Raw genomic sequence first — 70755 nt, 5'->3', positions numbered from 1 at the left:
CTCCTGCCACAGGCCACTTCCATTCTGGACACTAGAGATAGAGCAATAAGCAAAATAAAACCCCTAGTCTTGTATCATTTATAACACATTCATGGGAGGCAAGGTAAAAAGGAATGGATGCTCACCATGGCAGGTGGCTGTAAAGCTTAGAAGGAAAGCAGACATCATGGAGGGGAGGGACGTGGATGCTGGAAGAACCTCTAATCTCAGCCTTCCGGGACTATTTGCAGGTCGACCCCCATCCACTCACTAGATGAAGTGACAGAGGGAGCTGTGTGGGTGTCTGAGGGAAGGAGTTTCTATGTTATTATCTAAAAACAACAAGGATCCCAATATTACCCAACTGTTCCAGACCACAGGCAAAAGTGGAAGTCTGCTCAGTTCATTTTATGAGGCCCACGTGACACCAAAATCAGATAAAGGGGATTCTAAAGAAAAAACAAAACACAGGAGAGCCTCGCTATAAATGCGGCAGCTCAGGCAGCGGCAGGGCCAAACCCCGTGGGAGGCCACGTGGATGGCCGGGGACTGGTCCCTGGGTGCGTCTCAATGAACTTGACCCTGAGGGAATACAGCCTAACACCTCTGGACTGGAAAAGTCGCCACTCAGAGAGACACACGGGCAACTGGGTGACTTAAATTTCAGTGAAAAGGGAAAGATTATTGATTACTGAATCCCGATTGAAGGATTATAGAGGTCATCGATAGCCAGGACATGGAAGCAACCTAAATGCCCATCCACAGAGGAATGGATGACAAAGACACGGTCCACATAGGATGAAATCTCAGCCATAAAAAGAATGAAATAACGCCATTCGCGGCAACATGGATGGCCCTAGAGGTGGTCATACCGAGCAAAGCAAGTCAGGCAGAGACAAATATTCTGTGATACCACTTCCGTGTGGACTCTTAAACACTGACACAAATGCACTTCCTTATGGAACAGAAACAGGCTCACAAATGTTGCAAACAAACCTTTAGTTACCAAGGAGGAAAAAAGGGGGAGAGGTAAATTAGGAGTTTGGAATTAAAATATATACACTCCTATTTATGAAACAGATAGCCAACAAGGACCTATACTACATAGCACAGGGGACCTACCCCATATCTTGTAACAGCTTCTAATGGAAGAGAACCTGAAAAGGAATATATACATATATATATTATATATAGTGTGCATTATACATGGGCTTCCCTGGTAGCTCAGGAGTAAAGAACCCGCCTGCAATGCAGGAACCGCAGGAGACGTGGGTTCAATCCAGGGTCAGGGTCAGGAGGATCCCCTGGAGGAGGGGATGGCAACCCACTCCATTGTTTCTGCCTGGAGAATCCCATGGACTGAGGAGCCTGGCGGGCTACAGTTCATGGGGGTCACACAGAGTTGGACACAACTGAGCGTGCACACACATATGTACATTATATATATATGTATGTTATGTACACATATATGCAGCTGAATAACTTTGCTGCATGCCTAAATGCTGTAAATCAACTGTACTTCAATTGAAATAGAAAAAAAAGGAACACTACATTCAGTACTACCCACAGCAGTTGGCAATGGGCCCAAAACAAAACAAGCTCCACTCTTGCATCTAACTAGGTTTCCTCACTCTTCCTGTTTTCAACAGGTGACTGAGGATTATACAGTCAAAGTCTCTCCACTTTATCTAACGCAGCCACAAGCCTGGAAGATTTCTAGAAAATAGAGTCATTAGCTTTAACTGTACAGTCTTCAGAATTCATCTTCAATCCCTCGTGTCATTTTTCGAAAGGCAAGATTTAGCTTGGGCAGGAGGCACAGTCGGAGCGGTGGGGTTGCCCTCTGACACTGTGAGATACTCGTCCGTATCCATGTGCATTCCAGCAGTGCAGTTTATCTTCCACTTTCGCCCCATCTCACCCGTCGCTTCAGACTCCATCCCATTCATCCCCAGGTCAGGAGGAATAGGAAGGAGTCATAGCAATGGCATGGTTACTCCTTGCTCAATACAAACTCCATTCACCCACTTTTTAGGTAATAAAACTGTGGCCAAGCGCATCTTTAAAGACAAGCAGCTCTGTCAAATCTAAGGGTGATGATCATTCTTCATTCTGCAATCTGCATCAAAATCAAACAGGTTTCTTGTGTGTTCATTTCCTATACAATCTTCCTAAATGTCCAGACCAGCTTTCCGAGTTCAAATGGAACAAATCCAAGGTAATACTATTTGTTAAAAGTTAGAGATGAATACAAGAATGTTCCTAGCAGCTTTAAAATAGCTGCAAACTGGAAACAACCCAAATGTACATCAAGACAAAGGCTAGTCTGACAATGTGTGCGTGCTCAGTCATGTCCAACTCTTCGCAATCCTGTAGAGGAGCCCTGTAGGCCACCGGGCTCCTCTGTCCATGGGATTCTCCAGGCAAGAATACTGGAGTGGGTTTCCATGCCCTCCTCCAGGGGGTCTTCCCCACACAGAGATCTAACTCGCGTCTCTTGAATCTCCTGTATTGGCAGGGGGATTCTTTACCACTTCTGCCACCCGGGGAGAGAGTCAGACAATGGAGTGTGGCATAATGTGTTAGTCAGTTCAGGCTAATAACAGAACACTGTAGACCGGGGCTCTTACCCAGCAAACATTCGTTTCTCACAGTTCAGGGGGCTGGAAGTCCAAGATCTAGATGCCAGCAGGTCCGATGCCTGGTGAGAGCCCACCTCCTGGTTGGCAGATGGCTGACTCTCCCTGTGTCCTCACAGGGTGGAGAGAGGGATAGTTCTGGTCCCCTCATCTCCCTACAGGGGTACTAACCCCTTTCGTGAGGGCTCCACCCTTACCATAATCACCCCCAGAGGCCCTACCTCCTCATGCCACCCCGTGGGGAATTCAGGCTCTGACATATGAATTCTGGAAGGACACAAATGTGGCCTGCCATTCCAGTAGACAAAGGATCTCAGCCATCAACAATTGCAGCGCCCCCACGGTGAGCCCTGAGGGGGCTCGGGATGGAAACAAGGAATGCCAGCCCACTAACAGCCATCAGACTGCAGCCACCCCTGCCCGCTTGAGAAGACTTGGGGAGGCTCTGGATGAGAACGCACAGGATACTGGCCTCAGGGAACATATCAAAGGAGAGACTTCAGTGAGCCCAGACTCTTGCATCTTTCCATACACAGAACAGTGCTAAATTCCTTGAGATGTCTGATTCTCTTTAATTAACAATATTCTTTTGCCATTCCAAGTACCTGGTCTTTGTTGCAAAAACTCTTATATATCCTGGCTCCCCCTTTACCTGCTCGGAGCAGTAGTCTTGGGGTTAGTTGAGATGCTGCCTCCTGGGCTTGAAGTTCTAAGAATGTCTACTGAATAAAACATAACTCTCAACTTGTAGGCTGTGCAATAGACACACTCAGTCTGTAGCACATCATGATGATGCAGACTGATGACTGACAGCTGCAACAAGGTGGATGAACCTCAAAGACACAGTAAGCGAAAGAAGTCATACAGTTAAAATCTGCTGTATGGTACCATCAAGGTCAAGTTCAAGAGCAGGCAAAGCTCATCTAAGGTGATAGAGGTCAGAACAGACAGAGGGGGTAGTGAATGAAGGGAAGTATGAGGAGGAATTCCAGGGGCTGGCAGAGTTCGAGTTTTGTTCTGGCCACTGGATAGGGACAGGGACACAGTGGGTGTGAGAAAATTCATGGACTGAATGCCGGACAAGAAGGGAAACAAGAAACAGTGCACAAAGGAGCTCCCCAGGAGTTTAGACACTCCCCCGCAGGCAGGGGAGGTTGGAGGCAGAGACGGCACAGCCAAGATTACGGTGCCACTCAGGGAAGCTTTGGGGCCTCGAGCACTCCTAGAATTCCCGCAGCGCTTGAACATCAGGGTCATAAAACACTGGGGCTAGCAGAGCCCGGGGGCTTCCCTGGTGGCTCAGATGGTAAAGAATCCGCCTGCAATGCGGGAGACCTGGGTTCGATCCCTGGGTTGGGAAGAGCCCCTGGAGGAGGGCATGCAACCCACTCCAGCATTCTTGCCTGGAGAACGCCATGGACAGAGGAGCCTGGTGGGCTACAGTCCTTGGGGTCAGAGTCGGACAAAACTGAGCAACTATCAGTCATTCACAGCAGATCCAGGAGACCATAGGAGCCAAGATTCTTGGTTTGCAGATTGAAGTCCCCGTCCGAGGCGTGGATCAGTGAAGGTTATCTGGGAAAGAAAGGCCTTGGATCCGTGGGCTCCACTGCAGAAATGGCAAGAGAGCTTTGACATGCTGACCCCCAGGCTCAGCCCCACCCAAGTCCTGGTCTCCGGCAAGGGCGTCTGCAGCCGTCGCTTCACTGGGTGCCCCGGCGAGTGTGATGTCTCAGGGTTGGTCACAGAGGTGTCACATTCTTACCGTCTTAACTTAGGTTCGGTTCAGATCCACCTGCTGGCCCCTTGCAGAGCCCAGAAGCAATGGGCCCACGGGGTGAGTGTAGTTGGAAACGGAAGAGCCCCACCCATATGGAGGCCCTGCATTCAGAGACTCCCCAGGTGGGGGTTAGGGCAGGGTGCCATCACCCCAGCCCCACCGGGCCTGGAGCAGGAGGAAAACCCCTCTGCTCTGCGCCCATGGTTTCCTGCCGCCTCTTCCCATCTCATATCCAGAGCACACCACTTACATAACCCCAGGAGCTGTTTTCTTAAAAGTTCAAAGTCGGAGTAGATCTGGCCCAGCAGGAAATTCCGGATAAATTTCGTGGAGATTGCAGAGGCGAGGCGCCAAGGCAGCTGTGCTGTGGAAGCCGACACCTGGCATTCCCAGACTGGAGATTCGCACCCGGATATCCGACGTCAGCCAAAAACAAGCTGTCAGGCAGCCTCTGGGCCGTTTCCACTGCTCCCAGGATGGAAGGATGGGTGTTGCCCCCGCAGGGCACGTCTCCGAGATTTCCCATCACACCCAGCCTGGAGAGATTCCGGGGCCAGGGAAGCTGCACTAGGCCATCCCTGGACCGGCTCAGGGTCCTCTCCCTGGAGGGTGTTAGGGGCTCTCCCGTGAGACTGCTGTAGAATCTGGCCTCTGGGTTGGGCTGCAGACCCCTTGGGGGTCCCCGCAGAGCCTGCTTGCTCCTGGGGTCCTGCCAGCACGCCCACTCCTCCAGCAACACCGCCCCTGGCAGGGGGCCCAGCATCCTCACCAGCCCTTCTGTGGAGCCAGGGGCGACAGGGCCTGGAGGAGCTACCCAGCGCCTTCCGGCTCATCCTCACTCCCTGGAAAAGGAGGGGTGCATGAGACAGAGTGTCTTTGCCTCTCGGCCATCTCTTTGCAGACCCCATCCAGATGACCTCAGAGAGTAAGGGCTTCCGTGATCCTCCCAGTCCAGCCCCAGCAAACCCCACGCTGGGGGTGATCATTAGAAAAACCGAAGCCTGTTGACTGCATGATGAAAGGAAAAATGGGCTCTTGTTGGTGAAATTACAGGTGTTCACCTGCTTGAGGATCTTCTCTAAAGCCTCCCCACCTCCCACCCCCCATCTCCCACTCTAATTGTTTCCTTTTCACAGGTAGAGACAGTGACCCCTCACATAGCCCTCCTCCCACAGTCACCCCGAAACCACTCTACCTGGCCCGGTGGCCCTAAGGGTTAAAAATTAACAACCATTATCCCTTTAAAGGCTTCCTTGATGGCTCAGTGGTAAAGAAACCACCTGCAGTGCAGGAGCCGCAGGAGACAGGGGTTCAATTCCTGGGTCGGGAAGATCCCCTGGAGAAGGGCATGGCAACCCACTCCAGTATTCTTCCCTGGAGAATCCCATGCACAGAGGAGCCTGGTGGGCTATAGTCCACGGGGTCACAAAGAGTCAGACACAAGTGAACGGACTTAGTATGTACGCACCCATCCCTTTAGCACTTGAGCTAAAAAAAAAAGAAAGAAACAGTTAAAAGTCTCACAACTACCTCATTGCTATTGTTTAGTCACTAAATTGTGTCCAACTCTTTTGCGACCCCGTGGACTATAGCCCACCAGACCCTTCTGTCTATGGGATTTTCCAGGTAAGAATACTGGAGTGGGTTGCCATTTCCTCCTCCAGGGGATCTTCCTGACCCAGGACTGAACCCAGGTCTTCTGCATTGGGAGGCAGATTCTTTACCATTGAGCCACCTGGGAAGCCCCCCACCACCACTGCCTCATTAGCTGATCCTAAATTATAAGGCATCAAAAATACTTGCCTTCAGTTCCAGTTTATTTAAATGGAGGGAAAATTTTCATTAAATTCTAAACTAAGTTATTTCCAATCCCTTTTTAAAATTAAACATTTGCTACCTAAACTTCTTAAGATACGCATTTGTTTGTCAAACTTCATGCTAAAATGCAGATTCACACAAAGCTGGGCTGCACCTACTGACTCTGTAAAATGATTTATATTATAGTTTCTCTCCCTAGGGTGTGTGATTTCTTATGCAATTAAAAATACAGATTTTTGTCTATATTCACATTGACGTAATAGAACCTCTATGTAAATCACTGGAGAATACCCTGTTGAAATTTTTGCATATATGAAGCAGCATCTTGATCCAAAAACAGGTCTATAAATCACTGAGAAGACTACACTCAGATGGATATTAAGATAATGGAAAAGGAACCTTCCAGTAATGAATGCCACCATATCAGGGGCTTGAATCATCGAAATGAACTTAGTCTAATGAACAGAATCTTCTATGGGTGGGTTTTTATCCACTGGACACACAACTGCTCAGCACGCACTTTTATTCCACAAACACCTGTGGCCTTCCGGCACCTGCTGGCTCCTCCTACCATTTCCCCATCTGTTCACCTGGCCCCTCACCCCCGTCCCGCAGGCATCTCTGGGTGGCACCCGTGAACACACCACTCGCTCACCACCTGCTGATTTCCACTCCTGTGGCCCCCGCACCTCAGCTCCGCGCCCTTCTCCGCAGCATTTGTCACTGCTGGGGACTCTCTCTTCCTGGGGCCAGGGCTCCCGGCTCCTTCCTCTCTGACCCTCCTCCAGACAATAGCAGCTCACTACCTGGAGACCCCAGCCCATCCCTTTCACCCTGAAAGTCCATCCTCATTCACGCCCCCAGCCTCCTCCATTACCAAGACCCTCCATCTCTCCTGGACCACGCTCCTCACTCCGCCTGGGAATACCCACCCCCCCCCCCCCAGCTCTCTCCCGGGCGCCTCCCTCACACCCATGGCATGGCCAGACTCAGCTCAGATGTGCCAAGAAATCCCGGAACGAGATTGGAGCTAAAGCTCCAATCCTTTGGCCACCTGACTCTTTGGAAAAGACCTTGGTGCTAGGAAAAATTGAGGGCAAAAGGAGAAGGGGGAGACAGAGGATAAGACGGTTAGATGGCTTCACCAACTCAATGGACATGAGTGTAAGCAAATGCAAGGAGAGAGTGGAGGACAGGGAAGCCTGGTGTGCTGCAGACCATGGGGTCGCAGAGCCAGGACAGGACTGGACTGAGCGACAGCATTTTAATCCCATCTGCAAAGTGCCCTTCCCCTTGCGTGGTAACATGAGTAGGTTCTGAGGATCGGGACATGCTCAGCTGTTATGGTCTGAATCATATCCCCTCCCCCAAATCAAGGGTTGAACCCTGACCTCCAGATCCTCATAACGTGAATTTATTTGGAAATAGAGTCGCTGCAGATGAAACTGGTTGGATGAGGTCAGGCTGGAGCTGGACAGGCCTGAATCTGATGCGTGTCCTTATCAAAAAAAAGAAGTTGTCAGACACAGGGAAGGAGGCACCACATGGACACGAAGGCAGACACCCAGGCGATGCTCGGAGCCGAAGGGCTCCAGCAGACGGCCAGCAGCTGGACAGGGGCCTGGACCAGACAGGAACTCACCCTGGCCAACCCGGGATCCCAGCCTTCCAGCCTCCAAAACTGGGAGAAGATGAAGCTCTGGGTCCAGGCCACCCGGTCTGCGGTGCTTCGTCACACCTGCCCCAGGAAACGGACAGAGCACCTTCGGGCCATTCCCCAGCCCAGCGCCCCGTGGGCAGCCCAAGTCGCCAGCCCAGGGTGAACCAGCAAGACCACCTTGCCCCCCACCCTCCAGATTTTATCCCCCACAAGCTGAGAAGCAGGGGCTCTGCTTCTCCAGCATCACAACCCACAGACTGGGCTCTGACTGCCGCCCCGACCCCGCCCAGTTTAACACCCTGTGGTCTGTGCATGTGAAGTGATGGCTGGGCTTGTAACACGATAGAACCTCAGCAGGCTCCTTCTTTGGGTGGAGAAGAAGCTCTCACCCACCCAGGTCCCACGATTAGAACCTTGAACATCTATGACACGGGTAGGGAAAGGACACCTGCTTCATGATTTCCACAGCTTCTCTAGCTTTTTTTTTCCCCACATCAGTTGTAGATTTTTATAATCAAAGCAGAATAAATATAAACGTAACATAAGAACATCTCTGATACTGTGAATACAAAACTTACTCTCCGCTAAGGCAGGGATTCTTAATAATAGTGATAACTAGAGTAGGTTTTGAGTTCACAGAGACTAAGACTACTGTATTTTTGTAGTTCATTAGGGTAAACTGGAAGGAATCCGCGGCATCTACATGAAGTGTGGCAAAAAAAATATTATTCCCTTTTGTATATCATCGTGCGTTTAGAATGAAATACAACATATGGAGATAATACTGAGTTTGTGTAGTTTCCAAACAGAACCCTTTACAATGTTTGTAATAGGAAGGGTGAGCAGATTTCTTTAAGCCTAACTTTTTATATCTACCTGTGTGCCTGAAATGGGTGTGTGAAAGTGAATGAAAGTCGCTCAGTCGTGTCTGATTCTTTGCGGCCCCATGGACTGTATAGTCCCCTGGAATTCTCCAGGCCAGAATACTGGAGTGGTAGCCTTTCCCTTCTCCAGGGGACCTTCCCAACCCAGGGATCAAACCAAGGTCTCCTGCATTGCAGATGGATTCTTTTGATGGACCATTTGAGTCACAAGGGAAGCCCCGAAATGGGTGTGTGATCCCTAATTAAGACATTTTAGCCATGATGTCTTCAAATTCTTGCTGACCCCGTGGGTGGGAGACTCTGTCAACACAGTTGGGAAGCAGAGCATGGGAACCTGCCCACTCACCCTTCAAATGAAGACCACACCTGAAAGAAAGGTTGGTGAAAGTGTTAGTTGGCTCAGTCGTGTCTGACTCTCTGTGACCCCATGGACATAGCCCACCAGGCTCCTCCATCTCTGGGATTCTCCAGGCAAGAACACTGGAGTGGGTTGCCATTCCCTTCTCCAGGGCATCTTCCTGACCCAGGGATCAAACCCAGGTCTCCCGCATTGCAGGCAGATTCTTTATCATCTGAGCCACCACGGATAAACAAAACTAGGAACCTGACAAGTCTTTCTCCCCCTTCACTGACAAGTGTCACGGATTGCCCCCGTGATGACGATGGTGATCAGGGAGTCCAGAAGTGAGGAAGTGAGGATTTCATGGGGACAAGGCTGCTCTGTCCACCCAGGTTCCTGCTTGGTTAGGACTGTTCCTGAAGCTGGTTTCCGGCCACCATGAAGACACATCCCCCTGCAACCAGGGACAGAAGTAGGATGGGAGCCCCGGGGGTGTGGGACTCTCAGGAGCCTCGGAGGGTTGGGACCCCCAGGAGCCCCTCCTACCCCCTCCCAACCAGAGCCCAGGGGCTGGGCACCAGCCTGGTGGACGTCTGCATCTCACCCCGTGTTTGGGATGAGCTCACAGCCCATGGGCACACTGGACCCAAGGACCCCACTCTGCCCTCGGTCATCCAAGGAGCCCCCCGGCCAAGGGGATCGGGGCCCCCAGCGTGCCAGGCACTTTGGTCACAGGGGAGGAGGCTTAAAAGAAGCTCGGCTCAAAGGGTCAGGCTACACTCACTCCCCCACTGACAGTTAAGCCCTCTCCCGCAGCTCTCCTCTCTCTCCTAGGTCACCTTCCCAAACCCCCGGTGTCCCCCAGGAAACTGGGGGTTGCGCCCACCTTTGTCCTGAACTGGGTGAGGGAGAATGAGCTCCCCCGCCCAGGGCTGTGGGGGAGGCTAGGAGTCCCACCCACCCCGATTTGTGACTTTGATACCATCACCAACAGGGAGACGCTGGACACACGCGAAGGAAAGCAGCTTTCAGTTGTCTGCTTCGAACTCAGATAAACTGGACTCTGGGATGAGCTGGGTTTCTGAGAATGAAAAGCAGGACTTTCTGGAATCCCTCTGGTGGACGTGGACGGGGGCTGAGTCCTCTGGGAAGGGGAGACCTGGCCCCACCTCTGAGGGGAGGGGGGCCCAGGTATTCGGGAAGAGGGCCGCCAACCTGCCGCAGGACCTAACTAGGCAGAGGAGGGTCACAGTCCTGGAAGGAAATGCAGGGAGAGTAGGAAGCCCTTCTTCCATAAATGGTACTGATGAACCTATTTGCAGAGCAGAAAGAGAGACACAGACGGGAAAAAAAATATGGACACCAAGCGGGGAAGAAGGGGTGGGATGAGTGGGGAGACTGGGATTGACAGAAATACACTATTGATCCTTGTATAACGTAGATAACTAATGAGAACCTGCTATATAGCACGGGGACTCTACTCAATGCTCTGTGGAGACCTAAATGGGAAGGAAATCCAAAAAAGAGGGGCTATATGTATACATGGGCTTCCCCGGTGGCTCAGCGGTAAAGATTCTCCCTGCCGAGGAAGGAGACGTGGGTTTGATCCCTGGGTTGGGAAGATCCCCTGGAGAAGGGAATGGCAACCCACTCCAGTACTCTTGCCTGGAGAATCCCATGGACAGAAGAGCCTGGCGGGCCACAGTCCATGGGGTCGCAGAGTTGGACACGACTTCCTGCCTAAACAAGAACAATACGTATACACAGAGCTGATTCACTTTGCTGTACGCAGAGATTAACACAACACGGAAAAGCAACTGGAAAAGTTTCTTCCACCAGCCTGGGCTCTGCGTGTCCATTAGAAGAGCGTTTTCCACCCTTGCTGTTCTCAGAGCAGAACTTGGCCTCGGCCTAAGGACTGGTGGAGTCACCCGCCCACCCCCTCCCATCCTCCCCTGGCAGGCGGGGGCCACGAGCAGCCCCTCCCCTGGGGCTGCGGGCCGTTCCCGTCCCCGAGGTGGGGGCGGCAGCTCCAGGGACCTCGCCTACCCGCACTGTCCACGGCCCCCAGGGCCAGGCCCCTGCCTCGCGGGCCAGCGTCCCCTCCCCGGAGAGGCCTCTTCCTCCCGCAGGAGGTGCTCCCCCTAACCCTCTGCCCCCAGCCGAGTGCTGCTGTCTGTGGCTTCCCCCCGCCCCAGACCTCCCGGCATGTCCTTGCGGACCGACCCCAGCAGGACCACCGGCCCCAGGCCCCACGCGGCGGCAGGTCTGCAGGGACAGAGGAAGTCTGACTGCAGCGAGTCGGGGCGCCCCCTGCCGGCTGCGGCGGGGGCGGCAGGTCTGCAGGGACAGAGGAAGTCTGAGTGCAGCGAGTCGGGGCGCCCCCTGCCGGCTGCGGCGGGGGCGGCAGGAACGGCCCGGGCCCTCCACGGTCACTCCCGGGCGGGGACCTCACCGTCTCTCTGGTTCTCAACAGCACTTCTCTAAAACCTGGCACGGGGTTTCTTTTCAGATACTGACTGAGCTCGCAGGCCTCCTAAGGGGCCACCCTCCCTCGTGCACTGCCCTCCTGCCGCGGTGGCTGCAGGGGGCCTGCCCCTCGGGCGGAGGGACGGCGGGGGTCCCCGGGCGGGGAGGGGGCGCGGCAGGGGTCCCCGGCGGGGAGCGGGTCCCCTCGCTGCCCTGCGGGGCGCGGGCCGCAGACAGGGCTCCTCAGGGGCCTGAGAAGAAGCCCCCAGAGAAGGGGGCAGAGGGCGATGCCCACCCCAGAGCCCGGTCACCGCACAGCGGTCTCCCCACGGGCAGGGGCCGCAGACGGCAGGAGGCCTGGACCAGAGACTCTCCAGGAGACATGGCGCCCGGGACGGGAGATGGGAGGGGTGGGGATGCGGGGACGTGGGGTGGGGGTGGGGTGGGGTGTGGGGGGTGGATGGGATGTGGGGTGTGGGGTATGGGTGGGGTGTGGGGTGTGGATGGGGTGTGGATGGGGTGTGGATGGGGTGTGGATGGGGTGTGGATGGGGTGGGGTGTGGATAGGGTGTGGATGGGGTGTGGATGGCACGGGGTGTGGATGGGGTGTGGTTGGGGTGTAGTTGGGTGGGGTGTGGATGGGGTGTGGGGTGTGGATGGCATAGGGTATGGATGGGGTGTGGTTGGGGTATGGATAGGGTGTGGATGGGGTGTGGATGGGGGGTGGGGTATGGATGGGGTGTGGGGTGTGGGGTGTGGATGGCACGGGGTGTGGATGGCACAGGGTGTGGATGGGGTATGGATGGGGTGTAGCTGGGTGGGGTGTGGATGGAGTGTAGGGTGTGGATGGCACAGGGTGTGGATGGGGGGTGGGGTGTGGATGGGGTGTGGGGTGTGGATGGCACGGAGTGTGGATGGCACAGGGTGTGGATGGGGTATGGATGGGGTGTAGCTGGGTGGGGTGTGGATGGGGTGTGGATGGAGTGTGGGGTGTGGATGGCACAGGGTGTGGATGGGGTGTGGTTTGGGTGTAGCTGTGTGGGGTGTGGATGGGATGTGGGTGGGGTGTGAGGTGTGGGGAGGCGGCAGTGAGGGGTGCCGTGGGGTGGGGGTCCGGGTTGTTCCCAGTTATGTAGCTTCACTTGTGGCCCACCCCTTCGCCCAGCACTGACTGCAGCCTGGCTGTCAAAGAACCAAACGAAGCCCTCAGGACAGGTGGCACTGCAGAGAGAAGCTGCAGCTCCAAGGAGGACCTGACATTCTTTTGAATCCTAGAGTGTATCTAGATTGCAGTTTTCCTACAAAATGTACCTGGGATCTTACTATTTCCTGCTGCATTTTTTCACATAAAAACTTTTTTTTTTTTAATTCACCTAAGCTTTGCTCTTTGTTCCTGACTTCTTTGCCCCCTATGGCTTCCCATGTAGCTCAGTTGGTAAACAATCTGCCTGCAATGCAGGAGACCAGGGTTCGATCCGTGGGTCGAGAAGATCCCCTGAAGAAGGGAATGGCAACCCACTCCAGTATTCTTTGCCTGGAGAGTCCTCATGGACAAAGGAGCCTGGCGGGCAAGAGTCGGACATGACTTAGCACTCTTTTTCTTTGCCCATGGAACAACAGAAGAATGTGCATCTACCCATAAACCAGTGAGATCTCAGCAAAGGATTTCAGGGTGTCTGGAGTGGCACTGAGCCAGTGAAGGACACACAAAAGCCCTTTAACTCTCCTTCTCTCTCTCTCTCACACACACACACCTCAGAAAGCTCACAATCTCCTGAGTAAAGAAGATAAATTTGAAAAAGTCAAACAACAACACAGAAGAAATACTACCTTCTTGTGTGCGTGTGCACGTGTTAGTCGCTCAGTCGTCACTGACTCTTGCAGCCCCATGGACTGTAGCCCGCCAGGCTCCTCTCTCCGTGGGGATTTTCCAGGCAAGAACACTGGAGTGGGTTGCCATGCCCTTCTCCAGGGGATCTTCCCGACCCAGGCATCGAACCCAGGTCTCCTGCATTGCAGGCGGATTCTTTCCTCTCTGAGCCACCAGAGAAGCCCCTACCTTCGGATCACAGTATAGTACATATCAGAAAGAAAGGTGACAGGCTGAGCAGTGACGATTCTGGGAGCAGCACGGAGGGGACAGGCAGCCCTTGACTCTCTAGGAAGTTCTGACGGGAGGGGGCCCTTCTGGACATGGACTTAAGAGCAGCTCCCAACCATGGCTGACACTGTCCTGCCCCTGTGCCCGAGAGGGGCCCGGGACACCAGGGGGAGGCCAGGGGAGTCAGGGCCCCCTGGTGCGGAAGGACCCCTGCCCAGCACCAGATCTACCGTCTTCTATACCTTCACCGCCAGGTGGAAATTCCGGACCTGAGGAAGCAGGGAAGCCAAGAAAACCTCCCAACCGATCTTTGTTTTACAAAGATGTTGAAACAGCATTCAGCACTTAGCCTGTGACCATGCAGTTGTCAGCTCCAGCCGGCAAGACAATGCTCAAAGGCCAAGCCCCTTGGAGCCCACCCTGCCGGCTTGTTTTTAAAGCTGCAGAGGACGCTGGTCTGGCCCCAGGAGCCCCAGGAAGCAGCTGCACTCGGGCCCACGTCCCACCCTCCTCGTCTGAGGCCGTTCTCTTCCTCTCCAGGCTCCAGAGCTGGGCTTCAGATGACGCTCCAGACCATCACGGATGTGAGAGGGATGCGGCTTGTGAGCCACCGGCGTTCTGCTTTTTAAAGAAATAGAGCAGGAGAGAGTAGAACAGAACAGATCCCACGTGTAAGAGCGGGCAGTGGTTCATCTAACATGCAGAGTCATACAGACATGGCGGCAAAGGAACCTTGCTCCTTTCGGCGAGGTGGTCATAGGAGTGGGACACAGGATGCTTTGGGCCATCGTTCTCATCCCTGGCCTCATGGGAGAATCCCGTGGCTTAAAGCCGGTGGGCGGAGGCTCTGTCTACACGGTTAATGCTAGTCTCTGCAGGTGGGGCCCCGGCATCGTCTCCTTCGAGATGCCCAGCAAAGGTGTTTGAATCACTTTGTCGAGAGCAGTGACGCTAAAGTGGGCACCCTTGGCCACCCACAAGAAGATATCATCGCAAAAGATGCGTCAAGTGTCACAGGACTTCCCGAAGGATAAATGCTCCGAGAAGGCCGTGGAGAGATTCAGAGAATGGGTGGGAGCTGCCATTCAGAGCGGTGAGGGGCCAGATGGGGTCCCTGCCAGGGCCACGTGGGAGCTGAGACCACTGCTGGGAGTACTTGGATGCCTGAACGCCTGACAGCACTGCTCGTGTCTGTCGGGTCCAGTAACTAACCACGTGAGCGTGTGTGTTTATCATATCCAGGGAGACAGAAGTGGGGGTCTGACAGAGGACAAGCGGAACCCAGCAAAGGCCGGGCCGCACCTCCTGTGTCTGTTTACCGCCTGGGGAAGGAGCAGGCCAGGCCCTGTCTGCGAGGGGAGGTGGGGTGTGAACGTGAGCTGTGTTGGGGGGTTGAGACCCCTATCTCTGGGGAGGGGGCAAGGAGCCCTGAGGCCACGGGAAGTTGCCTCCCACTCAAGTCCACTCCTGTTAAATGACTCTGGCCGAGTTCCTTGACCTCTGTGCCTCCCCCAACTCACCAGGGGGATGCAAGACACCTGTGCCCGGCGTGGACACGGGCTCAGCCACAGCGCTGGTGGGTCATGGGTATCGCACGGGCCCAGTAAGTGCCTGGAGCCTCAGCCTCGTCTCTGCGGGCCCCTGCCCGGCCTCGGCTGCCCCCCCCAACCCCACTCCCGTGATCCTTACCCTCGGAGCAGTGAGGAACCGCCCGTCTTACCAGGAGGGCCCGTGCCCGTGGGAAAGCAGGTGCAGGGGAAGACCAGGGAGTCAGGGAGGAGCCAGATGGACCAGAGGCTGGGAGGAGCACGCTTTTCTAGCATCGCCTTTATGAAGGTCAGCATCTTGCAGTACAAACACTGGCAGAGAAAACCATGCCCAGGTGGCTTGCTCATAACCGGGTGAACATCCACCCAGGTGGCTCCCGGCCAGCCCCCCACACCAGGGGTACGGCGAAGGGGTTCAGCCTGAGCTCAGCAGTGCCTCCGGGGATCACAGGAAACCTCGAGGAGCTGCAGGCTGGCCCGCAGAGGCCGGGATGCCCGCCAAGCAGCTGCCCTGCAGGCGGAACTCGCCTCTCCTCCTGAGAGCCCATTACCACCAGGTTCATCCGCCTTGCTCCAGGGTTCATCCTGCCGCGCTGCTACTGCTGCTTAGTCGTGTCCGGCTCTTTGCAACCCCCTGGACTGTAGCCCACCGGGCTCCTCTGTCCTTGGGGATTCTCCAGGCAAGAATGCTGGAGTGGGTTGCCATGCTCTCTCCTGACCCAGGAATCTTCCTGACTCACGGAGGGATCAAACCCAGGTCTCCCGCGTTGCAAGTGGTCTTTACCCTCTGAGCCGCCAGGGAAGCCCCAGAATTCACCCTGGGGCCTTTGAATCACGGATTGGTCCTTCTCCAGGACCCAGGGATCCTGGGAGATGGACAGTGAAGGACACCACCAGGGGTGGCCTAGGGCTTCCTCATCATTACTGGGGGACTGCCCCATCCCCACGGAGCTATGGAAACACAGTAAAGAAACCTTTTCTTGAGCAGCTCGTAGACGGTGGGAGTTAGCCCCGGGTGTGAGGTCTTTGGGACTGTGTGTGTTTCATGGTAGCCAGCATCCCTTTTAAGTCAGCTTCCTTTGGTCATCTAAATCACTTGAGGATTGGCAGGAGCTTTGCAAATTCTAAAGTGTAAGGATATAAGCATCTCACCCTCCTCAGAGCTTCATCAGGTCATCACACGGTGAATATAGGCAGTATTTCATAATGACTTTCAGTGGAGCGGGCTTCCCTGGTGGCTCAGATGGTGAAGAATCTACTTGCAATGCAGGAGACCTGGGTTCTGTACCTGGGTTGGGAAGATTCCTGGACTGGGAGGAGAGTGTGGAAACCCAGTCCATGTAAGCTATACAAATACTGAAGTATAATGTTGTGTGTGTGTGTGTGTGGCAGTCACTCAGTCGTGCCTGACTCTTTGTCAACCCCACGGGCTGTAGCCTGCCAGGCTCCTGTGTCCTTGGGATTCTCCGGGCAAGAATACTGGAGTGGGTTGCCATGCGCTCCCTCCAAGAGATCTTCCCAACCCAGGGATGGAACCCAGGTCTCCTGCATTGCAGGCAGATGCTTTAGCATCTGAGCCACAGGGAAGCCAAGGTGATGTTATACCTGAAATTAATACGCCAACTCTACTTTGTTATCTATGGTGAAACAGACCACCAGCCCACGTGGGATGCATGAGTCAAGTGCTCGGGCCTGGTGCACTGGGAGGACCCTGAGGAGTCGGGTGGAGAGGGAGGTGGGAGGGGGGATCGGGATGGGGAATACGTGTAACTCTATGGCTGATTCATGTCAATGTATGACAAAACCCACTGAAATGTTGTGAAGTGATTGGTCTCCAACTAATAAAATAATATTAAAAAAAATAAACAAATAAATAAATAAATAAAATTTTTAAAAAACCCATCACAGTGTGACAGACAAACACATACACTCGCTTCTGGATTACCAACGTCACTGACCCCGTGCACACAGGCAGCTTGGGGCCCAGGTACAGGTCCCTGGAATGGGGCGAAGACAGGGCACTTGAGATCCCAAAGCAGCCCAGAGACGAAATCCTGGAGCCCCGGCACGGGGGGTGGGTGTGGGGCACGGGGGTGTCTGGAAGCCTGTGCGTCTGTGCTGACTGGCCCAAGACAATGTGGTGAGCAGACAGAGGGTCAAACTGAGGCCGCGGGGGCAGCAGGCCGAGGGGCCCCCCAGACAGCTGATGCTGCATGCCACGTCCCAGTAGGACGCAGGGCCCCGCTGCACACCACTGGCACCCTCTCGCTGTCCCTGAGCCCCCCCGAGGCCCAGCTCACACTTGAGGAGACCGCGGTCTCTACAGCCCACCCCCCAGGCTCGCAGCATGGCTCGCCTACTGAGCCCCTGTCCCCCCCGGAGGCCTCGGGCATCTGGAATCACGCTGTCCAAGCTGGTGCAGTGTGCGCTGCGGACAAAGACCCACTTCGGCCCCTAAGTCTTCCAGGTGGCTCTCCAGCTCCACCTGCGGGCCATCCCTAGATCCTAAACCCAGCAGCGGTCCTCTCAGCTGGACCACCCAACGCCCTCCTCCAGCCCGCCTCTAGAGGTGGCCACAGGGTCAGGGGGGCCTTCCCTCTGCCCCTCCAGCCAGCTCCTGCACCCCACCCAGGCCGCCTCCTGGGTCCCCAACGCACCCAGCCCCCCCAGGCCACTCGAGTCCTGGCCCAAGGCCACCCCAGGCACTCTGCTCAGAAAAATGCACCCATCATCTCCAGTGTTCTCGCCCGGAGAGGCCCCCGGACAGAGGAGCCTGGTGGGGTCACACGGAGCGGGACACGGCTCCAGTGGCTTGGCACACACTCTGCACCCCCAGCCCCGGCTCCCTTCTTCGCTGAGGTCGTGGGCTGTCAGCTGCCCTCAGAGGCTTTCTGCGACCTCATGGCAATGGGAGTCCCTGAGGAGCCAGGCCTGGCATCTGCAGAAGCCTCCTGGGGAAGGCCGTGAAGGCACGCCGGGCCCACAACGCCAGCCCCACAGCGCCAGGCTCCACACACGGCGGCTCTGGGGCATCTGGCTAGAGGCCTCACAGCCAAGCCCAGTGGCTCAGTAACTCAGGGGAGTGGGAGTTTTCAAAAATTTCCTTATAGGTTCTAATCTAAATGTAAGCTACATTTTATGCCATGCTATGATTTTTGGTGGTTTCAAACGCGCTATTTTGAAGTCGTATAATGTTGGCCCAAGAGAGAGGTGGAACAAAGGATTCTGATGGGAAGTTAAGCGCCGTGTGATATCGGCTTGTCAGAAACGACACACGAAGAGTGTCAATAAACGGCTCTGACGCATCCTGTCACCTAGCCTAGGACAGGGCTCACTCTCCCACGACCAGCCTGCAACCTCACCAGGTTCCAAGTTCATGAACCAAAGACAACATGATCACTGGCTGTCTGGCCTTGGCCAAGGCAAGAACAAAACCCACAGAGGGCAGCCCGCCCCCGCCTTGAAAGGAAAAGACACACACACAAACACAGCCACCACCTGGTTTCCAAAGTTTATTAAAAATCAAAGAATAGAAAAACTTTACATAAAAATATGTCAATTTTAGCTTCCACATTGTTGTCCACGCACAAAAAAAACCGAAACATGATATATCTTGTCAGCCTGCGGCGTGTGGCCACAGGGAGCCAGGCCAATTCATTTGTTCACCGTGTGGGCTGGAGCCTGGCGCCCCAGTCTGGGACTGCGTCCCGGGCCCACCCTCGGTGCTCCCAGTCCCCGCCGTGTTTCTTTAGTGGAGGGTTACAGTCAATATTGCTAATGCGGAGAGATTAGTACAGGCCTACGTATCAGTTTTTATAAATAATTCTTTATCAATAGGTTCACAATTTAAATATCTTTAAATATTTTTGATAACCTTGGATCATCACGAACCGCAGACAAACTGTGCTACTCAGCTCGGGCACCCCCAGGGAGCCCGCAGGCACGTCAGCCCCTCTCCGCACAGGCGGGCCGGGCCTGCCTTCCAGGGCCCGCGGACACGGCGGGGTGTGTGGCGCTCAGAGCCCTCAAGGACGCCCCGCTTCTGCACGCCCCGGGTCACAGCAGTAAGCTTCCCGTCCCGATTCTCACTAGTGGACTTCAAAGACCATCCCGCCTGTAGTGTAGCAGGGTCAGAACCCTGTCTTAAAAATGGGAGCCGGACAACCTAGGAGAGGCGCCCACCTCCCGGGACACCTGCGGCGCTCAGGAAACTCAGGGTGAGGCAGGGTGGCTGCGTCAGTGTTCGGGATGGGTAACAGAGACAGTGGTTGTCGTGGCAGAACACACTTGCATAGGATGCTTCTCGGGTCGGGCGCCGGCCGCTCGGGCCCGACACTGGACTGTGCTCTCCTGCGATGTGTTAAAACCCCCCCACGGCGCGCCAAGCAGCTCAAGTACTTCTCCTATAGTTGCTCTTAACAGAACGAATGCATACCGCTACAGATTCCACAATGGAATCAACATAACTCCTTTCTCCACATTCCTAAAACTGGGTACCATTGTCTGTGCTCGCCAGACCCGTCATGACGGGCTGCGTGACTAAAACTGCAGCGTTTCACAGTTCACGCTTGCTTAAGATCTTACCATGTGACATTTTTTCCCTGTAGAAAGTTATACTCTGGCACTTTAAATGCTGGGTCTGTTGTCTACAGTTTAAAAGAACCAAACCCAAAATATTAAAACTCCGAGGTCAGAGCAGGACCACAGACAGGCCGGACGGCAGAGCCGGCTGGCAGCTGGTCAGAATGTTTAGGAGCCAAACCCCTCGGGGAGCCCACTGGGGGACTCGGCTCCTTCACCGCAGGCTGAGAGGCCTCACGTCTGACCTGAAGAAGGAACATAAAAATAACCCAAGCCCCTCATTCGTGGTGTTCACAACGACGCTCATCAACCAGCCGACACGATGAACCCAACTTAGAAAATGCAACTCGGGAAAGGATCTAAGCTTGTTTAAAAAAATTCCCTCCTCCCTTCAATATAACTTATGTGAAAATATGAAATTAAATAAAAAATATCTGAGTTATTGCACAAATCATAAGTTTTCAATATTTACATAGAAAAACAGTTCTGAAATTCAAAACAAAATGTGAGGGCAGTAAAACAATGATGACCTCCAAACAAATACTGGGGTTCGCACTCCGCTGCTCCGACAACGTGAAATCAAAGTACCCAACCCGCAGGGCAGCACAGTGCCGAGAGGCGGCACGACCCCAGCCGGCCCCCGGGTCCCGTGCAGACCCGCTCCGGCCCTGCAGGCGGCGCCTGGGAGGCAGCAGACGGCGTCCATGTCTAAGGCTTCACAGACGACACAGGGAGCTGCTCTTGAGGACGTGACCACACACGGGGCATGCAGCGTGGCCGGCCGGGCCTGGTCTCCGGGCCGGGCCCCGCGGCCGCCCCTGCCGTCTGCGAGGCGGGCCGGTGGCCGCCAGAGCATTACCTGCTGAGGCTGACGGGCAGGCTATCCCTCGTGTGCGCGTGTTTTTTCCTCCTCCAGCCGGTGCGGTTGTACTGGTGGTGGCCCCGGTTGCCCACGGGAGGCCGCACGCCGCCCGTGCCCACCGAGCCGTAGCTGCCACCCTGGCCGTGGCCGTGGGAGCCCTTCATGGACAGCTTCATGCCGCTGTGCTGCTGAGGAGACCCAGAGGGACGTGGCTCGAGGCCGGCCTGGATGGACGCCCACCACAGCCCCGCTCCCCTCGTGGGCCGAGAGCCTGGACCCCGGCCATGGCTCTTCCCGACCTCCCGGCCTTTTTTCTGAACCGTGTTTCTAACGTGTAGGGAAGACTCAGAGCGGCCCCACGGCAGTGGGCCCAAGCCCCCCAGGGCCCCAGAAGCCAGAAAGCCCAGCCCAGAGCAGCCGGCCCCCCGCCCAGGGCGCCTGCAGCAAGACCGGGGCAGTGCAGTGGTGGGAGGGGCGACGCCGTGTGCGGCGTCATCATTCCTGCTTCATCGTTTGCTTCCTGAGAACCAAAGCTTACCGTGCGAATTAACAGAAAAATGGGAGTTAGATATTCTTCACTTCGAACTTTAATGCTAACAAATTAAAAAAAAAAAGATGCTTACATGTGAATTAAACTATATTAAATTTTAAAATAATTTAACACTTATAAAGCTTTGCTTGTTACAGGGAAAGCAGACATGAAGCTGAATGATCAAACTGCCCCTAGAGAACAAAGAACGTGTGTGGACTCCCTCTGGGGCAGAGAAGGTGCTCAGGGCGGGCTGGCCGCCAGCGTGCGGGGGGGACCAGCGCCTAGGCCCCAGGGCCGTACCTTGTGATACAGGTGGGGGCTGGAGAGCGGGTTGGGGGACGCAGAAGGGATGGCCGGGGAGGACACATGGTGGACGGCCTTCAGCGCCGGGGCGGCTTCGACACCCACCTGTCTACAGGGCACGGGGGCCACGCCGAGTGTCGGGGCAGGAATAGTAAACCTGGTCTGGGGGAGAGGACCAGAGATGGGGTGAGTGCCCGCGCGACACAGCTCTTACCAGGAGCCCCAAGAAGGGCGCTCACAACCGGCTCCTCAGTGGATCTGCCTGCAGCCTCATAGCAGGCCCCTCAGTCTGACTACAACCTCACAACAGGCCCCTCAGTCTGACTACAACCTCACAACAGGCCCCTCAGTCTGACTACAACCTCACAGCAGGCCCCTCAGTCTGTCTGACTACAACCTCACAGCAGGCCCCTCAGTCTGACTACAACCTCACAACAGGCCCCTCAGTCTGTCTGACTACAACCTTACAACAGTCTGCTCGGAAGCACCATGACAATGTGAAGGATGTCCAGTCACCCAAGCCATAAGGTTTTGGTGACCAAAAACTTCAAGAGAACTACAATTGTCAGAGAAACTGTCCCCTGGGTCTCCAGGTAGCGCCCTGGGTCGGGCAGCGTGAGAGGCCCCAGGCCAGGGGGACTGAAGGCCTGCAGGCGGACGGCCCCCACCCTCCGCCCCCCCCCATGGCCGCACCGCCTTCCCATCAGGGCAGAGGCGCTGGCTCGGGAGCCCCTCCCCTGCTCTTCCAGGCCCTCACTGCTCTCACCTCAGCACTGCCCGCATTCGCCCTGAGACCGCAGGAGGGTAGCTGTGGCCTCCTGAGCAACAGCTGTGGCAGGAGTTGGCCTCAAGGAAGGCACCCCTTCCTCACGCTTCCTCCCACCCAGGACCTCTCTTCAGTGGGGGCTCTGTGCCCCCAGGGGTGCAGAGAAGAGCGCAATCCTGGGGTCTCTGACAGCTTCGTGCCCTGGCTGTTAAGTCCGCACTGCATCCTGATGAGGGAGACGTCACCACAAGTGGGGCACTCAGAGACTGTGCACATGAGGTGTGCAAGTAGGATTTCCCTCACTGACTCCACTGGGAGTGACATTTGCAGTTTGGCGATAAAATGACAAAGTGGGCTTTGAGCTTTTTGTCTTAAACCTTGAATGACGACTTCCCGGGATGCCCAGTGGCTCAGACTCCACGCTCCCAACATAGGGGGCCCAGGTTCAATCCTTGGTCAGGGAGCTAGGTCCCACATGCCACAAATAAGATCCAGGCCAGCCAAGTAAAATAAATAAACATGCTTTTAAAAAAAGAAAAAAAAAAACCTTGAGTGGCCTTACCTTTTGCCTCACTATCTGCGCAGGTGACAGAGGGACCAGAGGCAGCACGTGGTCCTGACGCCACCCGGGAGGTGCAGCGCGGGCAGCGCCTGCACACGGCTCTGGGGGGAGCCAGGCCCGAGGAGCGGTCAGAGCCAAGTCTGTCTGTGGCGGTTCTCGTCCACAGGCAGGTGCTGCCTCCGTGTTCCTCGCTTATTAATGTGCTAGGACAAGACTCCTGGGGGGCTGTGCTGACGGCCACCACTGCGCATCCCACGCCTGCTGCCTCCACACCCCCTTAGCCTGGGGTGTGTCCTGAGAACGCCCCACCTGTGTGGGGAGCCCAGCAACACAGAGACACGTGGGGACAAGCAGGAATCCCCATCACCTTCTGCTCAGATTACAACTGCTTGTGAAAGCCGACTCTACTTCAGAAGTGCATTAATGTGATGAGTTTCATACACATGGAGTTGATGTATGTTTAGGAAGAAGCTACAAATCTAAAACACCAAAAATTACCTCTAAAAATCTATCTTTTAGACTAATTTTGTCTAAATTTTTTTAAAAAGGATTATATTATATTATAGAATTTCTTCTATAATAAGTATGTAGTGAATAACGTGGAGAAGTCAGTGTTGGTATCGAATCTGAGAACAGTGCAAACAATGGGATTCTTTGAGGAAATCAGGGACGGCATCCTTCTCGGCCAAGGGACGGCATCAAGGGCCCTCTCAGCATCATCCCAGGATGGTGGCCTCCTGCTGAGCATCATCATCACTTGCAGAAAGACCATGTGAACTTTGTCAAGAGCCAGCTCTGGGCTCAGACACCCAGAGTCCCCTCGTGCAAACACAGCATATGGTGAAGCTCAAGAACACGGACTTCTATAGAATGACAGGACCACATTCTATCAACCCACCAAGGATGAGAATGTCCTACAGGACAGACATGTCTATTCCAAGAACTTCTAAGGGTTCTTTCTCTCTCTAATCTAACGTGTCAGTCAATCCTACCATGCACAGCACCTCGGACCTGGTCCCAGGCCATCACTGGGAAGGGCCCAGCCAGCTGCGTACCTGGGTGTTCGTTGTCATGACCAACGTCCTGGACGTGGCGGACTGAGGTTTGCCACTCGGCATGGGCAGGGCAGCAGGCAGGCTGGCCAGCAGAGGGGTGGGCGCCTGAAGGCTGAACTGGTACACGCTGGGTGTTGTACAGGGCGGCGTGTCCGAATCCTGGGGGAGGACGAGAGGAGAGCTGCACTTGAGGCTCGTGCCCCTCGGAACAACAGGAGCAGCCAGGGGTGAGCCCCAGGGGGTCCCAGGATCAGCTGGCCCCTCTGCCCAGGCCTCCTCCCTGTCAGGTCAAAACTGAAGAACATCACAGAATCGCAACTGAGACGCCCAGACTGCTGGTCTCATCTCCACGTAAGTTTGTACACCACAACTCACAGCAGCCCCAGGGCTCAGAGGGGGCCACTCACGATGTCGCTGCCGGAGAGCGAGGACACAGAGGAGGCAGACGAGCCAGACGACCGGAGCTGGGGGCCGGGCAGGGACAGGGTCAGGCGTGGGCCGAAGGGAGACTCAGGGTCTCGTCGAGGAGGCTGGTCCCCCTCGCACGTGCCCATCCGCTCTGCGATCTTGATCCTGTTGTCTGTGGGAGGAAGGTGAGCCATCACACACTTCAGCCCAAGGTCCCACTGTGCCTCTAACACTGCGCATGAGGCTAACAAAGCCAATTCCTAATTTCACTTCATTTCAATTAATATTTTAAGTCACATTTCAGCTATTGGAACACACTTAACTATGTTCGAAACAACGTGGATGTATAGTTTCAACTCTGCATTACACAAACCGTGATCCTGATGCACTTTAGGTATAAACACACACAGCACTTGGGAGGACGTGGTACAAGAAACTCAGTAACTTTGGATGTTGACTACCTGTTCAGATGATAATATTTTGAGTGCGAAGTTGAATAAAACAGACTACTAAAACTAATTTAACCTGTTTCCTTCCGCTTACAACGCAGTTCCTGGGAACTTCAGAACTGCCATGTGTGGACAGCACTGGCCTGAACCTTACAGTTTTGAATTCTTACAGGAAACGAGTTGCTTTCTTAGTGGGAACAGTTTGTTACTAAAAGCAGACACTCCTGCGTGAGCGCGTCAGGACATGCAGAGCCACGGGAGGGTGGCCTCTCACCGGGGTCCGGCGCCACGTGGACCCTGCCGCCCCACTTCTCCTTGATCCACGTCCGGTAGTCGATCACCTCCTGGGTCACCTTGATGATCCTCCCTAAGGTGCTGCGGAAGGGCAAGGGCACGCGGGCGTGAGCACAGCACAGAGCGTGCCAGGGAGCCAGCCACACTATCCAGGGGCCACCTTACATCCTAACACAGAGCTCTGCTAAAGCAAAGGTGGGAAAAGCGAAGGTAATCTTACGACTGACTTCTGCTGTTTGAACCCAAACCCACACGGTACAGAAAAAGTGGGGGCATGGATGCAGAAGCCCTGGGACCTCCATCTGTCCACCAAGGACCGCTGAAGTCCACGCCAGGTAAGGAAGCCCACCCCCAATCGCAGTGACCATAGGGGCCCCGTTTCCCACCATTCGGGGGAGACTGAGTGCCCAGAACGGGCCCAAAGCTTTGCCCACAAATACCCAGGGACGGAGGCCACAGAGCCCTGTGCCCCCACCACTGTGCTGGCCTCCATAACCTCTGAGGACGGAGGTACCGGCCCAGCTTCAGCAACCTCCTGCGACAGTCATCACCCCTGCCTCTCACTTCCCCTCAGCTCCTCCCTCCATCCCAGCCCCACCTCCACAGGCGCATGATCTTCAGTCAGGAAGAAGCACTTCTCACCAGTAAAAGCGCACACCAGAAAAGTGAGTGCTCAAAATGGGGCACAGAAGACAGGTGTGCAGGGAGGGGGCTGGGGGCGGGACGCGTCCCTCAGGGCTGGACACCCACCTCTTGAGGGCAGCCGGAGGAAAAACATCAGAGTGCTACAGCTTTAAAGCCAGAAATGACCTCCCCAAAACTAATACCCTGGGAAAATCCTAGCTCTCTAAATGAAAACCTTTCACCTCTTGACCACCAGGACCACCCTGAACTCCCAAAAGGCATTCCTTTCCCAGCATTCTCAGGTTCTCCTGAAACAGGGCGGCAAACTCCGTGAAGACAAACGTCAGGGGCCGCGGCCCCACGGGTACCTTTCCGAGTCTCTGTTGGGGTAGGACCTGGCGAGCGGCGACACAGCGTGGCTGAGGACGATGTAGGCATAGTCGAACACCTGCTTCACCTGCATGGCCCCGTAGGAGCTCCGGCCCACGTCGTTCCCTGAGACAGAGAGCCATCATCAGAGATGCAACCTCTCACATTTGCAGACAGCAAATAAAATGAAGCGCCACCGAAGTCATTAAGGGAGTCCAGGTAAGGAGCGGACTTTGTTGGAGCAGCAGACTTTCCAAGTTCAATTTACATGTAATTCATTCCTCAAGTTCAGGTTGGGATGTTTTTCTTAGGAAACACATCCTTAAGCACCAAAATTTTCTCTTTTCCAGGTTTAATCATGTAGCCGCTCTGTAACTGTGCGGGTTTTCCTTTTCAATTACATCTCAGCAAACACTGAAGACAAAGGAACTGCCGGCCACTTAGCTGACCCAAGGCAGACACGCCAGGGCTGGAGGCCTGTCCTGGTAGGAGGGAGATGCACTGCTGAGGAAGTGCCACACAGACCACACAGACCACAGAGGAGAGTTTCAGAAGAGTTTTAAGAAATAAATTTCATACCCCAGGAGCCACAAAACAAAAACCATAAATCTAAGGGTGTTGAAAAACATATACAGGAGTTAAACACTAAAAAAACACCAAATATAATGCAAGAAACAAAAGGCTTCCCAGGTGGCGCTAGTGTTAAACAACCTGTCAGTCAATAGAGGAGATAAAAGAGATGCGGGTTTGATTCCTGGGTCAGGAAGATCCCCTGAAGGAGGGCATGGCAACCCACTCCAGTATTCCTACCCAGAGAACCCCACGGATGGAGGGGCCTGGCAGGTTACAGTCCATAGAGTCAGAAGGAGTCAGACATGACTGAAACGACTTCGCACATACCCACACAGAAACAATAAAACAGCAAATACAGATGCAAGAGACAGAAGTACAACATGTCAACAAAGAAAGGCTTCCCTGACGGCAGAGGACCTTACAAAACCAGGGAAGACAGTGCAGCGGACGGACGGACAAAGCGCACAAGCTCACACAAAAACCATGAAGGGGCCCTGCACCCAGAGCTGACCATCTCACCACCTCGTCTGTCGCCTGTCTGCCTCTGATTTTATCACCCACAGTAAGAGCGGTGTGTCACCCAATAAACCCTCCATAAACACCTGTGGGGCTGACCAGTAACCATCTGTTTAACCTCAGCCATCATTAGAGAAAAGTACAGTAAGTGAAAAGGGACATGCCTGGCCTTATCAGGCCGGCAAAGATCTCAAAGACAGCCAGCAAAGGTGTGGGAAACACACCCTAACCTGCCAGGCTCTGCAAGGCAGCCAGCCTCACACCGGAACCTCCCTCCACACACAGGAGAGGTGTCTCAGGTTTACTGTCAAGTAAAACCACAAGCAGCAAAGCTGTCTGTATTATGTGATGCCATCCAATTAACTGGAGCAGGAGATGGCAACCGTTCCAGCATCTGTGCCTGCAGAAGCCCGTGAATAGGGGAGCCTGGAGGGCTGCAGTCCACGGGATTGCAAAGAGCTGAAGAGGACCGAGCACAGACCCTGTTAACAGGGAAGCGACGCTCGCTGTCAACACCCACGTGTGGAAACCCGGAGAGGCACGCGCAGAAGGGGGGCGGGCCACGGCACGCTTCACTCTCCTGTGCGACGGACTCCTGGGAAACAGACGACTTATGACGGACAAGGAAGACATTTCTATTCAGAAAAAATGGAATTTTTTTCTTAATTCACACGTTCTACATTTTTCTGATTACAGAAAGTAAACGAAGTTGCAACTTTACAGTAAGTCATTCAGACGTATTAACAAGGAATTCTGACGTGCCACCCCTGACCCTGGTAGAGTAGCAGGACCCTACATGAGATCCAGTGACTGCCCGTGGCTGGGCACCTGTGAATGCTCCCCGGCTGGCATCGGCGGCCGGAGCCCAGTGCCTGCAGCTGGGGGCCCGCGCAGAGCAAGGGTCCTTACCAGGCAGCAGGGGGTCCTCAATGCACAGCATCGACGGTCTGTACCCGCTGGTCATGGCTTTCATGATCTCCTCTTTGGCGATATAGGCACCTCCTTCTTTTATTCTAATACCAGTTTTCAAGTAATTAAAATTTCTTCCGTAGAGTTCAAAAAATTCCACGAGCAGCATCCCTAGGTTCTCGTCCGCTCTCCGGGCGTCGATTCTCGGATGCAGCTGTGAAAGTGAGGCACCCCCGTTTGTATGGATTCTGGGCACTCGAGACACCGCGCACGCGGCGGGGTCAGACGGCCGGCCCAGGACGCAGTCAGGGGCCCACGTCCACCCACTACCCTGGCAGCCAGGAGGCACCAGCAGAGCCTGGATCGCTTGTCAACCAAGAGTGCTCAAGAGGAAGAAAATCTTCTCATCTGAATCTTTAAATTATACTTCAATCCTATGAAATTCAGAAGCCACACATTTCTACACAGACATCTGATTAATCCCAAATTCCCAAATACTGCTAAGTGAGTATACAATTCAGAGTCACCTAGATGGTGGAGGCAGTTTTCTAGATTCTAGTATTAATTCCGTTATTCTCAAGTGCAACCAGCAGGGGGCAGTGCGAGACCGAGGAGTATCGCTGTGCTAGAATGAAGGACTGATTCTAACTGGGAGCAGTACCCAGCTCCACACCAGTATTCACAGCACCCACCTCACTGCCCGGCAGACAGCTTAGCCTCAGCCTCAGCCTCAGCTCCACTCTATCTGTCCCTGCAGCAGCTAATGGATTTATTCTGAAGCTGAGCCCGTCTACTGACCCTCCCGAGTGTCACTAAAAGGCTCAGGAATCTGAGGGCGTGGCCCACTGTGACGGCCTCGAGCCGTGAATTTAAACAAGTTTAAAGAAACCAAACATTCAGCTTGCTGGTCCTGCCAGCGCCATCCCACCAGACCAAACAGACAGCATCGCCTGCGCTGCTGGACAGTGATGGTCGAGAAGAGGACCATCGAGTCCAAGTCCCGGCAGAAGCACGGCAGGTGAAAGCGCTCACAGCGCAGTGCCCGTGGAGGAAGCGTGGCTCCTCCAGGCTGCAGGCGTGTCCGGGCTCAGGAGACCTCACGCGGGCTCAGCGCCGCGGTCCTGCTGCTGTCTGGCCTTCTCCCTCCTGTCTTCCTGCCTGAGCGTTACCCAGGGCAAGCAAGTGAGCCGCGACCTCTGCGAGTCCGGCATGGATCAGACGATGCCGCGGGCACAGTGCGGAGGTGGGAAGGGCCGGGCACCCAGGGGGTGGAGCTGACAGTGGCCGCCCCGCCCAGGCCCGGGTGGCCTCCGCAGGTTCACTGAATCGGGCACCAGGAGAGTGGGCAGTAGTCACACTGCAAGGCTGCCGGACAGTTCAGGAAAGTGGGAGGAAATAAATTAAGGACACAGCTCATGCTTAGGTCTAAAAACAAAAAAAAAGGTCAAAAAGGTCTGACACCTCGGGCCGAAGGGCTCTAAGGGCAGCATGAGGGAGGCGCAGCGAGGACAGAGAGGCAGAGAGAGCCCCACCTGCCCTCGGGCCCTCACGGGGCCTCCCAAGAGGCGCGCCGAGGAGATTCCGGGGTGTAGGGCCCTGGGCCCAGCCGCTCCACCATCAGCAGTGCCAACGGAGCCAAGAAAAATGGCCCAAGTCTCGACACAAAACCCTCAGCGCCACCACAGACAGAGCAGAGCAGCAGTGCCGTGCGGCCAGAACACAGCAGAGGGCTGACGAGTGCAAATGGCATGATGGTGCCTCGATTCACACAGAGACTGTACGTTAAAAACACAGCCCAAGGACAGGTCATCAGCGCGGCACAGCACGTAACACTCAGCTAGGTTTTCTCATAGGTTTCTCCATGCTACTCAACAAAATATGGGCAACAGATAAGGGAAAATACCGGCTTCTCATCACTCAGGGAAAAGCTTTTTTTTTTTTTTTTTTTTTACCATGTGTGAGACTTGACTTTTTTTCTGAGACAAATTTTTCAGTATAAATGACAGTCAAGAACCAAGGAAAGGTTTTCACTGTCTTTCAAGGCATGAAAATTTTCTGAACATAATGGTTCTTCAGCGTTAGGTCAATATATACCTGATTGACAAAATGAGATAAACCCTCTAACCGTTACAACAGACACAAAAAAAACAGGTGCAAAGGAAAAAAGCATCGATCAAAGCAGTTTCATCATCAAGACTAGAAGTCAGTTTCTACTACATCAAAACAGACCTGTGCAGGGACAGCAAGGAGCTGGAAGCCGAGGAGCGCCCGGTCAGAACACTGGCAACAACGACACCCACGGCAGCCTCAGGGTCAAGAGTTCCTGAGACAAAGCATACTCACCTGCAGAAAGCTGATGGCCATTAAAATGAGGCTGTACGAGCTAATCCCGCCTGTAAAAACTTCATTCAGGTCCCTCTGCAGGAGGAACTGCTTCAGTACTAAAATCAAGTAAGGCAGCAACGAATATTTCTGCAAATTCCAAAAGAAAGACAGCATCTGGTTAGTTACCGTGGCTCTGAAGAGTCCGCACTGGGCAGACTCCACGTGCAGACAGGAAGCTCACTTCCTTGTCCTGCTCCTTGGGACGCTCAAGGCCAGGACTCCTCACCCCATAGGGGCATGAGAAGAGATCCATGCGGGGCTCACTAGGGTCCTCCTGGGGCCCCTCCTCAGATTATGGTTTAGCACAGCTGAGGCAGGAGGCCTGCATGGAGACCCCAGGCCCAGGGGCGTGGGGAATGAACGGGTGCTTCCTCCAAGTTTCTGCTCCCTCTCAGGCGCTGAGCAGAGGGCTCTGTGGGTGCAGTTGTGGGTGAGGGAAGGTCCCAGAACCAGCGGACAAGACGCCCCCACTCAAGAGGCACCCATGAGACAAGCGAGGGGTGGGCAGCTCACGAAAAGGCAGGAGGCCAGCAGGATGCAACACTGCCGAAAGCAGGACAAGGTGGAGAGCAGGGCGTGGGAGCAAGGGGCCGCGGCGCGACCGGCACTGGGAAGGGGCGCAGAGGCCCGGCTGCCTCCACTGGGCTTCCAGCTCTGCTGCGGCAGAGGCGACTCTGAGCAAGCCTGACTGCAGAGCGAGCGGCTCCCGAGGAGCAAGGCCTCAAACTGGGAGCAGAGGCAGGGGCCAGACAGCGCAGCTCTCTGAACAGGGAAGGGCGCGCCGTTTAACTGCACCACACACCTGGTCAGAGTCCAGAGTCCCTCAGCTCAAGGAACGCCTTCCATCCTGAGGCACTGAGACCGCCGCCGCCCCCCCCACGACCCCAGAGAAAGCAAACCTACGCTCCACTGTGATGTACTCAACTTGCAAATCAGGCACAAGGAGCTGCAGGGATGGTCACTGTGTAATAACTAGAAAGATCCCTATAATAATGTGCAAGTATCTAAACTAGGAAAAGGAAGGCAAAGCTGCGAAACAGCTATGTAACTTCAATGAAATAACACTCTAAGGTAAATCCATCTGTAACCGTCTTTCTCATTAAAGATTATCATCAGTTTAATGGTTTCAACATTTGTAAGGGAAAGGTCAGTCAACTTAACAAGCCCCTCATCTGCACCGTGCTAACTTGCGGTGACAGCACCTTCATGTAATTCTTGATGAACTCTGCTGCCCGCACCCCGGTCTCCATGTTAAAGCTGATGTCGACTTTAACTTCCGTCTCCTGGTCTGTGAGTTTTATAATTGGTACCTGCAAAGATTTAATTTATGAAACTTGCTTTAATAGGCAACATTGTTTACGGTCAGGTATCAAAATGTTTCCCAAGTTACACAGAGCGTTTTCTCCTTAAACACAAAAGGAGTTTAGACACACACACCCCATACTCCTCTGAGTATGAACCCCCGACCCTGGGCACTAGCAGGAACACGGCCACACTCACATTCTGAGGGCCGCTCAGGACAGTCAGGCTGAGCCCCCAGGCTGCTCTGCCTGTACACACCGATGCCTGCTCAGAGGCCAGCAGCCGCCTGGCACCAGGGACAGAGCCACGGAGGGGCGGGGCCAAGGCTGAGGCGCATCGCGGAGCAGGCCGCGGACGCAGGGCTCCTGGCCTGTGCAGAGCTCTGGGCTTGGACAGACCCTGACATAGACAACAGAGAGGCCTGATCATCCACCTTCTGCCTGAGGGAAGTAGTTTTTTCATATGTGGAAATTTCTGGAACAGGAGAGGACCAGGCAAGTTTTTCTTTCTGAAGTGTAACTTGGCAAACAGTCCCTTTTTCTATGTAATAAACACCAGGGTTTGATCACTGGGCTCCACTCTCCACAGAGGGCAGCCTCTGAGTGTGCCCTGCCTCGGGTATGATCATCCCCTCCTCGCACGGCTTCACAAAGGACGACCTAGTCGTGTATTCTAGTGCAGGAAGAGTTCACTGTTTGCAGTACAACGTGTACTTCAGACGGTCTCTAAACACATCATCAGCTAGAAGCCCTAACTACAAAACAACACAAGCACATTCACACAAGTGGAGCGGGCTTCAAACAGAACCAGGGCCCGCCGTAAACCACGGCAGCTAATCCCACAGGCTGCTCGGGCGGGGCGCCCAGCAGCGGCACTCACCGTCGCCTTGTCCAGGACCTTGATGGAGCCCGGCTCCGCCACATTGTGCTTCCGCAGGGCCTGCTCCAGCAGCTGCAGCGGGGGGCGCTCCCACTTCCCGAAGACCACCAGGTCGATGTCACTGGACGGGAGAGAAGCGAGCGTGAACCCCTGCCTCCGTCTGCACTGTAACATGCCGGCTGCAGGCCTGCAGTGCTTCCAGGGCCAACATCACCCCACCAGCCCCTCCCTCTCAGTGAGAGGAAAATGAAGTCTGTGAACTGCTTGTAACACGGGTGGAGAGCAGATGCTGACCGAGTCGCGGGGACCACAGAAGCCTGGTCCTCCCGTCTTCGTGGCCCTGGATGCCTGGACACCTGCAGTGGACCCAGCTCCCCACCGGCCTTGCCAATGCCACCCCAAAACTCCTGAGGCTGCAGTCTCTTTAGCCTCCGAGGATTAAACTGGCTTAGCAGAATGTAAGTTTTTAATAAAACGATACACATAAAACTAGACATTAAAAAGCCCTTTATGAGGAAGCTCTGAAGAATGACTCTAAAATGCAAACACCTGTTTGATGTTTTTCTATCAATTAAAAATCCTCACAAATATTCAAATGCAACTTTGCTTGAAGTTTCATTAAAATGTAAAAGCAACTTTTCAAAAACATCCAAAGAGCTCAGACTGTTTCTGCTGCACTTACTCCACGGCTCCCATCTTCCTCACGCCCCCTCCTCTCTCATCTTCTCTGAAGTGCAAGAGGAAACAGGCAAAGCAATCAATGACCCTAACAGTAAATTAAATGCCTGTTTCCCGCAATTTGGCCCCGGTGCTCTGTGGTCTTTTCCTTTAGCTTACATTTTTCCAGCCTCAGATTTGCACACAAGGAACCTGCTTTCAGCCTTCAGCACGCACACAGACGCCGCCCCTCACCGCCAGCTTCGTCCACCACACCCTCATCTGTGCGGAGTGGGCACTCACCTGGTGGGAAGGTAGAGGCCAGTGCTGAAGCTGCCGAATATCTGCACCTGCAAAAGAGGGCGCGTGGCTCAGACCTGCCACTGCTCACTCGGCTCCTGCCTGGGGCCCCACTGACCAGCAGCATCCTCTCAAGCCTTAAGTTAAAAGCCTGCCCCAAAAGGAATTCTGCAAAACTCAGAATCAAAGGACAAAACAGCTCCTGGCGGCACCCACAGCCACACAGCGCTGGTGCCCAGGCTGTGGACAGCACAGGGCTCTGTCCCAGGGCACCCAAGGGCAAGGATGAAACTGCTGCGGTGGGGGCTGGGGTGCCAGGGCACCAGAGGGCCTTCTCTCACTGCCCCCCAGCTGCCCAGGGCCCATGGAGCACGCCTCCATGAGCACACATGGTTCACTCACTGGGGAAGCGGTTTGCGAGCAAACACTTCCAGGGTTCATGGAATGGAACCCTGCAATGCAGTGTGGCGCGGGAAGGGGTAACCTTATATTAGGGTAAATTACAAACAAGGAAAATAATCACAAGATTCCAAAAAAGAATTCTCCAAAGCAGACGGTCCTCACACTTGAAGATGTCAGAAGCTCAGAACCACCGGTGGGGGTGCAGGGGGTGGCAAGCTGAGTACAGAGCCCTGCCCCCAGCCCGGGTTCCCGGGGTCTCCCTCGGCAGGGCTGGCAGGGGCACATGCGTCTCTAACAAGCTCCAGTTGAGGCCACCGTCCTGCCAGCACCACAGCGGGGCCCAGCCTGCCGGTTCTGCGCAGGCCCGCAGACACAGGGTGCCCGCAGCGCAGCGGTACACAGCGCAGATACGCACGTCAGCCGTCGGCCAGAGGTCCTTCACCACCGTCTCGATCCTCCTCACCACTTCTCTCCTCATGGCGGCTTCTTCAGGACAAGGGGACATGAAGTTATAAAAGTCAATTATTTCCTCATGCAGCCTAGTGGACAAAAGAGAAACACACCAGAGTCACCATGAGATGTAACCACACGCCTCGTTCTGTTATGAGATCAGCATGACACTAAAGCGTGTCTCCGGCCACTTAAAACCTAGTTTCTTGTTTCCTCTGAGCATACAGGATGAGGTGACCCCTCTGTGGGAATGCAATCCCACAGCACGGTTTAGCACCCCAGAGTAACAGGAATGCATTTCACCAAAACTTTTGACTGATGTTTAAAGTCTTATCCAAAAGAAACATCTCAGTGACCTGACATTAAGAAACTGAGAAAATGCCATCCATCAAAGTTGAAGGGAGCTCCCAACAGAGGCGGGGCAGGGACCCCATTACCCAGGGGCCTTACCTCAGGCGGGTGTGCTCCAGGCCCAAGGGCGCCCTCACTGCAGGGTCTGAGACAGGCCAGGCCAGGAGAAGACTCCTGACCTCAGGAGCCTGGCAGGCCTGAGTCTCAGCGGCCAGGTCTGCCTGACGCACTGAGACAACGCCCCGGATCAGCAACAAGGGCCCAGGCCACGACTCCGGAGCCAGCGACCAAGGTGTGAGGAACACCAGTCAGTTCAGCCCTCCCCTGCTCCACTGTTTCTAACAAAGATATAAAATAAAAAGCAGTGGCTTCAGGAGAGACCGGTGGGCCCTGAAAGCCACCTCAAACCCCAGCCCCCAGAGTCACTTCTCTGCCAGTCCCCTGGGGGTGGCAAGGTAGGGTCACCGTTCTGCTGGAAGGAAGGACACGTCACCCTCAGGTACTTGGCAGGATTAAAGATAAGGGAGCAAATAACCTACTCCCAGAAATTATGTTATCAAGTCAAATCTACCTGGCTCCATTCCAAGTCTGATTACTAGTAAGGAAAAGAAGATAAAGTGAAATTCGTTCAATAATAATATCAACATCAAAAAAAAATACCACTATCAAGATCAGCTCAACAGTGAGTGCACCTGAGAGCAGGCACGACTTGACAGGACCACCTGGTGCCTAGCCAGGAAGGTGAGGCCAGACCGCTGACGTCCCGTCCCGCACCGACTCCAGCCCACGGCCTGCTGTGCCTCCCCCGCAGGATCGCCTCCCCACAGCTCACCCACGCTGACGGTCCTAGGGCTCAGTCTACAAGCGAGTGAAGCCACTGGAAGCCCAGACGGGACGGAGCAGGAGACAAACCCTCAACACCCTGTTCACAGCGCGTTGGCAGTGTCAGCGAGGCCACCACTGATTTTTCAAACAAAACATCACCCCAAGCCTGCTACTGCTTAAGCCATGAGTCCAGTTTTTAGTTAATCAGAAGAGGTAGTAAGTCATACCACACTGAAATGCAGTAATTTTACCAAAATAGCTATCAAATTCCCAAGACTCAGAGGGTAAACCAGCTTCTATCATCTCGACGATGACAGGGTCAACGACATCCCAAGCCTTTTCCCACACCCCTTCCGGGGGCTCAGATGGCACATCGTGAGAGCCGTGAGCCACAATTCCCCGAGCTTAGCACAGTCGTCAGCAGGACCAGACGTGCCAGGTGAGCGGCCACACCAGGGACCCTCCTGCTAGCGAGGACGTCAGCCTCCGCTCCCAGCACCTGCCGGGAGGCCCACGCACCCCCGGGTCAGCCGTCCGTTGGCGAGCGGTCAGCACACCCAAGCACCAGGAGCACACGAGCCCCTGCAGCTCAGCGCTGCTGATAACAGAGCACAGAGGTGCAGAGACGCTCAGTGAGGACACAGGCCTGGAGGAGCCAGGCAACTGGCCAGAAGACTTGGAGGAAGAGCCGCCGAGCCGATGTGGTCAAATCCAAGCTCACGTTCCACACATCCAACACGTGAAAGCATCAGGAGACAGGCACTCCAACCCCCCAGACGCCACTGCAGAGTGGAAAGGATGGCCATGTGAGACGCACCCCTCCGCTTCCCAGGGTCTGCCCTCCGGGCCACATGTGACCGGCGGGGAGTTGGACGGCTGCTGACTTGCCTTGTCCTGTTCCGCCAGTGAGACGCACCAATGACATGCGTGTCTGAGACACGGAATAAACCGCATCTATAATTTCACAACTGCTGTAGCACATGTTAGGAGGAGGACGCTTGCTGGATCCTGCTGGAGGCCTGGCTGGACAAGGAGGCTCCGGTGTACCCTGGAGCTCTTCCTCTGGGCAGGCAGGGCCCCTCGAGGTACCGCTGTGGCTCTGGAATGGGAGGCCCCATCAGTGTGGAAAGACACGACAAGTCTGACATCCGTCTGGGCAGATTCAGAAAACCCTGCAGCTGGCTCCTCTGGCTCGGGCTCTTGGAAGAACCCTGAGAGGAAGGAAGCTCCGAGGGCAGGAGAGGGCTGGGGGCCAGGCAGAGCCACTAGACAGGGCCTGTGGGCGGGAGGAGCAGTGCCCCCACTCCCCACTAGGCATGGGGATGACCGGAGTCCAGCTGGAGGACAGGGTACCTGCTCACAGCCTGGTCTCAGGGCCGGCTTGTGGCAGGCACTCCATCAGTATGTGTGGGATCAATCAAGTTTTGATCAAATAGTTTGCTGATGACCTCGTCACTAAAGTCCTGGCCTTTCCAAACAAACATCATCAAAAATGAGCATCCAGAAGGTGTTTGACCCCTGCACTGGATAACTCAATGTGTGAGCACAAGTCTTAAACAGCCAAGTAACCTAGAAAAGGTACACAGTCCTAAATAAAAGAGCTGGGATGCTGTTATTCAATACGGACATGAGTTTGAGTAGGCTCCAGGAACTGGTGATGGACAGGGAAGCCTGGCATGCTGAAGTCCACGGGGTCGCAGAGTCGGACACGACTGAGCAACTGGCTGACTGATATCACAAGCATCATCATCACTCTGTGAAACGACCTATGGTGGTCGGGACAGCACACTTTCACACCAGCATCGGACACACGGCAGGGCCTTCTGTCGATCACCGCTTCCGAGAGTGAACATGCGCCTGCCTGCAGTTCTCCAAAGGGGTTTACAGAACGATGTCGAGGAAGGGGTTTGATCTTTTCTACTCAAGAATGAAAATGAGGATGGTTGCTCTTCTCACGCACCAAAACCTCTAAGGAATCTCACAGCTGACAAGACCTCTGCATTAAAACCACACTCGAGTCTCGCGTCAGCATGCAATTTAGTCATCGTATCTCCCAGGGCCCACATCACCCATTCCCACATCTCTCAAGGAAATTTCTACGCTGTGACCGTCATGGTACAACGTCCTCTGTCATAAATCAGAAAAGCGGGATCACAAAACCAGCCACAGCGACAGTGACCTGAGGGCCCAGGTACTTAAAAGATCATTGACCTCCTGCACTCACAGGTACCAGCGAGCCATGACAGAAGCCACAGGGATCTTCTGAGAGTTTAAGGGCGGTGCACCCACAGCCCTTTCGCCCGCCCCTTCCCCAATCCTGGCACACTGGGGTCAGGGAACCATCACACTGTGACTTTCCCTCTCTGCAAACAGAATCCTGACACAGTAGCTAAAAAAACAAGAAAGGCAGATTCCTGCCTCTTTCAACATTTGAAAACGTAATACAGAGGCAGAGCTAAAGTTTCAAATGAAAATATCAAACAGAAGAAAAATCAAAAGGAGCCATCTCAGACTTCCAGACTCCAACACAAACACGACAATCACAAAGACTGAGACAGCAGAGAAATTACAAAGAAGTTCTATCCAAAAACACATGGCATGTAAACTGTCAGCTGCACGTGGCAGAAACAGGAAGGATTTGTTCAGAGAGACCAAGGCGCTCTCGGGCTGAACCTCACGCTCTGGGGTCAGCTGACCACGGGTCTGACTGAACGAAGGTTCCCTCACTGAGCCCGAAATACCTGGGCTCCGGCACACACGCACGCTCCGTGTGCACGTAGCTCAGGGAAAGGTCCAAGAGGCCACAAGCCAAGGCCACTGGGCTTCCTCCTCCAGGTGATGGACAAGCTGGTAAGTGACCATCTCCTACTCTATAGACAACTGGGTGCCTCTAGAATTTTGAGTTTTTGTTAGAATGTACTCATCTATGTATAAATTAAAAAGTGAAAAGGACTTCCTTGGTGTCCAGTGGTTAAGACTCTTAAGTTTCCACTGCAGGGGGCGTGGGTTTGGGTCCCTGATTGGGGAACAAAGATCCCGCATGCCACATGGTGTGGCCAAAAAATAATTTAAATTGTGTATAATTAAAAAAAAATAATGTTTAAAAAGTGACAAGGAAAAATGATGCATTTTAGAGGAAACACAACTGAGGAAGCACATAAAGTTCACCCATGAGTGGGCTCATTACACCACTAATTGTATTTAACATGTGGAAATACTAAATACAACACAAAAAGTGGAATGGGAAATGGCAACCCACTTCAGTATTCTTGCCTGGGAAATCCCATGGACAGAGAAGCCTGGCGGGCTACAGACCTTGGGGTCGCCAAGAGTCAGACAAAACTGAACAACAACTGTTAAGTGTTATGGTTCTTGATATAATTTATATACATACATACTGCTACATTCACAAAACTCTGACTTAATAGCTCAACAAGACCCTGGTAAACAATGGTGTCTGATTAGAGCATTTTCCAAGTAACTGATGTAACTTGTAATTGGGCAAAGACTATTATTCTTCCATCATCACGAAAATGTACTTTTCCCCCCTAACATTTCAATGTGTCTAAAATTGGGATGCATCTTTTAATCAATGGCTGAGCATCAAACCAATTCAGAATTAAGTATTTTTCTTTCTTCACAGCACGTTTTGTAACAGTACACCTCTAAGCTGTCTGATGAACAAAAAGTTGTCTATATGAAGTTTATATTTCAATTTCAAATGGGTAGAGTTCCTGCAAGTAACAGCACCTCAGATCCAAAGGAACACGTGAATTAGAAGCTCCCCACAAGCTGTGGGGAGGCAGCAAGAGCCACAGAGGATCACGGGGGGTGAGGCCTGACCGTGACTCTGCAGACACAAGGTGGAGAATCAGCTCCAGAAACCTCCACACAACACAGACCTCACCCTCAGCTGAGGAGACCCGGGGGTCCCTGCCGCCCACTGCAGGGCCTACGGGGTCGCCCACGAGGAGCGGAGCCGGGATGGCTGTGTGCGGGGGCGGCCCGAGCGCCTGGAGAGGTGCCGTCAGTTGGGATATGGTGGGGAAGTCTCGCTGGCAGGTGCTCAGGAGGAACTAGAGGGCAGCCTCACGCCGTGTCTGAGAGCGGGCTCTGACACACTCCAGCCCTGGCAACCGGCCAGGCAGACCACACGCAGCTTCAGCACTCAGGGCGGAAGAGTCAAACTGACACGACACAACGGCGCAAGTCCTGAATTGATGCCCTTCCTGGCTATTTTAAGAAAGATGAAAATGGTGAGACCAGAGTTTCCAGTGAATTTTAATCAAGGAACTACTGGAAAACGTCTGAAGCATTATTTTAAAATGTACTTTTAATCTAAGTATCAGAAAATAAAGTTCACTGAAAAATGAGAAAAGACATTTCTTACAATCACTTTCTTGTAAGAGTTCAAACCCACTCAAAAGGTAATGACTTAAAAAATTTTAGTACCTTTAGTACCTTAATTAGGCAAATTAATTTTTGCATTTGTTTCAGTATCTGTTTTAGTAAATACTTGGTATATGGGTGCTGTACATACTTATGAAATCCAAGTCAATGAGCTTTTCAAAGAGCAGAAGACAGATTATTAAGTTAGGTACCGAACTGTGTCATTTCACAGCTAATACAGCTATTCACGAGAACAGATGCCCCATTCCAGGAGGAGGATTTTCGACTGCAGAAGCTGAGCTGGCAGGGTTACATGGCTTCCGACATTGTCTAAATCTGAACCGAAGCCAGCGAGGCCTGGCTGGTTCTGAAGGGGGCGCCTGGCAGCAGCACCTCCCCAGCCCGGGGCCCTGGCACCCAGCCCCAGGCAGAGAGGCTCCTTCTCCCACTGCCAGCGAGGCACAGTCTGTGGGTTGTTCCGTGGAGACATCTCTGCACTCAAACAAGAGGACAGGCAGATGCACTGCAGCAGGTAGGAGACACGATTACACAAGGGACCAGAAGCGAGGAAAATGAAATGTACTTAAAACACTGTGGGCAGAAGCGAGGCAAACAGGAAGGCCAAGCTGATGCAGGTCTGCGAGGGGGAAGCACAGAGGGCCACCTGTTCCCCTATATTTGAAATCTCCATGGCTTTTTCTAAGGAAAGCCAGTCAGAGGTCAGACTTCATTCATCACTTCGCAGAAGAAAAACCAGATGAATGAACACAACCTCCTCTAGCTCGGCTGCAGGACATTTCAGCGCCCAAGCCCACGAGCGCGGTGCTCCTGGGCACTCGGCCGTCACTCCCCTTCCCCACCCCGCAGTCCCGACGCCCCGGCCCCCGCCCCCACGGCCCCCACTACTGCTGACCGTGAGTCACCCTCCCTTTCACACCCTCCATGAACCTGGTCAATTCCAAATGCCTGTGGAAAGCCAGGCTTTTTGATTACAGTGAAAAAGGCAAAAGAACTTACTAGAAACCCTCTTGCACTGTTCACGTATTCTCATTCTCTCCCTCTCCCACTCCTTCCAGCTCTCCTCACAAGCCTTGATAATCAGTGGTTTCTCAAAAACCAGAGCGCCCTCCCGCAGCTCCGCGATGCTCACGGTCTCCACCTCCGCCACCGACAGGAGCTTGGTGAGAGCATCTGGACGAACCACTGCAGGCCTAGAGGGGACTTTCAGGCCACCTAAATGCTCTTGCAGTGAGAGCCCGAAGCTCAAGAACACAAAGCCCGACCGCCCAAGGCACAGACAGGCCTGCGCCCCCCTGCAGCTGCGAAGCATGGGCTCCTGGACAGACAGACCAGCAGGGGATGACCAAATGACTTCTATTTTGGGGGTGTACAATCCTTTCTAAACATGGTTAGTGATTAATTTCAAATCATTTGTATTTATTTTTAAATAATTAAGACCAAACCCAACTGCTGAGAGTGTGCTTTCTCTCATTATGACCAGCAAGGGGCTACTCCCTTGTGGAGAACTGGCCCTCGGGTGCCTGGGCTGCAGTCATTGTGACTGACAATGACAATTAAGAGCAAACCCAAGCATACTGCACACACCAAGCAAAGGCCCTGGGGCCTCCAAGTGGCCCAAGAATCACAACCATCTCCTCTTCCTCACAGAAAAAAGAGGTCAGATACCAGAAGCTCTTAATTAACCATGGCAGAGGCAGTTAATTTAAGAAAGACCAATTACTATCTCTACCAACTATTTAGAAAACCATGAATGAGGCCGCCAAAGGTTAACTTTTCAACCTAAGCTCAAAAGTGTAAGGAGACTGAAACTGCAAGGTCGAAAGCCCGTGTGCCTCCAGAGCACGCCTGCCCATCGCCAAGCCAGGGCCCCCACCGCCTGCCTGCGGGGCCGCGCCTTGGCCTTGCTGCATCTGCCAGCACCCACCTATGCACGGGGCTCCTGAGCACGGCCCTGCAGGAAGCCGCGGGGCCTCCAGAGTGCAGAGAGAGGCGCTCTAGAGAAGCTGCTGCCAGGGGAGGGTCCTGACAGCTGAGTGACTGGAGGAGGAGGATGTGGTGACGGATGGGGAGCCCTGGGGCGCCAGGCCAGGCCAACCCAGGACAAAAGAGGGCCAGGACAGAGGGCTCTGCAGCTCAGGAATCGTCAACTCAGTCACCCTGATCCATGCAAATTCAGCTCTTGGCAGAAGCAAGCTTTCGGACTCTCCTGGTGGTCCAGTGGTAAAGAATCTACCTGCTGATGCAGGGGACACAGGTTTGACCCCTGGTCCAAGAAGATCCTACATGCTGCGGGGCAACTAAGCCTGCAAGCCACAATGACTGACGCCCAGGCACCTGAAAGCCAGTGCTCCACAAGGGAGTAGCCCCTCCTGGCCACAACGAGAGAAAACACATTCTCAGCAACAAAGATCTAGCATGGCAAAAAACAAAATTTTTTTTTTTTTTTTAAGAAAAGTTAGCTTTCTCTCCTGTCCTCTCCTGAGATCCATCCTGGGATGACTCAGACAGAACTGTGTTCAGCGATGTCCAAGCACCAGAGCTGAAGGGGAGCAGAGGTGCCGCTGGGGGGGTCAGGGGAAGTGCCTCTTCACCCCGGCAGAGCAAACCCAGCCACACTGCACACGCCGCGCCAAGCCAAGGCCCTGGGGCCTCCAAGTGGCACAAGAGCCACAACCATCTCCTCTTCGTCACAGAAGACAGCAAGAGGTCAGATATCAGAGCTCTTAATTAACCATGGCAGAGGCAGTTAATTTAAGGTGTGTCTTCTAAACCCACTTCAAGAACAGATAGGACATGCTGACATGGGGTTTCTACACAGAGAACGCTGGTGAGATACCTGAGCGCTTCCCACAGACCAGGACGAAGCCAACTTCAGCATTTCACAGACATGCGAGCAGATTCTGCTGGTTATAACTGCTCAGCACCATCACTCTGCCGGGGTGCATCATGACCCGCCACAACCAGCAGCTGGAGCAAGCCAGCAGGGAGCTCCCACTCACTAAGCAAGTCCTCAACTCGTCACGGCGCACAAACGACAAGTGGGGCTCAGCCTCCTGACACTGGGCTCCTGAGGAGCCCGCATGCCCTCCAGAACCCACAGTCTGGAGGAGCTCACAGCCACTGCCAGGGCAAAGGGTGCCAAGAAGGCCCCTGGCTGAGCCACACGCAACGGCTCAGGACGCCGCCACCCAGCCCTGCATGGCAGCCGCAGCACAGGCCCTTCAGGCCGCAGGGCTCAGGGGGAACCGCCCAGCCATGCTCCTGGCTCCAGGAGCTGGATCATTTCTCAGATGGAGACAGCTACATCTTCTGCCCTATTTCCAGATGTGCTCACACTCAGGAAGGTGAGCTGGGTAATCTTCTGGGCAGCAATCTGGTTAAGAGTCTGAAAAGAGGACTATCCTGAGAGACGGCACAATGCTGTGCACAGACAGCACTTTCACTAGTGTCTCCCAAATCGTCTTCGTTGCTGCTCAGCTGCTAAGTCGTGCTCAACTCACTCTTTGCGACCCCATGGACCACAGCACGCCAGGCTTCCCTGTCCATCACCAACTCCCAGAGCTTGCTCAAACTCACGTCCCTCGAGTCGGTGATGCCATCCAGCCATCTCATCCTCTGTCGCCCCCTTCTGCTCCTGCCTTCAATCTTTCTCAGTATCAGAGTCTTTTCCAATGAGTCCACCCTTCCCATCAGGTAGCCAAAGTATTGGAGCTTCAGCATCAGTCCTTCCAGTGAATATTCAGGTCTGATTTCCTTCAGGATTGACTGGTTTGATCTCCATGCAGTCCTAGGGACTCTCAAGAGTCTTTTCCAGCACCACAATTCGAAAGCATCAATTCTCTGGCGCTCAGCCTTCTTTATGGTGGAACTCTCACATCTGTACATGACAACTGGAAAAACCAAAGCTTTGATTATATGAACCTTTGTCAGCAAAGTGATGTCTCTGCTTTTTAATACACTGTCTAGGTTTGTCATAGCTTTTCTTCCAAGGGGCAAACATCTTTTAATTTCATACCTCCAGTCACTGTACACAGTGATTGTGGAGCCCAAGAAAATAAAATCTACCACTGCTTCCCCTCTTTTGCCATGTATTTGCCATAAAGTGATGAGACAGGATACCATCATAGTCCTTCAGGAAAGTATTATTTGATCAGGACTCAAACTCGCAGCCGTGCGGCTCATGATCCTGAGCTTCAGCCACAGGCTGGGGAGTCACGCTCAGCAAGTCGCCCAACACACAGACACGGGCAGAAATATGCACGACAGGCCTTTATAAAAAGTGAAAAGTTGTATGTATCTATTCCTAGTTACTTAAGAAACAATGTACATCAATTCCATCCTTGATAATTATTTAAAGGAGATTTTCGAGACAGGAGGAGCCATTTATCTAGAGTTAGATTTAAACAAACATACAAAATGACCCATTTGTGACACATTTAAAGCAGCATTAAAAAATAAGAGAGAACAGAAAAGTAGCATGGGTCGTTTCTTTTCCTTATTTTCCAATTTCTTCAGTAAGTACTGTACTGCTTTTATAATCAAAGCTAAAAGAAAGCGTCCTCACGCAGGGTTAGTGACTGACTTTACTCCCAAGACCAAAGGCAGACACTGCTGAGCTTCACTCCTCTTCAGGCGAGCCGCCTTCAGCCAAACCCACACACTCACTCCCTCTGGCTGGGCCCCTGCCTGCACCCTGGGGGCCCAAGGGCTTCCTCCTGAGCTCATCTCCAACATCGTGCAGCCCTAGAGCTCTGGTTAAAGTACCCCCAGGTCACTGGCTTATTAGCAAAGAGACAGGGCTTCTAAGAAAGCCGCCCTACAAGCCCAGAACCACCTCTGCAGACGTGGATGACTGACCAGAGGGGACCAGTGAGGAAGGGGATGTCCCCACCCCTGCTGGTCTTTCTGGTCGGCTCCTGTCAACAGTGGTGCTGGCAGAGGGCTGTGCCCGGGTGACTCTGAGGCTACAGGCAGACGTCGCATGTGTACTCTGTCCTGTCTGGGTCTACGGGACCCCGTGGGCTGCAGCCCACCAGGCTCCTGTGTCCATGGGATTTCCCAGGCAAGAGTATTGGAGCAGGTTGCCATTTCCTCCTCCAGAGGATCTTCCTGAGTTAGAAACTACTAAAATTCACTAGCAATGTGATCATATCAGTATTCTTACTATGCAGACGAGTAACTGGCACGCACACCTGCCCACTGGGTCCGATCGCCTGTGACACGTCACGAGCACGACTCTCAGAACCCCTCCCCCTCCCACGTTACAGATGCTCAGAGGCTGGCACCCAGCCCGAGCCTCGCGTCCCACACAGAACCTGCTGGCGTGAACTCAAGGTTCACATGTCTCTGCTCATACTGCTGCAAGAGCCCCCTGGAGCCTCCGCGCACCCTGCCTCCTGCAGACCCCCACCCAGCCGGCTGCTCCGTCCCTGGCCCCGACGGCTGGGCAGTGAGGCCAGACATCGTGTACACCTCTCCCCAGAGAACGCTGTGTGCCGCACCTGATGGAGAGCGTCGCCAACTACCATCCACGCCCCCGGGACCCAGGGGGGCACTCAGCGAGCCTGAGCCTGCTTCGGGCAGACCACAGATGTGACCACGTGGGCGCTTGTCGCCGCCAGGAGCCCATGCGCTGCTGGCCACACGAGAGCCAAGTCTCCCCACACGCCCGTGTGTCAGCATTTCTGAAAGTCCACTGTAATTAAAGCCACTTAACTTTGTGTATACATCAAAGTCAAGTGTGATCTATGATACCAGAAGAGTAAAAACATAATTATCAAATGTTTACTTTTCATCCAATCTGCAAAAGGTCTCCACATGTGTAGAGCAGGGAGTAAATCATCTGTTCCAGTTCTGCCTGGCATGACTGAGACATGTCCACTTCCTGAGTCTCAGGGCCGGACCCGGGGTTCTGGCTCAGGATACCAGCAAAAGCACATGCCAACCTCCGAAGGCCCCCCGGATGATTGGGAAAATATTTTAAGGAAAAGGGGGACAACACGACAGTGCTGGAAAACTGGTAAAAACAGGCAGGGAGGACGGACAAAGCACAGAACTCACTGGACCCAAAGGTTTAAGTCGTCACTGAAGACCAGAAAGCAGACGCGAGTCATCGTCTGGCTCCTTACAGCTAAACTCGGCAGGGCAGGCTCTGAACCCAGCTACGGAGAGTGCCAGACAGAGGAAAGCAGGCCCTCATCTCGCGGAGCTGGGAGCAAAGCAGGCAACTAAAAGCAACCCGAAACACGGCACGGCCTGCAGAGATTCCTAATGGTGGCCAAGGCCAACGTCACAGCTACTCCACCGCATGGAGTCAGGGGCGGCTTCCCAATGAGCTGGTGCGAGAGCCACGATAGAGAGCAAGACGCACGCAGCCAGACATTCAAAGATCAGGGCAGCCCTGGAGGCCAGAGGAACCCGGTACAGCCTGGAGCACAGAGAGCCTGGGGCCGACACAGCGGCAGCGAGAGCCAGCCACCCCTGGGCTGAACTCAGAGCAGACGAGCACCAGGCCTGGAGACCCTGAGTCCATGAAAGGACGGGAGCTGGGCCCCAAGAAGCCGAGCTCTTCGGGGGCAGGCTTCAAGCCCCAAAAGGTGGTCCACAGACTCGCCCCAAGACTCTCCTCTCCACCCAGGGGCCCACGGGTCCCAGAGGGCCCACCGAAGACACAGCAGCCCCTGTGGCCTGCAGCTGGCTGGAAAGGGAACATTCCAGGGGAGTGAGAGGGCTCGGACACCCTCACGCTGCATCCTCGGAGACTGCAACCCAGGACCACAGCAGAGCAAACCAAGAGGCAGAGACCAGGACGCCGAAGGTCATGAGGACAACCCGGTGCAGGAGTGGATGCCGGCAGGGGTCAGGAAAGCCCACTCCCGTGCCTCATGCTATGGAACACCTAGCTAAGAATGTGTCCATAAGCACGGGGTGGAAAGAGGGTGAGGAGCACGGGGAGCCGCTGCACCGACAGCCTGGGAAGAACCAGTTTAAGGAGGGCGGACAGAGAGAAGAAAGAAAGAAGGCAGCTGTCCACGGAGAAGGTGGGAGACTCCCTGCGACAGGAAGATGAACCCAAGAAACGCCCGGCCCTGAAAGTCAAGGCAGAGCCTGCTCTGCAGATGGCAGGGCTGCTGCAAGAAGGCCTGAGGCGGGGTGACAGACAACGGATCCCGTGTCAGGAATTGGAGACGAATGGGGGCCGTGTAGTGGCCCTGCAGATGGGCGCCTTATACGTCTCCGGGCGCTGCAAGCAGAGCACCTGCTTCCTGCACGGCCGGGTGACGGTGAGAGCCTCATCCGGGCGTGCAGACTACCGACTCTCCATGTCCACGCACAGTGGAGACAGAAGGCAGGAACGCGGCCTTCTTCCCAGGAGGGAGGGCACTCGTCCCACGATGGGGCCCCACCCGCCCTCGTCTAAGCCCACCATCCGCAAAGACCCCACCTCCTGCCACCACCGTGCTGTGGGCACAAGGGCTTCAGCAGCCGAGTCTGGCGGAGGCAAGTCCCCGCCAGGGCTCAGGGCTCTATGTGGCAGCAAGCAAACTGAAGGGACTGTATTAAAGCGCTTCACTCGGGGGTTCCTGGTGGCCCGATGGTGAAGAATCCACCTGCCAACACAGGGGACACGGGTTCGATCCCTGCCCAGTGAAGATCCCACGTGCCCGTGCTTCAGAGCAACGATGCCCGCACACCACAACCACAAATCCCACAGACCACAGCCACGAAGCCAGCGCTCTTAGAGCCCACAACGAGAAGCCCACATGCATCGCAACTAGAGGAGCCCCGCCAGGCACAACCTAAGAAAAATCCTGTAGCAATGAAGAGCCAGCACAGACAAAAATCAACAATTAAAAAAAGAAAACAAAGCTTTTCTTTACACTTACCCTCATAACGTTTTCTTCATCTTTTTTATATTCTTAGTCTCTGCAAGAGCTCTTAGAAACTATTTTTCTATCTGATAGTGAATACTACTTTTGCTTTCAAGCAAAATTAATAATTCAGTAAACTGTATTTAAGGAGCACTGAAGTACGTCTGCTGATAATGCCAGGTGTCCATCCAAACGGGCTTAGAGAGAGGTCCACAGAAGCAGTCACCTGAGGGCCTGTGGTTACTTCCTGGTGGTAGGCTTGAGTGATTTTAAGCTTTCTACTTTTTACCAAAAAAAACGCACAAGTCCGTTTTATAAAAATACCGTTATTTAAGTCAGCCTATAGCACGCTCAGGCTCAGCGGCTTGAGCCTCACGCCCTCTCCTCCTCCTGGACTGGCAGGGGCTTGGGAGGCCCATGACGATTAATAAATACCACAGCATGCACTGAGGACCACTGCCATGCCAGCAGCAAAGGCCCAACTGCCCCATCACGGAACCGTCTTCCCCAGCGCCGCCCTCTACTTACTTCCCACGGGCTTACTCTAAAACCCATCCTGAGAGGCCAATTCTGCAAGCTTTCCTTCCCTCCAGCCCTTAACCTGTGACAATGCTCACAGGCCCCGTTCTTTGGAACTTGGGCTCGGCTCTGTGTCCTTATCTCTGTCCTTCATCTTGCACTGAGGTTTGCATGTCAGTCCCTCCTAGTCAGTCTTCGAGAGAGACACCAACTCTTTAGACAGATTCATCATCCACTTTCTTTCAGGAGGTAACCTTTAACAATACTTCGGAATCCCTCTGCATTTCACAAGCCACGTAAAGTATCCTCTTTTCTATATTTCAGTCATTTCCACAGAGTTACACTTCCAAGTTTTTAACCTGTCTGCTTAAACTCAGAGGAGATGCCAATAACAGAACACTCTCTGTGCTCTGCACCAAGGCTCCCCCTGACCGTTCACCACCTTCCTTCTTCTGGGCCTTCCCGAGGGCACCAACCCGTCCCCAGCAGGCAGTGGGGAAGAGGGGTTTCTTGTCCAGCAGGCCTGGGCTGAGGCGCTTGTGCTTTGGCTTTCTAGCTGCACCCTGGGCAAGACGCATCATCTACCAAGACTTAATCTGCTCTTCACAACGAGCTCCTGCTCAAGGACCTGGGAGGAAGCAGGATGCGAGTGAGGGCAGCCCTGACACCAGGCGGCCGGAGGCACACACTCGCCAGCCCTGCTTTTCCGTCTCTCGGTTGTCTTCCAGAAGAACCCAAGTCAACAGCTTGTCAGACCCTTCACTGTTCATAAGCCCCAACTTCTAAGAACAATCCTGATGGCAGGAGTCCTGCTGCCTTCACCACGGCTTCCCCAGGCAGTTCCAGAATGCCTGGCGGAGGGGGAACTCCTAGGACCTCAGCGGCCGGATGAGTCCCCCCAGCTCTGTCACCGGTCATCGGACCTTCCAAGTCCTGAGAGAGGGGAGGGCCCGGGTCCCCCTCCCCTAGTCTGCTCTCTCCAGGAAAGCGAAACAGCAGATGACCCTCAACAGACATACCGTGGCCAGGTCTGCAGAGCTGCAAGCTCCAGCCCAGTCTCCCCGGGGTCGGCGCCAGACTGACATTCCCACGGGCAGCACCTCTGGCCAGATCACGTCGGCCTGGCCAGGCTGTGCTTTTCTGTCTACACAGCAGGAGAAGGCGTACTCGTTTCGCAGGCCTGCTCTGAGGACTCAGGGAGAAACCTCATGCGGGGCGGCAGGGAGACCACCCAGCGGAAGAGGCTGGGGTGCGAGAGCCCGCCGCCCACCTGCTGGTGCAGACACCCAGCCAGCAGGGTCCTCTGCCAGGAACCCGGTTTACACTTCGTGTGCTCCACAGACAGCAGCCCTGGGAAAGGAATTCCACTAGAAACTCAGAAACACCGTTTCCGGGGCTTTCCGGTAGTAACTTGGTGAGCAGCATGGCCTCTGCTGGTGAGAGGGTTTGGATTTATTTAGGCAGCAGTTACTGAATCAAGCACTGTGTTTTGAGTAAAAAATCTGAAATTACTGCAGTTCAGTGCTGTCCAACATAAGACTGTTTAAATTTTAACTTAAGCACGATGAAAACCCAGCTCCTGAGTTCTGGGAGTGTCAGTGGCCCCCACACTGGGCAGCACAGAACCAGGCCCCGTCCTCACAAACATCCTGCGGGCGGCACGGCCCTAGTTCTGAGCCGCCCAAACCCTCGCCCCCGTTTCCTGTACAACACACAGCTGTTCAGTCGTGAGTCGTGACATGACCCAGAGCACGTGCTGAAGGCCGAACAAGCTCAGAGAAACAGCGTTTAACACTCGCTCCTCCTACTCAAGAGAAGACCAAAATCCCAAAGGCTTCCAAGCAAGTTACACAGGGCAGCTCCCACACACCTGTAAATACACAGAGGACCCTAGAAGCTCAGGGAAAACAGGATGCTTAAACCTAGAGGACACAAGGCTCCGGGCGCTGTTTAAATTTTTAAAAGCAGAAAAGTTTGTTTGGGGTCAAAGGGAGAAACCATTTCCCAGCCTCGGTGGGGCTGCCCAGCTGAGCCCGCCCAGCGCTCTGCAGCCGTCTCTCCAACACAAAGGCTCTGGCCTGAGAGGGAACGCTGCCACTATCCGGCTGGCAATAAGAACCACCTAACTTTTGGTTTCGATTTCTCCAGAGAAAAGGGAGGAACGAAACCAGTGGCCTTCCTAACTCCCCCATGTGACAAGTCACCCCACGAGCCCGCTCACCTTCACGTGACAGGCCTGGCGAGGGAGCGGGCCCCCCTCCACAGTGGGAAACTGAGGCTCAGAAGTCAGGACCGTCAAGGAAGCCAGTCACATCCAGACAGGAAAACCAGGCTACCCGAGATGGGGCTAACCCAGTGAGCACAAGGCCTCGCACATGCTTCCCCACGCAGCCATCACCACCACACAAATGGTCTGATTTTTCATTTCCCTTTAACTTCTCCACCCTAGCCATTCCTTCAGATTCCCAGGATTCCAGAAATGTTAAGATTATCTGAGATGCCTTTCAAGGGCTTCCCAGGTGGTGCCAGTGGTAAAGAACCCGCCCGCCAATGCAGGAGATATAAGAGACACCAAGTTCAATCCCTGGGTTGGAAAGATCCCCTGCAAGAGAGCAGAGCAATTCACTCCAGTATTCTTGCCTGGAGAATGCCATGGACAGAGGAGCCTGGTGGGCCACAGTCCATGGGGTTATAAAGAGTCAGACACAACTGATAGCGTCCGAGCAAGCAAGCGAGTAATGTCAGTGCGATGGTATTTCTAGTGAAATCCCTTCCAAACGTGAAAAGATAGAAACTGCCTACAATCCACCTGCTATCACTTAAGAAATTCACTCTGATCTCCAACCACACAGAGCTGAAATGGTTATGCACAGCAGCTGACTTGGGAGTTAAACGGAGCACAAACCCACGAGAGAGAGGCATGGTGCTGATAACCGAAGCCACTCCCCACCAAGGGGAACCTCAGCGCCGTCCACTGTGAGCGCGGAGAAGGACAGACCTCCGTGCAGAGCCGCACCAGGCCGGCGTGGGTCCAGCCTCCGCGCCTCCTCCCCACAGCAAAGGGAGCCCAGGCCTCAGAAGCCCAGGTCACAGGACACCCACCAGGCACCAAGCTTTCTATCTCCTCATGTTAGGTATTAATTCCATAATAAGAAAGACCAGTTAAAAACTAAATGGAGATGCCTTTCTAACACCGAACAGAATTTTTGTTGAACTTTCTGTTTTTTACATTCTGGGTTGCAAAGCGTAAACCTGACTTCACCACTTTTCAGGAAAGGAGGCAGATGCACTGTGATAGATTTTACTTCATTCTGCACTTAAATAACCTCAGAATTAGCAATCAAATCTTCAGAAATTCTAAGACAAACAGTGGAAGTTATTTTTAGCATTTGGTTTATTTCAACTCTGCAGACTTACCACACCTGCCAGACTCTCTTTTCTTCTCTCTCACTCATTTGCTCACTCACCCACCAGACACTTACACAGCAGTGGCTAGAGTGTGCCTGGCGCTGGGAATGCAGGCTAGGACATAGCCCACCTTGCCCTGAAAGAACACAGGAGAGCCGGCGCCAGTTCTCAAGAGCGGCAGTAACTCCACAGGAAGGGGGAGAGCCCTGGGACGGGGCTACTGAGCAAGGCACCAGTCCCCAGGCCTGGGCTGGGTCTTCTGCAAGCACGGAGGGACCCTGGGGTATCCAGAGGTCACCAGGCGAGTGACCGGCCACCCTCCCCTGGCGCAGGAAGGGCACCTTCCCTAAGCGAGCCTAGGCAAGACACCTCACACACGGGACTTTTCCATCACTGAGATTTTCGTCTGTCCACAACACTCACATGAACTCTGCTCAGATGACATGTTTTAAGGACAGTCCACATAACAGAGGCATAGACAGGCACTCAGAGCTATGGCCGCTCTGGCTGCCCGAGTTCAGTGGTGACAAACCAGAGGACAGACAATCTGCCAGAGTCATAGTGATGGGCTAGTGTCCAGTCAAAGGAGAGCAGTGCTGGAAAAGAAAAGCGCAGCCCGTGTTCCCAAGCAGACAGGTCTACCTACAAGAAAACACCTCCCCACCCCTACCCCAGAAGATCCAGAACCTGCGGTCATAAGGAAACGCTCATGGCTCCTGGGATCACGCTGTATTACTGTGAGCCCTTAACACAGTCCCCTGGTGGGCCTGACCCAACTCCACGAGGCCTTAAAGCAGAAGGCTTCCTGCAGCTGGCAGAGACTGCCAGACATTCAAAGCCTGGCAGGCCTGAAGACAGAAGGACCAGGTACAAAAGACACGGGTGGTTTAAAGGAGCTGAGAGAGGCCCCAGCTGGCGGCCAGCAAGAAAGCAGGGACCTCAGTCCTACAGCCACGAGGGCGAATCACGCCATAACAGGAGTGAGCTCACAGAGGGCTCCTGAGCCCCAGCAGAGGATGCAATGGGCAACCCAGGACTTCAGCCCAGCGAGCGCCCGAGTGGAGAAGCCAGCCCCCAGCCCAACCTCCGACCCACAGAGCCTGTGAGACAGTCAGCGAGAGTGGCTGGGAAGCCGGGAGCCCGCGGCTGTCTGTCACACAGCAGCAGTAAGTACACTAACCTAAGACGTCTCATTTGCAGGGCACTGTGGGCGGGTGTCTCGGGCACCTGTCCCGACTATGGAGCCTGCCCAGCTCCCCTTCCAGACGCCCACAGCAGCCTTCTGAGCGGAGGAACCCTGACGGGCCGGCTGGAACCTTCGAGACAGGCCGGTGGCCGTTCCCGGCAGGCACTGTGGCTTCCAGCGACCCGGGGGCTCCCGGGAGGGATTCAGTCAGCCCTCCTCCCACACCCCGTGAGCCGACATTCTGGCTGCGTCATCACAAACCAGGTTTCTGAACTCGAACATCACAGGTTTCTGTCTGCCTGTTTACTACAACTCTCTTATTCCACAACCAAAAAAACCAAAGCTTAAACCAGAATGACCTTAACGATGGCATTTCTCAAGGATGACTGCTGCCTCTCCCTCCATTCCTTATGAATCCACTTAAAACAGGGACCAAGATTTTAAATTAAATGGCAAACAAAAGCAAAGTCTGACACTTTACTTTGACAAACAAATCTTCAATTATGAAATTTCTTTTAACTTCACAGCACTGAAGGCTTAACTTTTAGGAGCACACGTCCCCACCACACGCTGTGTCTCAGCAGCCGGCCTTGGCGTGGCTTTTCCACCCCACCCTACCCTCCACACAGGAGCAGTCGAGAAGCCTTCTTTACCAAACCAGCTGAGGGCCCCCGTCTCACAGGCCCCCTCGGCAGCCGGTGTAAGCAGCTGGCCCACCCCCTCCTCCTCGGCAGCCCCTTCCCCGAGGGCCAGCCCGTCCCGGTTTACCAGGGACCAGGCCCTCTCTCCCTGAGCGCCGCAGCCAGCACCGAGTGAGGTTTCCAATCTCACTCTGCAGAGAGGCCAGCCATGGCGCGAGGGGCAGAACAGCTACGGGACTGGCTCGCAGGTGAGTGTCTGCGTGGGAGCGGATTTCATGAATGGTCCGGGCAGCAGCAAACGCGTGCCCAGCACATCACCCTTGCTGCCCTCCACAACCAAGGGCCTCTGGGGATGAACACCGGAAAAAAACAAGGCCCAGGTGTGCCACCTTTCAAGGCAGATCTCCAAATAGCATTCCTGCGAATCCCAGCACATTCAGAGGACGACGTCAGGATGAGACGAAGGCAGGAGTGGAGACAGCCCAGTGTCCACGGCAGTCATGCTGGGCCTTCCCCTGTGCCCTCCCATCGGTCCCGAGGACGCGCCAGGGGAGGCCACTTGCTGGACCGCGGGCAGGGCCACAGGGGAGAGGCGAGGTCGTGATCTCCTCCAGGCGCTGACTCAGGAGAGCGGGGAGGGGAGAACAGGCCTGGCGCAGAATGAAGCCAGGCCAAGCCCTGAGGGGACTGGCTGGACAGTCCTATGAATGACACCTGTCAGTGTCTCGTAGGCTCAGGCTGAGTGAATTCTCTTTGGGGGAATAGAAGACCTTTAAACATGAAATCTCAAGGGACCTGTGGGGAGGGTGCTGGGCAACTCCGCACACACGGGCAGGCCTGAGAGGGCAAACTCGGAACCAAGCCTGGGCAGGACCCAACAGCAGGCCTCGCCAGGCCTCCTCTCTCTCATCCCAGGACCTCCTTCCTGGGGGCCCACAGGGCATCAGGGAGGATGTGAGAGCGGAACTGGGGCCCACACCTTCACCTGCTATGCAGGACTTTTCTTTACCTCGAACCAGGTTTCTGAAGCTGCTGAGGCTGACCCAGGCAAAGTAACAGAGCTCGGCGGGGTCAGAGGCGACGGCCAGTGAAGCGGAGCAGGCAGAGGCCAGGTCACAGGGGCCCTGAGCCTGTCTGCCGCCTGCCTGCAGCTTCAGCAGCAGTTCCCCAGCAGGGAGCACCCCTCCCACTGCCCACACGGTTTCCCAAAGACTTGAGATTCAACCAAAGAAACAGACTAAGAACTAGAGGCAACGGCAGCTGCAAAAGAAGCATTTGACGACCTCCACGCTGAGTTCTCACCCTCACTCCCACCTGCTTTCACCTGCTTTTTCTTCATCTTCCTCGAGGATGAAGACAGGCTGACCATCTCTCAAGGCAGCCATCAGGCTGAGTTCCCAAGGGCACAAAGTTCCCCAAGAAAGAAGGGATGGTGCCGGCTGCTACAGGGGCTGCCAAGAAGAGGCCCAGTGGGGTTCCATGGATGCCACTCAAACTCCCACCACACCAGCAAGTGTGAACCCTTTCTGGAGGGCTGCAGACACCATCCTTCCAGAAATGCTGTCTGGAGACTACAGGGGTTGAGCAACTTCTCATCAAGAGTCTTGTCTGCTGGGTGGACTAGTGACTCTCTGATCTCAGTTCCTTCCCTTTCTAAGCCTCAAGGAAGAGATCTTCTGGTGGCCTTCCTCATCACTCCAGAGAAGCTGGTGACCAGAAGCAAGTTCCAGACACAGTTCTTTCTCCATACCCAAAGGTGAGTTCCCAGATGCCCAGCGGGCTCGCAGACATGACTGACCATCGGGGAGGCCTCCCTCCTCCCCCCACAGGCAAACCCACCAGCTGGACCACTGCTGGGGTGCACTCCGCCTCCTCTCTGCCCTTCTGAAGTGGTAGGCCACGAGGATTGAGAGCAGGGAGCCAGGCGCTGGACACTCGCCCTTCCAGGCACAGGGTGGGCAACCCGAGCAGTCTTCTCCTCCAAGCAGGGATGGAAGAGAGTGGACAGACCCAGGCCCACCCACGGAGACTGTCAAGGAAGGGGAGACAATGAAGAGGAAAAAAACCCACCTACTTAAGGGGCTGAAAGGCAGAACACCTGGCGGCTTCGGAGCCCACTCTTCAGCTCTGCATCGTGCGGAGCTGAGCTCCAACGGGCTGGGGCCGGGGGGGGGGGTGGGGAGGCAGGCCCCCGACAGCAGGAGCGGAGATCCCAGGCTGGGCCCGGAGTGGCAAGCAAGGTGTCAGCTCTGCCGCTAACCTAAGCGGGGCGAGGGAGGTCCGTGGGGTGGGCCCTGACCAAACTTCACTAGAGAGGACGGCAGCCCGAGACGGTGCCCCCGAGTCAGCATCACAAGGCTGTGTCCCACGCCGACCCCTCCCCGAGATGCCAGCACAGCACCTGGCAGGTCGTGGGCTCCTTAAGAAAAGCGACAGCAACCCGTGTGCCGAAGCTTACTAGAAACTATAGGCGAGGACACCGCTTGCAGAGCCTGAGCAGGTCCCACAAGAGCATCGCACCCGGAGCTCTACAGGTGAAGACCACACACCCTCCTGTTTTCCTAGGTCTCAGACACAGTCAATTCCGGGGAGGAGACAGGCTGGAAACCTACAGCCACCCCCCACCACCTCTGCGCAGAAAGTTCCACAAGTAACAACTCGAGGGAGAGAGGAAAAGGAGGTGGGACTCCTACGTGGGGCTGAAGTACTAGCTCAAACTGAAAGTCGCTCAGTCGTGTCAGACTCTTTGCCACTCCATGAACTATACAGTCCATGGAATTCTCCAGGCCAGAATACTGGAGTGGGTAGCCTTTCCCTTCTCCAGCGGATCTTCCCAACCCAGGGATCCAACCCAGGTCTCCAGCATGGTAGGCAATTCTTTACCAGCTGAGCCACCAGGGAAACTCAAGAATACTCAAGTGTGTAGCCTGTCCCTTCTCCAGTGGATCTTCCTGACCCAGGAATCGAACCGGGGTCTCCTGCACTGCAGGCAGATTCTTTACCGGCTGAAATACCAGGGAAGCCCTAGCTCAAAAGGCTTCAGGAATTTCTGCAAGTAATTTGCTTCCAACCCACACCCGGTGAAATAAGTTGGAGAAAGAGCAGCTATTACTGTGTATCACACATGCTTTAAAGTAGTAGCAACTTAGGTTTCACAACACACTTCAGAAGAGAATAAACAGACCAAAGAGATAAACAGTCAGTTACTCTCACAAATAACCCCAATACCAAGCAACTGTGGGATATATAAAACTAATGATTTACAACCATAACACCCTGAAAGATCCTTAGGTGACCCCCAAAGCAGCTCCCGACTGTACAAGAAAGTTTATAACTTAAATCCTAAAATGCTAAGGAAGAAAAAAAACCTGCCTATGGATACCTTGTTTGCAGGTGCTCAGAAAAGCACAGGGCTCGGTAAGTAGCACTCACACCTGAGACAGCCTCACCTGGGACAGCTCACACACACACACACCCACCTTCCTCACAGGTCCTGGCCTCTGTAATTGCTCTAACCGTAAAAGGAACTTCTAATCCCCATTAGGCTGATGTGGAAAGACTTTTTTTTCCCCCCCCACATCTAAGTCTTGGACTGTTTTTGTTTTTTCCATTTATTTTTATTAGTTGAAGGCTAATTACTTTACAGTGGAAATACTTAAAATAGAGATGACACTTCCCAGAGAATAACCAGTTGCTACAAACGTTTTTTACCTTTTCTGAACACTACTAACATTAAAAAAAAAAAAACTGCAGATGACGCTATCTGGCAATTTCGGCACAAAATTAAACCACAATATGCAAGCCCCTTCACCAAAAAGTCGTTTCTAAATTCGCTGTTGGTTAAACTGTATCGCTACCGAAAAAATCTAGTCCTGTTCTAAATGGATTTCCGCGGGGGGTAAAAAAAGTTAACATTTAACCAACATTTGCCTTCAACTCGATTCAAGTTCCCGACAATACTAAAAAGCCTCTGCAAGTTAACATAAAACACCCCCTCTGTATCCCATTTGACAAAAGGTTCCTAACCTGGCGGGGCTGGGGTGGGGGGGGTGCGGTAGGATTGGAAAGTATGCGACCTCCTTCCCAGTTTGTTTTCTAAGTGGCTTCAGTCGTGTCCGACTCTTTGCGACCCCATGGACTGTAGCCCGCCAAGCTCCTCTGTCCAGCAAGAATCCTGGAGTGGGTTGCTGTTTCCTTCTCCCCCTTTCCAGTTTAGCCAGAGAGGAAAGGAAAACACCTGCACGCGCAGAACGCCGCGGGCCCTTTCCTGCACCGTTAGTTCTAGAATCTCGACACACCGCTCGTTTATACTTTGAATATGAAAATAAGAAACTAAAAAGGCTCCTCGCAGAGTCGGACGTCGGCCTCCGACACCCACCTTCCAAACGACGTGGGACCCCCGGGTGGGGACGTTCGATCGCCCAAGGCGCAGCCCCGGGAGACCCCTCGCGGCCGAGGCCGCACACCCCCCGCCCCGGCGCCCCGCCGCGCGCACTCACCCCTGGATGCCCGGGCTGTACGCGCGGCTCTTCCACGGCGTGCCGGGCCGCGGCGCCTGGGGCCCGGGGCCGCCCCCTCCGCTGAGAGCGGCCGCGCGGCTGCCAGACAGCAGGTAGTTGAGACCGTACGTGCTGGCCTTGTTCTCGCGTTTCCGGCGGCCCGGGTGGAACTGGTGCTGCGGCGGCGGGGAGCCGGCGGGCGCGGGCCCGCGCGGCCCGGCGTGCCCGTTGGGGGCGCCGTCCGCGAAGTGGAAGAAGGCGCCGCCGCGGCCGCCGCCCGCCCGGCCGAGCGACGCGCTGCTGGAGGACGAGGAGGAGCAGCCGGGGCTTTCGGTGCCCGACTCGGCGTTGGACGAGGAGGACGACGACGAGGACGAGGACGACAGCGACGGCGATTTGTGCAGGCGCCGGGCGCCCTCGGCCGCGGGCCCGAGCGCCGTCAGCAGCGCGGGGGGCAGTGCGGCCGCGCCAGGCGCGGGCGGCGGTGGGGGCGGCGGGGGCGACGCGGCGGGCAGCGCTGGTCCCCCCAGGCCGCCGCCGCCGCCTCCCGGCCCGGCCGCCCCCGTCCCCGCCGCGGCCGCGGCCGCCGTGTCCAGGGCCGGCGAGTTGAGGCAGAAGTAGGGCGCGAAGCCCGAGCCGCCGCCGCGGCCCACGCCCTGCGAGGTCTCCCAGATCTGCATCCACAGGGCATTGGCCGGCCCCTTCTGCTCCGGCTGGATCCAGGCCACGCGCGGATCCATCCACGCGCCCGCCCCGCGGGCCCGCGCGCCCGCCCGCCCCGCCCCCGGACCGCGCCGCGCCGCGCACGGACGGACGGACGGACGGGGGGACGGACGCACGGGCGGGCGGGCCTGAGCCGCGCCTCGGGCCGGCTCGCGGCGGCGGCGGCGGTGGCGGCTCCCGTCGGGGTCCCGGCTCGCGGCGGCGGTCTCTGAGAAGACGGGGAGCGCCCCAGGCAGGCGGCGGCGGTGCTGCTAGGGCCTGTCAGGCTCCCTTCAGGCGGCGCGGGGGCCGCGGCGGCGGCGGCGTTCCACACGGGCTGGCGGCGGAGGCCATCGGAGGGGGGCGGGCCCAGGCGCCGCGCGGCCCGGGACCCGCGGGAGGGCGGCCGCCGCCGCGAGCCGAGCCCTCAGGCGAGCTCGCGCCGCTAGCTCCGCGTCCCTGCCAGCAGCACCGGCGGCGGCGGAGGCGGCGGCGAAAAGACACGCTCGGCGGCGACGGGGCGCGGGGGAAGGAGGGGGCGCCGCCGCCGCCTCCGCTCCAATGAGGGGCGGGGAGGGAGCCGGGTGGGGGGCGGGGGCGGGCGGGCGGGCAGGAAGCGCGGCCTCCCGTGCCCGGGCCCGGACGCCAGTGCGCACGCGCGGCCGATTTCAAATCCTCACTAGACACCGCCGCCTGGGTTACCGCGCCTGCGCGCTGGCGTTCCCTTCCATCTGTGGAGAGGGAGTGGGGGGAGAGAAGGAGGTAGGGGCGGGGCACCGCGTCGGAAGGGTACGCGACGGGGGAGGGGCTGGAAAGGGGGGGCGCCGGCTTCGTGGGCCTTTCTAGACCAGACTGGGGCTGCGGCGGGGGCAGAGGGGGAAGCCGCGGAGCGATGCACCGCCCTCGGCCCCGTCTGCATCCGCCGGCCGCACCTCCCTCCACCACGCGCAGGGCGAGGCGTGGAGACATGCGTGTTGGGTGCCCGGCGGCCGGTAGGTCGCGCCGCGCATGCGCAGGAGCCCGAGTCCGGTGCCGCCTGTGGGGGACGTTTCCGCGTCCTCGCCCTCAGCAGGCCGGCCCGCCGGCCATACGTAGGGAGCTGACCGGCCCCTCGGCGGGGCGGTCGCTGCACCAGCGGCAGAACAGAGATGCCCCAAAGCCCCCCTCGCGTCCACCAGGGTCCCGCGGGCGGCCGGTCACGCCGCGGTCACCGGTGTCGGCGCCGCCCACGTGCTCGCCGGCGTCCTGAGGAGGAGCCGGTCCCACACCCTGCGAGGGGGGGAACCCTCATCTGCTGGTTTCCTCACAGACTTTTTTTTTAATTTTTAATATTATAATTAAATACATCTAGATTCCCCCCCCCCAAATTTTAGGAGACATAAAAAGAGCTACATAGTAATAAATCATAGCAAAAGTAATAAAGCATGAATCTCCTAACAACGCAAGCAATGCTATGGACTGCCGGGGTGGGCTAAGGTCAGCGTCCCTGTGAGGTAGGCATTGTTATCCTCATTTCGTTATCCTCATTTCGCAGTTGAAGAGATAAATGTTAAGTCCTTTCTCACCCTCACACAAGGCTTAGATGTTAACATTGAATTTCTGTTGTGACTGTAACGCCTAAAGCGCATACCCGTGGTGCTAAGACTTCTCTGAATTCAAAAACTCATAGAGTTGTAGATTTTTCATACCCCATCTTACTAACCAGGAATCGTTTTGAATATTCACGGCTTCTCTCTTCCACTCTGTTTGCAAAGAAAGATACACATCCCGCCTCACAGGCATATTTTGTTTGTTTGTTTGCCGTTGTTATGCTTTTAAAAATGATTTTCTGTGGGGAAAGAGGAAGCTTAAGCTTGCAGCTTAGCTCACTTGTGCGATTTCCCGAGGCCGGCCCGGCGGCGCTGCCCATCAGGGAAGCAGGCCGCGGTGGCCTGGGATTTCCAAGCCGGTCCGGGGTCCGCAGGCTTCATCAGCGACCCGCCCAGCCGTCTGCCCGGTGCGTTCCCGTGTCCACAGGGTGCTCTGAGCCCGGCGCTCTGACGCTGGCGGTGTTTGGCACACACCGCTGACCACACACGTTCGGTGAGGTCCAGAGCGAGTCTGCTTGTGCCAGGGGAGCTAAAACTGCCTACCGGACCCGGCGGCCCCACCCGGCCTGGCCCGACCCGGGGAGGGCGTTCCCGGGCCAGGCGACTTCACTGGCCGAGCCAGGGCCCTGAGGCTGTTCGCCTCCTTCCAACCCCGCAGCCTGGACGCCTTTCCCGTCAAACCTGTCGGAACAAAGCCGATTTTAAATGGTCTCGTATTCGTTGGTATCTCAGATGAGTAGACTGCGCTGAATGCTTTGACACTGGAAACCTCCTACCAACATGAAAAAGTCCGAGGTTTTTGGGTTTTTTTTTTTCCTTCCCTCAAATGATGTTACTTGATAAAAGTGGCTATTTCTGTTCAGACATTGCTCAGTACCTGTATATGGTACATGTGGAAATTATGATCAAGGATTAGAACATGTCCAGTTAAATTAACCACAGAAAATACACAAAACAAGTCAGTTGTTATTCTGGAACTCGTTGCTTCCAGTGACTCAGGCCAGAGCCCTCGGAGTCATCCCAGCCTCCTCTTTCCAGAGCCAATACACCCTCTAGGCTTCACCTGCCAAAGGCCAAAAGCCTCCATCCACCCCACCCTCCACCCACAGCCCCTTCAACTTCCACGTGCTATGCTAAATTGCTTCAGTTGTGTCCGACTCTGTGACCCCATGGACCACAGCCCTCCGGGTTCCTCTGTCCCCTGTCCATGGGGTTCTCCAGGCAAGAATACTGGAGTGGGTTACCATGCCCTCCTCCAGGGGACCTTCCCAACCCAGTGGCCAAAGGGGGCATCTCCTGTGCCTCCTGCTTGGGCAGGCCAGTTCTTTACGGCTAGTACCACCTGGGAAGCCCCAAGCTTCCATAGGTTTAACCTAAACAGTCCCTTCTAGCTGGCTTTCCCCAACCCATTCTAGCCCCCTTTGGCACTGTCTCCCCACAGCCACCCGAGTGAGCCTTAAAAAAGAGAAAGTGCTGATTTTAAGTAAATAAGACTCATGCCACTTTCCTGCTCCAAACCCTCTGGGGGCTCTGTTCTCACTTAGCCGTACTATGACCTGCATGTCCCTGCCTTGTCTGGTCACCTCGCCTACTCCATCACAAGCAGTGGACACACCGCCTTTGCACTTACTGTTCCATCTGCCCGGGACGCTCCTACCCCAGACGTCCCGCCCTGCTTTCAGGTCTTAGGGAGGACTTCCAAGTGGCTCTGTTTAAACTGCAAACCTGACCCACAACATTCTCTCCTTCCCTTCCTTGCTCTGTTTTTCTTAGCATTTATCTCCATTAGTTTCCTTGACCACATAACAAAATACCACAAACCAGATGGCTTGAAACAACGGAAATTCATTCTCTCACAATCCTAGAGGCTAAAAATCAGAAATCAAGGTGTCACCAGGGCCATGCCTTTCTTGGGGGGCTCTGGGGGAGAAACTTACTCTTGTGAAGTGTCCGTGCCTGTGCTCAGTCGCGTCTGACTCTTTGCGACCCCCAGGGATTGCAGGCCCCCAGGCTCAGCTGTCCATGGAATTTTCCAGACAAGAACGCCAGACAGGTTGCCACTTCCTACTCCAGGAGATCTTCCCAACCCAGGGATCAAACCCTCGTCCCTTGCATCTCCTGCATTGGCAGGCTAATTCTTTACCGCTGTGCCACCTAGATGTTGCTGGCAATTCTGGGTGTTCCTCAGACTGTGGATACATCTCTCCAGTGTCTACCTCCAGCATTCCATGAAGTTTTCTCTGTGAGTCTTTACCTTTCTTGCAAAGACACCATTTACCTTGGATGAGGGCTCACGCTTCACCTCATCTTAACTTGACTACCTCTGTGGTGACCCTATCTTCAAATAAGGTCACATGCTACTGGTACCCAGGGGGAGAGCTTGACCAGATCTTTTTTTGAAGGGGAGGGGGCAGGGAACACAAATCAACCCACTATGCCATCTGATGTAAATGTTCTTTACGCTGTTTGTCATCTGTGTCCCCTCACCCCATAGGAATGTAAGCTCCACAAAGAGAAGAATTTCTGTCTGTCCTTCTCCCTGGTGGAGGCCAGCTTCAGGACTGTGTCTGGCACACGATGGGCCCTTAATGAACTGGTGGGATGACCAGTAGTCACCTCAGACCCAGTGGGAATGAAAGCAGGCAGTCACGTTGCCGAGCTTCCAGGATCTATTATACAGCTTGTCATTGTTTACTTGTTTTCTACATTTTAAGCTTCCCCCACCCCCGACCTTGACCTCCCATTCCGTCTTTGCTGTTTACCTCTAGCTAATCCCTCTTTGCCTGATTCCTCAGCCACCAGTCAACTTCTTGTAATTATATCCAGATTTTGTTATTTATGCATTTGATCATAAACCTCTTATGTGATTTAGAAGAAACATTTCCTTATGTAAATGAAGAAACAATACTGGGGCTTCCCTGGTGGTCCAGTGGTTAAGAATTCACGTTGCAATGCAGGGGACCTGGGTTCCATCCCTGGTTGAGGAACTAAAATCCCACATGCCCTGGAGCAACTAAGCCCATTCACCAGAGCTGCTGAGCACGGGCACTCTGGAGAGAGTGCATGTGCGGCAACAAAAGGTCTCGGATGACACAGCTGAGACCCAATACAGCCAAATAAAAATAAATAAATATTAAAAAAAAAAAAAGAAATAGTACTGACAGTAAAATGCAGTCTCAGATGCCAGGGAAGGGAACATCTTTCTCTTTACATAACAGACAAAGCCTTTACCCTTCTTTGGCCAAAATCCACTCTCTCTCTTTCCTGATTTTAAGGAGAGGTAATATTTGTGACTACATCATGGTTTTAGTGTTCTCCAGAGCAAATGGTTTCCAATCTGTGTTTCATGAATGATCTGTACCAAAATCAGACATGCTGGTCAAAATGCAGATGTCAGGGGCTCATTTTATCTACTTAATCTTTCTAGAAGTTAGGCCCAGGAATCAGTATTTTAAGTAAACTCCCTGGACAATTCTTAAGCACAGTAAAGTTTGAAAACCTCTATCTAATTCAAGGTTCCTAACTCAGTTGCTCACAGGAACTAAATAGGTGATATAAGCAACTGACAAAAATCAGATTGTGCATGTGTTTGTATTAATCAGCTGCTGCTGAGTAACAAACCACCCCCAAACTCAGTGGCTTAAAATAAGTGTTCAATATTGCTCACAGTTCTTCAGTGCTCACCTTTCTTTATGATCCAACTCTCACATCCCTACAGGACTACTGGAAAAACCATATATTTGACTATATGGACCTTTGTCAGCAAAGTGATGTCTCTGTTTTTTAATACAATGTCTAGGTTTGTCATAGCCTTCCCTCTGAGGAGCAGGGATCTTTCTGAGTTGTGTTGCTGGAGCAGGCTCTTAAGAGTGCCCTGGACAGCAAGGAGATCAAACCAGTCCATCCTAAAGGAAATCAACCCTGAATATTCATTGGAAGGACTGATGCTGAAGCTCCAATACTTTGGCCACCTGATATGAAGACCCAACTCATTGGAAAAGGACCCTGACGCTGGGAAATAATGAAGACAAAAGAAGAGGGTGAAGAGGATGAACTGATTAGATAGCATCATCGACTCAATGGACATGAGTTTGGGCAAACTCCTGGAGATAACAAAGGACAGGGAAGCCTGGCGTGCTGCAGTCCATGGGGTCACAAAGAGTCAGGCACAACTGAGCAAATGAACAACAACTGCGGCCAGTGATTCAGAACATGCTACCACACAGAGAGAGCCAGACAGGAAGAGTCAGCGGGTCCCTGTGACTTGTGGATAATCTCTGATCCCTGGGAAGCAGGTAATACGATGAGGAAAAAAGAGAGAGAAGGCGAGAGCCACCTACCTTGAGCTGTGCCTCAGGGATTCTTGTCCATGAAGACAGGTGTCCTTCAAAGAGCTCTGTTCCTACCGAGGTGGAGGCTGAACTTTCTGAAAGTTTCAAGTGCTGGGGCCACTACTTAAAGGAAATCTAGAATGAATATGTATAATATATGTTTAATTGAATCACTTTGCTGTACAGCAGAAATTAACACATCATTGTAAATCGATTTAATAAATGTTTAAAAAAAGAGTAAACCTTGGGGGTGAGCATTTCTATAAAATGAGGGATCATCCTCATCATTGATTATGGACATTTTCAAATCTATAAGACGGTAGCAAGAATGTATATAATGAAACCCGTTATACTCACTACCCAGATTCAGTTACTATCAACTCATGGTCAAATGTGTCCACTAACATCCTTACCCACTTTCTCTCCTTCCAAATATGTTGAAGCAAATCCCAGATAATATTTCATCCATAAATATCTCAGTATGTATTTCTGAGTTATAAGCACTCTTGTTTTAAAACATAACTATGGTATTAATCACATCAATGTATTAGTGATAATGTCTTACTTAATATCATCAAATATCTGATCCATAACCAATATCTGTTGTTGTTCAGTTGATGAGTTGTGTCCGACTCTTTGCGATTGTGTCCGACTCTTTGTGACTCCCATGGAGTGTGGTACACCAGGCTTCCCTGTCCCAATGTCTCCTGGAGTTTGCTTAAATCTGTGTCCATTGAGTCAGTGATGCCATCCAACCATCTCATCCTCTGTCGTCCCCTTCTCCTCCTGCCCTCAATCTTTCCCAGCATCAGGGTCTTTCCCAAAGAGTCTGTTCTTCACATCAAGTGGCCAAAGTATTGGAGCCTCAGCTTCAGCATCAGTCCTTCCAATGAATATTCAGGGTTGATTTCTTCTAGGATTGACTTGTTTGATCTCTTTGCTGTCCAGGGCACTCTCAAGAGTCTTCTCGAGCACTGCAGTTCGAAAGCATCAATGCTTTCTTTATGGGCCTTCTTTATGGACCAACTCTCACATCTGTACATGACTACTGGATCATTGATATCTGATTATCTTATAAAATTTTAATTGGTTGTTTTTTCCCCATAAGCTCTATAATTGCAATGGTTGGTTTGAATCTTCCCAGGTTTTTAATCTGTGATTTCTCCCTCATCTTTTTGTCTTTTGGGGGTCGAGGGGGTGGCAATCTTTTGTTGAAAAATAAGGCTCCTTTGTCCCACAGTCTGTTTTGCAGGTACATCTCCCTGTGGTATCACTCGACATGTTCGTTGTCATCTCTATTTTCTTTTTTTCCCTTTTTTTAAAATCTTGACCCACTTATTGATTTATTTATTTTTGCTTTTTGGCTGTGGCATGTAGGATATTAGTTCCCCAACCAGGGATCAAACCAGTGCTCCCTGCAGTGGAAGCGTGGAGTCTTAACCCTTGGACCTCCAAGGAAGTCTCCTCTGTTTTCTGTAAATTGGTTTGTTGGATCTAGACTCTCAGTTGAATTCAGGGTTGGCCTTTTCTGAGAAGTGTGACAACCATGGAGATGGGTCTGTGTCCTCAAGCACCTTTCGTGTGAGCATCACCGAAGACCCTCCACCCTGTTCCTCCCGGGCAGGGGTCACCACGTTTCAGCAGCACAGCCATCCCAAGTCATCCCTTCTTATCTAACCTGAGATGCAGGAGATGCCATGCAGACAGAGTGTCTGGTCTAACTCCTCACCGCCCCAGATGAGGGGACAGGGAAGTCAGCCAACAGAGGGTGGGAGAGGTGTGCAGAGGAAGGATGTTCTAGACCTGGGGAGAGAAACATCCCTGCGGACAGGAGCGCCACACTCCCCAACTCCAGGTCCAGGGGTAGCCACAGAAATCTCACCTGAGGCTGGCATTGTTGACCAAGGCCTGGCCTGGGAAGGCCATATCCTACCCGACGGCATGTGAGATGCATCAGAGGCCCATGAGAAGATTTGCACTGAGGAGCGACAGGATCTGAGTTGTTTAAGGTGACTCACTCTGCCTCAGCGGGCTTCTCTCATAGCTCAGTTGGTAAAGAATCCTCCTGCAATGCAGGAGACCCCATTTTGATTTTTGGGTCAGGAAGATCCCCTGGAGAAGGGATAGGCTACTGCTGCTGCTGCTAAGTCACTTCAGTCGTGTCCGACTCTGCGACCCCATAGACGGCAGCCCACCAGGCTCAGCCGTCCCTGGGATTCTCCAGGCAAGAATGCTGGAGTGGGTTGCCATTTACTTCTTCAATGCATGAAAGTGAAAAGTGAAAGTGAAGTCGCTCAGTTGTGTTCAACTCTTTGTGACTCCATGGACTGCAGCCTACCAGGCTCCTCCGTCCAAGGGATTTTCCAGGCAAGAGTACTGGAGTGGGGTGCCATTGAAGGGATAGGCTACCCACTGCAGTATTCTTGGGCCCCCTTTGTGGCTCAGTTGGTAAAGAATCTGCCTGCATTGCAGGAGACCTGGGTTCGATCCCTGGGTTGAGAAGATCCCCTGGAGAAGTGAAAGGCCACCCACTCCAGTATTCTGCGCTGGAGAATTCCATGGACTATATAGTCCATGGGGTCTCAAAGAGTCGGACAGTACTGAGCGACTTTCACTTTCACTCGGCCTCAGGAGATAGAATTGTGATGCACAAGGCTGGATGAGGGTGGTGATAGTGGCTGAGGACCCAGGGCCTGAGGAGAGAACTGTAAAGTCAGTAAAGAGCACAGTGTTAGGTTTGCAAAGGAAAATTTAATTGAAGATAAACTTGCTCAGGCCAGGGGCTGTGCCTCTTGGAGGAAACACCCTCAGATCTCAGCGGCAGGCCGTAGTGAGTTTGTCGCTCATTCATACTTGCGTCCAGCTGGGCCTGATGGGGCCTGGGTGTAGGCAGGGAGGGCATGCGAAGGTCCTTCAGGGATGCAGACTACCCCGTCCAGGCCTCCTGGCTTCCCTGGGCCCAGCAGGCTCCCCCGGTACCCTGCTGAGGACCAGCAGGGGAGAGAAGGAGCAGGATGATGGGTCCGGCCGGAGGTTTGGGGTCGGGCCTGGCATGGTCCACATCTGCAGCGGGCAGCCCGGTGGCCAGAACTCAGGCTCTCAGCCCCACCTAACCGGAGGAGTCTATAAAGTGTAGTCGAGCTGGGAGCCCAGCAGAAAGGAAATGTGTCTGGCAGACACATAGCACTGACGCTGCTGCAGGATGTTTGGGAGGTAAAATCATCGGGCCCGTAATTGATTCCACGTGGAGGAAGGGAAGAGTGAGGAGCCGGGAGCTTCCCGCCAGGAGTCCGGGGCAGGATGGAGGGCACGCAGGAGCCCCCGCTTGGGCAAGCGGACCACGGGCTCCTCTAAACACTGAGCAGTCACCACCACCACCTGTAGGACTCTGCATCCAGTCAGAGGAGAACCATAGATGCCAGCGGATGTAAATCTCCAACATAAACCGGCAACCTGAAGCTGAAACAGGAGAATTCTTGTTTGCCGGCCTCTCATTGTTGCCTCGCAGAGGCTCCCTGGCTTCAGCATTTCTCCCGCTCCCTGGAGAAGCCTCCACAACCAGAAGCTCTTCCTGAGCATCTACACATTACATCCCAGAGTCTCAGACGCTTCCTGCAGCCCCGGGCTTGGTCCCCCTCTGACGGAGGTCACCCGCAGCCAGGTCCAAACCCTTTTGCCACCGCCGGAGGCGTCCGCAAGCCACTGCCCTGAGCAGGGAAGCTGTGCCAGCTGCACGGACCCAGGCTTTCGTCTCAGGAGTTTGCTGAAACTTCCCTCCGCCTTAGCACTTGACTGGGACAGACAGCCCGTTCTCAAACAAAGACCGGTTTCCTTGGTTAAGAACAGGGCCTGCGGGAGCCCGCTCACCCTGCAATCACTCTCCGGTTTGTTTCCTGACTGTGGGGCAAGCTGATTAAGCTGGGTGGCCCGAGTCTCCTTCTTTGGCAGAACGGTGACAATGATTCGAACTTATGCATAGGATGGCGCTCGTGGTGAAGAACCCGCCTGCCAATACAGGAGACTTAAGAGATGCGGTTCGATCCCCGGGTTGGGAAGATCCTCTGGGGGAGGACATGTCTACCCACTACAGTATTCGTGCCTGGAGAATCCCATGGACAGAGGAGCCTGACGGGCTGCGGTCCACAGGGTCGCAAAGAGTAGGACAAGGTTGAAGGGACTTTGCACGCACACTCGTGCATAGCACTGTGTGAAGATTAAAAGAGTTGATACCAGTGGAGTGCTTACCAGAGTGATGGGCACAGAGCACCTGTCCTACACGTGTATTCATGATGTTATTTCTCAGAGGTTCTTCTTAAAATATTTTATTTGTTTGGCTGTACTGGGTCTTAATTGCCGGATGCAGGATTTTTTGTTGCAATGCACAGACTCTGGTCATGATGCCTGGGCTTAGCTGCTTTGCCATATGTGGGATCCTAGTTCCCCGACCAGGGATTAAACCCACATCCCCTGCATCGCCAGGTGGACTCTTAACCCCTGGATCACGAGGGAAGTCCCTCAGGGGTTCTTAGAGAAACTAGAATTTTCTTTACATCCTCAGTTTCCTAGTTTTTTCATGCTCTCAGTGGAAAGACGCACTCAAGGGCCCTGCTTCCTGCTTTTTCACTCTTGGTCAGGCTCCGACTTCCCTGGTGACAAAAGAGAATAGCTCATGGCTCCGCAGGTCTGATGAACTCATTCATTTTTCTATTTCTCTAATAGATCTTCATCCCCAGACAAACCCTCGGGGGGTCTGTTTTGTTCTGTTGTGCAAACCGAGCCCTTGGGCGCAGGGGCCGGAACATGCCTATTTCCAGTTGCTGCTGAACCGTCCCTCGGGTCAAGAACGTCCGTGAGTGACACTGAATGACCAGAGACAAGGGGCCTCAAGACCCCACAGACACATGTCCCCTTCACGGGCCAGGGCGAGAGGATGCTGAGCCCAGGGCGAGAGGATGCTGAGCCCAGGGTGGAGGCAGTCTACGTTCCCAACAGATCGCCCTGAGTGGAGGGAACCGGGAGGAGGGAGGGAGCCAGACAGGGGACCAGTATGGGGCCGTGGCCGTTCCGCCGAAGAGATGTGGATGCTGGCACCGTGGTGGTGGGTGGTGAGGGGGCCCGGGTGCAGTCTGAAGGCAGAATCATTCGGATTGACCGAGGAGTGAGGCAGAGGGGAGAATAAAGGGACCCCCGGGTGGTGCCCGGAGGAACTGAGAGCCTTCCTCTCCCAGATGGAGACACAAGGCAGCGGGAAGCAGCTCTTTTGGAAACATTAGGTTTGCGATGTCCTGGCCTGACATCCTGGGGAGATACCCAGGAGGCGGCCGGCCACAGAAGTGATGCACTTGGACGAGGAGCTGGTCTGGAGAGGCGCGTCTGGGAGGGAACCCTTCCCTGCTGGCATGGAGTGCGGGCGGTGAGCTCACCCGGGTGGGTGTGGGTGAGCAGAGCAGACAAACGGAGACAGGACCAGCCTGATGGTGCGGGGCAAGCAGACCCGTCACCGTCTGTGCGAATCCACCGCGTGGCATTTTTCAACCCGTTTGAATGTCTGAGTGGAGTTAGGATGTGTGCTGTCATTTTTCAAGGCTCTGTTCAATAAAATAGCTGAGTAATTACTACACTCGGGGAACTGGCTGAAGTCCACTCAGGCCTAAAAATAGCGAGTTGACAGAGCTGTGGGTTCTTTTCTCACGACAGTGAGACCTTGCAGGTCCAGCCAAGCAGCCCTGGAGTTGGAAGCAGGGCTGGACGCAGAGACTAGCTGGGGAGACCTTGCTAGTGGATTCCTCGCAGCCACAAGGGCAGATGGAGACGGGGCCAGGGCGGCCTTGTCCACCAAATCGGCTGTTTGCTGAGAAAAATCCTCATCCTCACGTTGCCTTCCTTCTGAATTTGAGCCAGGCCAGGCGTCCCAAGTGTCGCTAGTAGTAAAGAACTCACCTGCCAATGCAGGGAGACGCAAGAGACACGGACTCGATCCCTGGGTTGGGCAGATCCCCTGGAGGGAGGAAATGGCAACCCACTCCAG

The 70755-nt window shown here is 54.3% G+C and overlaps 1 protein-coding gene across 2 annotated transcripts; it reads right to left on the bottom strand.

Annotated features, from left to right (window-relative positions):
- Positions 1–18712: 18712 nt before the first annotated feature.
- Positions 18713–59346, bottom strand: TENT4A (terminal nucleotidyltransferase 4A). 2 transcript variants are annotated; one of them, XM_065905408.1, is made up of 13 exons: positions 58106–59346; positions 34361–34484; positions 33547–33593; positions 32587–32707; positions 31608–31715; positions 30364–30492; positions 28021–28234; positions 26022–26148; positions 25010–25110; positions 24286–24458; positions 23879–24037; positions 21493–21657; positions 18713–20848 (listed from the first exon to the last, which is right to left on the bottom strand). In XM_065905408.1, exons 1-13 carry the CDS (start codon positions 58843–58845, stop codon positions 20654–20656), a joined length of 2403 nt encoding a protein of 800 aa, XP_065761480.1. In that variant the 5' UTR covers positions 58846–59346; the 3' UTR covers positions 18713–20653. The 2 variants fall into 2 exon arrangements, with proteins under 2 accessions (XP_065761480.1, XP_065761481.1); XM_065905409.1 differs by having other exon boundaries at positions 18713–20845.
- Positions 59347–70755: the final 11409 nt, after the last annotated feature.

This window comes from Muntiacus reevesi, chromosome 14, assembly GCF_963930625.1.
Source record: "Muntiacus reevesi chromosome 14, mMunRee1.1, whole genome shotgun sequence".
Taxonomy (NCBI): domain Eukaryota; kingdom Metazoa; phylum Chordata; class Mammalia; order Artiodactyla; family Cervidae; genus Muntiacus; species Muntiacus reevesi.
Note: the sequence above shows the minus strand (reverse complement) of the source record. Positions and strands in the feature narration are given on the sequence as shown.

Excerpts from the sequence above, each read along its gene's own strand:
- TENT4A (XM_065905408.1), bottom strand. The coding sequence starts at position 58,845 with ATGGATCCGCGCGTGGCCTGGATCCAGCCGGAGCAGAAGGGGCCGGCC. Across the intron at positions 34,485-58,105 it reads TACAGCCCGGGCATCCAGGG|GCTGCATGAGGAAATAATTG; the intron begins GTGAGTGCGCGC and ends TTTGTCCACTAG. Across the intron at positions 30,493-31,607 it reads TCATCAAGAATTACATGAAG|AAATATTCGTTGCTGCCTTA; the intron begins GTGCTGTCACCG and ends TGGAATTTGCAG.